We start from the raw sequence: 67506 nt of genomic DNA on the forward strand, positions 1-67506 counted from the left end.
TCATACAAGATCTCATTGATAGAGGTGACATTGAAATTGAGGGACACTTGTCTAATCAAGAACATGAGATGTTTAAGGAACCATTCCCAAAACATGACAAGGGAAAAGCTAAAGCCATAGAGGACCAAACCAACTGTACCAGAACATCCTACAACTATGATTCAACTATCAATCACATCTCGTTGGACAATTATGTCTCTACCATTATCATCAAGGACAAAAACCCTGAGAATTCTACCCAGAGACCCAAGATTGTCCTAAAAGGTGTTGGATCTTCTTTCGAACCTACCTCTGAATGTCATGTCACAACCCACCGAGGTAAATTTACTTTGCAAGGTGCTCCAACTAAAAACACCGCTTCTTCGTCAACCAAACCTGAGTATGACCTTGTAGAACAGTTAGGGAAGACACCCGCGCTCATCTCCATCCTTGAGCTATTACGCACATCCCCTGCACATAAAGCCATTCTTGACAAAACCTTGAGAGACACTGTCATTCCTACAGATCTGAATGTGGACCAGTTTCAAGCCATGGTGGGATACCTTTCTGTTCCACACTCCCTTACATTCACAGAAGTCGACGACGCCTCTGTAAGTCAGCCACATAATGCACTACACATTGAAGCCTTCATACACAAACATCGAATAAAATGAGTCCTGATAGATGGAGGAGCACGTCTAAACATTTGTACATTGAGCACTATTAAACAATTGGGATATTCTGATAAAGCTATGAATTCTACAAATCAAATCACCATCAAGGCATATGATGATGAAGAGCGTTCATCCAAGGGCACAGTCACCTTACCTCTTAGAGTTGGGCCAGTTACGAAGGATGTGGTTTGTCAAGTCTTGGATCTAGATCTCACTTATAATATATTGCTAGGACATCCTTGGATTCATGAAATGAGGGCAGTCCCATCCACATATCACCAATGCATTAAGTTTCCTCACAATGGAGTGGAGGTAACAGTTAACGGCGATCCTAATCCGTTCATATACTGCAATAACCTGAGATCAAAAACTGAGACCATCATTCCCAATACTCGCGAAGTTGTTCCTTCTTCGGCATACATTGATCCTGAGTCATTAAAACCTTCGACATCAAAACAAAGTGAGCTTAAAGGCAAATTCCAAGACAAGGGCATGGGGGAATACACTTTAAATCAGACCATGTACTTACGACAAGTCATGAGTTCACCAAAAGAATATGGAAGACCACATCCTAACAAGCAAGTATCCATCATGGTACTCAAATGGGACCCTACTACCTTTCAAAGATGGGGCGAACTGGAAGAGGAAGACTTATACAAAATGCTTTACAAAGACATTGAAGATGATACACAAGATCACATTAGTCTACCATGTGAGAAATATGGCAAAGGCTTCAAGATCCTACAAAAATTCGGGTACGATGGAAAAAGCCCTCTTGGGTTACGAAAGGAAGGTATCATTGAACCTTTACAACTTGAATTGACTTTCAAAAAGGAACGCTCGAAAGGACTTGGTTTCTTGACTTCCAAGGTCCACACTCAAAGGACAGAAGAAGCCTTACAAATCAAAGCTGCCAAAATTCAACAGGAGGATCGCTATTCCATAGACTCCAACGAATGGGAATGGGGTTCAGATAAGTCCTCCAGTGACTACAAGCTCATCGAGACATTCAGAGAGCCAGATGAACCCACAAAAGAAGAGGAATTTTATAATAAGTTCAGAGTTGGTCAAGAAATAGCCCATGAGGATTCCACACAGTCCTTGTCTCAAGGTTCTAGGTTAAAATCACATAGGATGAGAACCCCTGTCCCAAACTGCGCTACTAGTGATGATAATTTGGATTCGCTCGTGATCGAGACTGATGAGGAGAGTGCCATCGATGAACTCGATAATTACCTTGACATACCTGAATATAACTGCATCTTCACTCTTAGCCCTGCTAACTTTGAAGACATTGAAGGCCTTCCCCTTGTTCACCACCAACTCATTGACTGGGATCATGAAGGACCTGCACAGTTTGACACATTCCAAAATGATGAAGCTTTTATTGACTATCTTGGCATACGAGACGATCTCCCCCTTGGGGACCATAAAGTGGGATACACTATAGAACTCAATAGCGTGGCATATTTTGGTGAGGGTGTCGGACCTTCCAGTCGCAAAAATGTGAAAATAAGAACAAATCAAGGGTCTTATGGTGAAAACCACACTGTGGCACTGTCTAACCCCAAAAAAGTAAAAAGAAAGGACGTATCTAAGGGCGAAAACCTCTCCGAGGCACCCGAAGATGGAAGGCTCGACATTCTCCCAGCATCATATGAGGAAAAGTCATCCATGTTGATAGAGGAGACTATTAAAACAAACATTGGTACAGAAGAGGTTCCACACAACATATTCTTGGCTCAATCGTTGACGGAGTCAGAAAGGTCAAAATTCATAAGTTTCTTCAAAGATCGACAAATCAACTTTGCATGGTCATATACTGATATGCCTGGATTAGATCCGGATTTGGTAATGCATCATTTGACAGTCAAACCGGGGGCAAAGCCAGTGAAACAGAAATTAAGAAAAATGCATCCACAAGTGGCATTACTAGTCAAAGCAGAACTTGAGAAATTATTGGATGTCAGATTCATACGCCCAATTGATTATCTTGAATGGATCTCTAACTTAGTGGCTGTCAGTAAACCAGATTGTAGCATTAGAATATGTACAGATTTCAGAGACATCAACAAAGCTTGTCCAAAGGATGACTTCCCATTACCAAATATTGACTTGATTGTTGATCTCACAACAGGTCATGAAATGTTATCATTAATGGATGGATTTTCTGGTTATAATCAAATAAGGATCGCGCTCGAGGATCAACACAAAACATCATTCACTTGTCCTTGGGGAACTTTCTACTGGAATGTCATGCCCTTCGGGCTAAAAAATGCAGGTGCTACATATCAAAGAGCCATGACTACTATCTTTCATGATCTCATGCACGTAACCATGGAAGATTGTGTCGACGACCTCTTGGGAAAATCAATAGATAGAAATACACATTTGGACATACTTTTAGTCATCTTTGATCGGTTGGAAAAATACAAAGTAAGATTAAACCCCAAGAAATGTGTCTTTGGAGTAACCTCCGGGAAGCTCCTAGGATTCATTGTATCCAAAAGAGGAATCGAAGCAGATCCAGCAAAAGTCAAGGCCATCTTGGAGATGCAACCACCAAGAAATATCAGTCAACTTCGATCTTTACAAGGGAGACTCCAGTCCATATGAAGATTCATAGCACAACTTGCAAATAAGTGTAATCCTTTTCAGCACTTGCTACATAAAAACATCAAATTCAAATGGGATGATAACTGTCAACAGGCTTTCCAAACGCTCAAAGATTATCTTTTGAATCCGCCAGTTTTGATGCCATTAGTTCCAGATCAGCCTCTGTTACTATACATATCAGCTACTCCAATAGCACTGGGGGCACTCTTAACACAACAAATTGCTGAGGGCAAGGAAAAAGCAGTATACTATATCAGTCGTACATTGGTAGGATATGAGCTAAATTACACACCAATTGAGCGTGTATGTCTCACCATGGTCTTTGCTTCGCAGAAATTACAACATTACATGCTCACTCATAAGACCAAGTTGGTTGCAAGGATAGACCCATTGAAATACCTTCTCAATAAAGCAACTCTTACTGGGTGACTGGCCAAATGGGTAATGATCCTGAGTGAATTCGACATCGAGTATGTGGACAGAAAAGCAATAAAAGGACAAGCCATCGCAGATCAATTAGAAGACGCTCCCATGATAGATGATGTTCCTCTAAGTTCAGAATTTCTAGATGAATCCATTTTAACAATGTCACATGCAAATCCATGGCAACTGTACTTTGACGGCTCATACACACAGCATGGGGCAGGAGCTGGTATCCTCTTTATAACTCCTCAAGGGGATTCTATACCAAAATCATATCGCTTATCATTTCCTTGCACTAACAATATAGTGGAATATGAGGCATTAACAACTGGATTACGAATCGTAGTTCAGTGGAAGATCCAAGAACTTCATGTTTTTGCGGACTCTCAACTTGTCATCCGTCAAGTAACTGATGATTACCAAACAAAAGATGAAAAATTAATGCCTTACAAACAAATGGTGGATGACCTGAAACAACACTTCACAAAGATAGATTTTGAGCAGATACCAAGAGAACAGAATCGCACTGCAGATGCCATGGCTACAATTGCTTCATTGATCGATCTACCTCCAAATGAGACCCGCTATGAGTTATTGGTGGATAACCTTTTGGTTCCTTCATATGAGATCATGCCTACTGAGACGATATGTGTTGTCGGTCCCGAGTCCCAGTTATATGGTTCCATTTTCACATACCTTCGTGACAATACCCTACCTCCTGATCTATCAAATAACCAACATCGCACTTTCATTCGCCAATCTTCTCGATACGTCATTTTAGCTGATATCCTATACCGGCAAGGTCTAGATGGCACTCTTCTTAGATGTTTAGAAAGTGACGAAGCTCAAATTGCGTTACGTGAAGTACATGAAGGGATATGTGGTCCACATGCTAGTGGTCCTACCTTGGCCAAGAAACTCATCAGGACTGGATATTATTGGCCCAATATGGAAAAAGACTCATATCAGTTTGTCAAGAAATGTAAGCAATGTCAAATTCATGGAGACCTCATACATGCGCCAGCACAAGAACTTCAACCAATTGCGTCTCCTTGGCCCTTTTGTCAGTGGGGACTCGATCTCATAGGCAAGATTCACCCTCCTCCTTCCAATGGTCATAAATTCATTATCACTGCCACAGAGTATTTCACAAAATGGATTGAAGCTGTACCTCTCACACAAGTCACTAGAAAACAGATTGCTACATTCATTCTCAACTATATCATTTGTTGATATGGTATTCCTGTTTCCATTATCACTGATAACGGGCGTCCCTTCAAAAACCAAGATGTTCGTGAACTTTGTGACCACTTCCATATTTCACATCGTTTCTCCATGCCATATTACCCCCAAGGTAATGGTCAAGTTGAGGTGTCTAATAAGACAATCCTTAAAATCCTAAAGAAGACAGTCGATAATGCTGGTCATAATTGGCATATCCAACTTAATCCTGCACTTTGGGCCTACTGCACAAATGGTCGCACACCTACAGGAGCTACACCTTATTCACTTGTCTATGGCGCTGAAGCCATCTTGCCTATTGAGGTCGAGCTACCCTCTTTATGGGTCTCTTTGCAAAACATCATCACTGATGAAGACTATAGGGTCTCTCGCTTACAAGAACTGGAACTACTAGATGAATGAAGACAAACTACTTTTAATCATCTCAAGGCTTACCAACAATGAATGAGTCGCAGCTACAATCACAAGGTCAAGCCTCACACATTTGAGGTAGGTGATTTGGTTCTCAGAGAAAACCCCAAAAATCAACAAGACAGAGAGAAGAAGGGCAAGTTCAAACCAAATTGGCTTGGTCCTTACATCATTACAGCAACATATGGATCTGGGGCATATCAACTCTCAACTACAGAAGGTGAACCTTTGGAGGATCCTATCAATAGCATGCACCTTCGCAGGTTTTACACATAGCTCTTCAGAGTATCCTAATTCAAAAAATACAAAAAAATTCAAAAATTTCAAAAATACAAAAAAAATTATAAAAACATAAAAATCGTTACTTGGTGAAAACCTGGCAAACAGGCGCCTTGTGACACAAAAAAAAATTGAAAAATTGAAAAAAGTAAAGAGAAATAATTTCGTCCAACGGTGAAAACCACTTTGGTGGTGCCCTGGGCAAGTACCATGGTGAAAACTGGGTCACTGGCGCCATGTGTCGAGACATTGCTCCTCCCTCCTTCAGGATTCACTTTCATCCTTTCACTTTGCACACACTCACAACCTATTCGTTCATAATAAACTTACCCATTCCCATCATGGCTTGTTATTGATCTACCCAAGATTGGTTAGCCATTCATAATAAACCCCCTTTTCATCCCTTTCCATCCATAATAAATCAGCTCTTAACTGTGGCTAAGGCCAATCCTACGTCTAGTGATGGGTGTGGAACTGAGAGCATTGCACGTTCTGAGGAGTATAATTTCTTCCAGTTTTCTTCAGTCTATCCGCGCACAATCTGCAATAAAGCATCATTTGCATCATAGATCCACAATAAACTTTTGTCTTCTCCGCAATAAAGTATCAGTTCCATGGCTTCAGTCAGTTTCAGTTGAGACACAACAGCAACAATGGGCTTCAACAAAATCACATCTTTCAACAGACTCAAACAACATTATGGTTCAGTGCTATCTATCCATTTTGTGAAAGTAAACATTGTGACCACAATCAAATAAGACTTATACAAGTGACAAAAGACACTAAACTTGAGGGCTACAGTGGATGTTGGTGTCGAGTCTTGGTTTTCTTTTGATTTCATATTTTTTGGTGACATGTCTTTTAGCTTTTCTAGGATGTCTCTGACTAGGGATTCTATCTCTAGGATGTCTTTGACTAGAAAGGTGAGGATGGGGTATTGTCACCTATTTTTCTTTTGTTATTTGTGGATTGTCTCTTAGTAATGCTATGACTTTTCCAAGGATATGAGGACACTGTGAGTCTAGTGTGAACTGGGGCATTCCTTGTTTGTGACTGTCTTATCTCCATGCAAACAGGTACAATGACTTTCTAGGTCGAACATATGCCTCGATTGTCATAACCTACTTGCCATAATAAAGTTCAATGATGATAACGCACAAGAAGCTCTTTCACTTTCATATCTTCTGTCTTCCATCCCCCTTTCTTGATTGACTTTCATCATCCTTCTCGAGTCCGCGTAGCTTGCTATCACATGACTGAGTATAATGACACACCAAAAACATTTGCATTTCATGTAGTTGCACCTGCATTACCACATATAAGCATTTCATACATACATATAGATATCACAACTGCATCACATCCTGCACACAACACCTGTTAGCACAATTTACATTCGCATTATCATATTCATCTGCATTGCATACATTCACATTTGCATCATGCATACACATATAAAAGAACAAAAAAATATATTGCATTGCATCATATACATATTTGCATCCATATCATAAGCATCACATAGAAACATACATCATAAGAACATCTCATCACATAGGTATACATGCATATAGCTGCCGCAAAGATGAATCATCTCATATATATATAAAGTGTCATAATATAATCATATGGCTACAATCACCCGAAGGTGTCTACATCATCATACAAAAATGGTACAATACTGATACATAGGGAGCCCTCTACAGCTATGATGAACTCCCTCCCTCGGAGCGACCTGGCCTCGACAGAATCTGAGCCCCCGAAGGACCCGCCCCAGGATCATCCCTCCTATCCCCTCTATCTGGTGGTGGTGGAGGACCCATAACCCCACCACTAGATGCCTGTCTCCTCTGGCTCCCTCCCATAGTTGTTGTTGTCCGCGATGGTCTATGGAAGCTCCTTTCCCGCTGATCCACTAGCACTGCACCATAATAAAGATCTTTCCAGTAGGCAATCTCCTCCCCAGCCCACAGCCAACCCCCGTGTCACCCTATCCGGACACAGGAACCCACTGATCGCTCCTCCTATCACTGCTGGTAGCGCCAATCCTGTAGCGGTCATAGTGTCCCAAGCCACATGCCCTGCCCTCATCTCCAGTCCTGGGTCCTGGAACACTTATCTCAGGGCCTCCCTGTCTCCATCTCGATCGTATGGGATTAGCTCCCCGTCAATCGGTATCCTCAAAATCCTATATACATCCTCAAGGGTGACTGTCATCTCACCCATCGGCAAATGAAATGTACATGTCTCGGAGTGCCATCTCTCCGCCAGCGCAGTCAACAATCCCATGTTCGCCCGAAACTCAGGCACATACAACACATGTCTCAATCCCATAGTCTTAATCGCAGCTCGGTCCTCGACTGTCAACTCAAGTCGCAATCTCTGAGTCAATGGTAATCTCTCCCGTGACTCCAACATAGGCAAATACTCCTACAGTCAAGCAAATCAATCATCTCAATCATCGTGGCATTCCCTGTTTATCACAAAATGCTGCTTTTTATCTAAATGCATATGGCATTCTACCCTAGTGACACTCACTATTCATCACAAAGTGTTGCTTCTATCCTAGTGGTACTCCCTGTTCATCACAAAGTACTACATGTGTGGCACTCACTGTTCATCACAAAGTGCTGCTCACATTTGCACTCATTGTTCATCACAAAGTGCTTCTTATATTTTAGTACTCCCTGTTTATCACAAAGTGCCTTGATTTATCCTAGTCTTCCCTAGAGGACCTACTTGAGTGTATCCTCTCAGCAGCTTATCCAATCGACAGTGTATGTTCATCACAAAACTGCCGATTTGACCTAGAAGACACAAATTCACATTTTTTGGACACAAATGCGCTTACCTGACATAAACGCGCTTGAAGACTACACAGACGCGCCTGAAAAACACAAACGTGCCTATGCTCTACACAGATGCGCCTGGGCGACATAGACGTGCCTTCTTGGCACAGACGCGCCTACACATCACAAACGCAGCCGCATTTGGCACAGACGCAGTTTCCATCACAGACGCGCCTGGCACAAACATAGACGTGCCTCTCGAGCATAGACGCACCTGGCACCAATGCAGACGTGCCTGGATGTTTTTGGACATTTTTTGGACCTTATTCTAAGTGCATTTATTGCCCTATCTACCATGCATTAATGACAACAATAAATGCATCAAAGTACAAGGAGGTTTGGTGGTACTTACCGGCTCTCCTGCCTCTGCTGGCCTCTGGAATCGGCGAATGCGGTCGAATCTGTGAACGAAGGCCATCGCTGCTGACTGCTGCTGCTCTATTTTCGCTCTGCACTCTGCTCTCGTGGATGTGTAGCTGACAATGAGGATGTATTTTCCCCCGTGGTCTATCTTATAGACTACCCCTAGCCCTCGTTTCCCGAGTCAGTCTTCATTATCCCGTGACTCTGTCACTTTATCCAGTCAGTCCATTCTAGCCTCTCTTTCTTATCGAGAGATTGTTTGCAATCTTTTTAGGCATTTTCATCCAATCTCTCGAGGGGGCATATCATTCCCATCTTGGGGCAACTCTGTATCAGTTCATCTTATCTTCTTTGAAACAACGCGACAAGCCGCATTGTCTCAAAGAGGGGCAAAATGTAGACACCCAAAATTGTCATGACTAAATAAATAATATTTATTTAATTACTTTAGCCTAATTCTTCTATTAATTAAATAAATCTTTATTTATTTAATTAATTCATTTATCCTCTTCTAGCCTTATTTCTCATTTAAATAAATACATTTATTTATTTAAATTATCCTTTTCCTAAATTAAATAAATATCTTATTTATTTAATTAATCCCACTTCTTCTATTAATTAACTAAATCTTTATTTATTTAATTAATTCATTAACCTTTTCTACCCATGACACATGTCATTCATCTTTTAATTCATACACTACCTACCCCTTTCATTATTTTATTATTTCTTTTACCTACCCTCTAATCATAGCCGACCTCCTTTTACACCTCTCAATCTTATCCCTCCATTTCATATAGTGTCTTCTATATAAGGAGATGCTTCCTTCATTATCAACCCTAATCAATCATTCTAATCAATCTAACTACTTGATCAATTGACTACACTACGCTTTTGACATATGCGATCCTACTTGCAACCACATTCCATTCTTTGTTGAGCTCTTGTGCACATAAAATCTGAGAGCAAATATATCAAGCAAGATCAATGGAGATAGGAAGAATGGAGATCCAAACCCTATTGGACATGTGATGGTATAATCTTTGTGATTTCATTTGATTTGCATTGTCTTAGGTAATCTTCATATGTTATGGTGGATCTTTGTTGTTGTTAGGCTAGGGTTTTGTGGTTGAATTCATTTAGCCTTTCAATATTGTTATTATTGTTATCCATTTTCACCATATACAGATAGTCTAAGAGGACAACTTGAATCTATGAGGATGAATGAAGGTGAGAACATAATCCAGTACATTACAAGACTAAAGGAGATTGTAAATCAAATCAAGGGAGCAGGAGGAACTATTGAAGAAAAGGATGTGACAAGTAAGTTGTTAAGAACCCTTCTACGTGCCTATGCAATCCGAGTCTCTGCAATCAATGAATTGAGGTCTATACCTAATATGCCAGTTTCCTTGGATGCTACTATTAGTAAGCTACATGCATTTGAGTTAAGTAATTTTGATAACAGTGGGTCATCGATAAATAAAGTTGAATCTGCATTTAGTTCTTTTCATCTGAATGAATCTAATGATTACAATGAAAGAAAGTATAAGTACTCTAGAGGAGATCATAGTGGAGCAAGTGAAAGATTTCGGAAGAACATGGAGGAGGTACACAAACTGTATGAAGAAATCAGAAAGCAAGAAAAGTTTGAAGCACTATTGGCCAAAAGGTTACCAAGAGGCAAAGGTAAGTATAAGGGAAAACTACCCTTGAAATGTTTCAATTGTGATAAGATTGGACATATGGCTTCTAACTGTCCTAAAAAAGATTTCACTGAAAAGAGAGATTACCAAGATGACAGACAGAAAGATAATCACTACAAAGGTCATCGAGACTTCAGAAGAAGAGATAGAAAGACCTTCTTAATTGCTGATGAGGAATCTAAAGATGATAAATCAGATGAGACTGATATAGAGGAAGTTGTTTATGTGGCTATCAAGGATGGATCAGATGAAGAAAGGTATGAAGAAAAAGCCCTAATATCTCACATAAACACTAATGATTCTTGGATTATAGATAGTGGATGCTCACATCATATGACAGGAGATAAACACAAGCTTGTTATGTTTGAAGATTATGATGGAGGCTATGTTAGATTTGGTAATGATGCACCATGTCCGGTAAGAGGTAAAGGATCCATAACACTTCTTGATAAAGCAAGGTGCAATGATGTTTATTGGGTTAAAGGTTTGAAATATAATTTGTTGAGTGTAGCACAGCTAAACAACACAGGTTACCGAATAGAATTTCAGAAAGGAATTGTCAAAGTTCATGACAAAAATGGAAAGTTAGCTGCTACCGGGACACAAACAAAAGGTAATACATTTCACCTTGACTCTACTCACAACAAGTGCTTGCATGCAAAGATTGATAACACCTGGTTATGGCATAAAAGGTTTTGTCATGTTAATTTTGATAATCTGATCAAGATAAGTAAGAAGCACAGAGTAAGAGGTCTACCGAGTCTTGAAAAACCTGAGAATGCTATGTGTCGAGGATGCCAAATGGGCAAGATGACAAGATCCAGCTTTACAAGTAAGTCCTACACTTCTAAGGGAATTTTAGATCTTGTACACACTAATCTTTGTGGTCCTATGAAAGTTCAAAGTTATTATGGTGATAAGTATTTCATATTATTTGTGGATGATTATTCAAGGATGATGTCAGTAATGTTTTTAAAATAAAAATCAGAAGCTTTTCAAATGTTTAAGTGGTACAAGGCTAGAGTTGAAAATGAAACAGGAAGACAACTGAAATGTCTTAGATCAGATAGAGGAGGAGAGTTCACATCTGATGAGTTCAACCTATTTTGCAATGATCATGGTATTAAAAGACAAGTCTCTACACCAAGGACTCCATAGCAAAATGGAATAGCTGAAAGAAGAAACAGATCTATTGTGGATTGTGCTAGAACACTGATGATTGAGAAGAAGGTTCCACAAACATTTTGGAGAGAAGCAATAAGCACAGCTGTTTACACCTTGAACCGAGTTCAATTGAAGAAAGGTACTTTGAAGACACCTTATGAAATCTGGTATGGCAAGAAACCTAATGTAAGTTATTTTATGATCTTTGGAAGCAAATGCTATGTTCATAAAGATGATAGAAATGGCAAGTTTGATCAGAAAAGTGAAGAAGGAACATTTCTAGGATATTCTTCTAGAAGCAAAGCATTTAAATGTCTGATCAAATCATCTAACAAAATAGTAGAAAGTGCAAATGTGAAAATTGATGAATTTGCAGAAAAAACTAATGATAGGAATTCCAAAGAACCATAAGACTATGATGAATTTGTCTATGTGCAACCGAAAAGTCCTACCAAGATAACTGTTGAAGGAAATGAGGAAGATATCCAGTTACCAAGTGATGAAGAGGATCATACAGAGCCTACTGAGCCTGTATTAGCCAAATATGTCAAAAGACATCATGCACCAAGTCAAATTATAGGAGATAAGGATGATCCAGTGATGACAAGGAACAAACTAAGATAGAACACATGTTTGATATCTGAATTTGAACCAAGAATAGTAAAAGAGGCATTCAACAGTGAAGATTAGATAAATGCTATGACTGAAGAGATTGATCAAATCAAGAAGAATGACACATGGACACTAGTCCCAAGACCTAAGGACAAAAATGTAATCGATACAAAGTGGATCTTCAGAAACAAGCTAAATGAGAAAGGAGAGGTCATTCGGAACAAAGCAAGATTGGTTTGCAAAGGTTATTCCCAAGAAGAAGGAATTGATTATGGTGAGACTTTTGCACCTATTGCCAGACTTGAAGGAGTTAGAACATTGCTAGCATATGATGCTTTCAAAAACTTCAAGGTATATCAAATGGATGTCAAATTTGCATTTCTGAATGGAATATTAGAAGAAGAAGTTTTCATTGAACAACCTGAAGGATTTGTTGAAGACAATAATAAAGATCAGGTATGTAAATTGAACAAAGCTTTATATGGTCTGAAACAAGCACCTAGAGCATGGCATGAAAGACTGCACTCTTATTTGATTATGATTGGTTTTATAAGGACAAGTGAGAACAGCAACATGTACATGAAGAATGATGAAAATGGAATACTAATCTCAGCCATATTTGTTGATGATATTATATTTTGTGGAAATGACTCTTTATGCAAGAACTTTGGTAATGAAATGAGCAAAGAATTTGAGATGTCATTAATTGGTGAGATAAAGTATTTTATAGGCTTACAGATACTGCAAATGAAAAATGAAATTTTCATTACTCAATCCAAATACATAAAGGAAATCTTGAAAAAATTTGGAATGGAGGATTCAAAGCCAGTAAGTACTCCTATGACTACAAACTGCAAACTATCAAAGAATGATGAATCTGCATCTGTTGATGAGACACTCTACCGATCCATGATTGGAAAATTACAATATGTTGTTCACAATAGGCCTGATATAGCACATGCAATAGGTATTGTTGCAAGATTCTCTGCAGATCCTAAGGAAATACACATGACAGCAATCAAAAGAATTTTTAGATACTTGAAAGGCATTGAAGATTATGGCTTAGTATATCAGAAAGGAAATGATTTTGATTTGAAAGTCTATACTGATGTTGATTGGGCAGGCAACATTGATGACAGGAAAAGCACAAGTGGAGGAGCTTTCTTCTTAGGAGAAAGACTAGTGAGTTGGCTTAGCAAGAAATAAGGATGTGTTTCTCAGTCAACAGTCGAAGCTGAATATGTTGTTGCAGCACTGAATTGTACCAACATTGCATGGATCAAACAATTGTTGGAAGGTATAAATGAGAAAGTTACCGAGCCAGTAACTATATTCCGTGACAATACTAGTGCCATTAATATTTCAAAGAACCCTGTTATACACTCTAAGACAAAGCACATATCTATCAAATATCATTATCTTAGAAGAAAAGCTCATGAAAAGAAAGTGGTGTTGGAATATGTTAACACAAAGGAACAAATAGCTGATATCTTCACCAAGCCACTACCAAAGGACACTTTTGAATATCTCAGAAGTAAGTTAGGGGTCCTACCCCTATCTCTTACTCACTGACCAAGTACGGTGAAAGCATCACTTCGATGAATCTATTGAATATCTTTTAGGGAGCTGATGCTGGAGTGATACACTTTAAGAATGCTTTTCTGAAAGTGTACTGGAACAATATTGGGATAATATAGAAAATGATACAGGGAACAGGAATTGTAAACAAATGCTCTGACCGAGACTCAGTTGATACACATCAGCAGGAAATAACTTCTTACAGAAACAAGTTATGTTTTAGTTCTTTTCTTTTTGGCATTGTTGTCAAAGGGGGAGAAGACCTACCCAAGGGGGAGAAGACTACCAGGGGGAGAAGACCTACCCAAGGAGGAGAAGACTACCAAGAGGAGAAGACCTGAGAAGATTGAGAGAAAACCAGAAGCGAAGTCTGATGTATGGGGGAGAGCATTTTAGCATTTCAGAATCACAGCAATCTGAATTCTTAACGGTCAAATCAATTGGTGTTGCCATCAATGCCAAAGGGGGAGATTGTTGGCAATATAACAAGGATATTGAGAAGGTTGTTGATGATTATGGACATAACTGATTAAAGATGTTTTACTGCCTTGATATTATTATTTTGTCATTGATGTCAAGAAATTGATTTTCTAATTCAGTATGATGTTGCCATATCTTAAGAAATATGATATGAAGATTATAAGGAAGTCGGTAAAAACACAGGAAAGAATATGGTGAATAAAGGGATAAGTTATTCAATGGGCAACTCTACCAAGTCAAACAATGATGAGATCTTGATGTTTTAGATTGTTTTAACATCATACATATGTTGTAAAATGTAAAGGTTAATGCTACACTATGTTATCAGGTAAAGAACCTAGTCGGTAAACCCTAAGGAACCTAGTCGGTAAACCCTAAGGTTATCACGGTCGGTTAATGAAGACAGAATGTCTACCGAGTAAAGTTTAGTATTCACCGAGTTGTAACCGAGCTATAACAGAATGCATTAAATGTTTACATGTGATATTTAATGAAAGAAGCTGATGAGCTGGAGCGGATCAATGATTGGCAAGCCGTGGAAGAAGTTTGTTAACAAATCTAAAGCAATGGAAAGTCAGCAAGAAGATCTACAGCTCAGATTGAATCGCATTACCCTAACACAAGTTCCAAGATGATTATGCAAGTTCCGAGGCAGGGTAAAATGTTTTTCAGATCGTAAGATACAATGAACCTGGACAAGATTGAAGATCTGATGGCTATGATTGATCATGGGAAATGTGATCAAGGAGATTAAGCGGTTAGATGATTGTTTATAAATAAGGAACTGTTGATAAACAGTGGATGCGGGCAAGTGTATGCACAGGGATGCTACATAGTGATCACCGAGCACAGAAGCTTGAAGACCTGTTGGAATAACAGAGTATTGATGCCCAGCAAATAGACAAGAATAGTTCTATGTCTAGATTGTGTTGAACAAATAAGAATTTGCTTTAGCATTTTAGATGTGAAGTTGCAGATAGATTGTATTACTGTTAGCTTGTGGAAGTAACAGGAAATATCTTAATCGAGTGGACTTAATAGTCTTATAAGTAAATCCTCTAACAAGGTTACAAATGTTCTAAATGAGTGTTTGAAATCCTTTGACAAGGTCACTTCTAACAAAGTGAAGATCTTAACAGATTCGAGGGAAATCCCTTAACCGGGTCACATCTAGCAATGTGTTTTGTAATCTTTAACAGGATTGGCTTTTAACCAAGCATACTCTAGAAGAGTATATTTCTTAGTGGGTCTGAAATCCCATAGTGGTTTTTCCCTATTTGGGTTTCCACGTTAAATCTGGTGTTATGAGGTTTATATTGTTCATATGCTTTTGAGTTTGCATGTTTGTCAGTTTTATTATATGGCTGATATATGTTACCAAGGTTGAATCTGATGTTTTTATTAATGATTAAGTTTGTATGATTCACCCCCCCTCTCATCTCGTTGGCTATTGGATCTGTACTTATATTAAGTATCAGAACTATCAACAACTTCTGAGCCAAACCGTCGGAAGCTGAGGAAATGATTAATTGATTATTAAAAATAATACTTTTGGGCTTGTAAGGGGAGGGAAAATAAAATACCCCCCACCTGATCACCCTGGCCCGGGGTGATGATGTATTAAATCTAAAACTATTATAAATGATTTGTTGGACTATGGTCCCGGGCAAGGCTGGAGGTTTTCTCACGTCCACTCTTTCCTACCGGCACCCGCATGAGTGGAGTAGTGTATAATTTAAAAATGATTAATAAAATTCTTGGCCTCGGCCTCTTACCAAAAAAAAAAAAAAATGTTGAGCTACTAAACAGAGAAGAAGTCTATTGGCGGGATAAGTCGAGAGTGTTATGGATTGTAGAGGGAGATTGAAATACAAAATTCTTCCATGCTTCTTGAAAAGTCAAAAGAGCCAGAAATAAAATCACTTCAATTTTAGATAACAATGGGGCATTGAGAATCACTGAGGCCGAGATTGAGCAAACTACACTTGAACATTTCGAGAGAATTTTGGGAAATTACAATCAGGCATGTATTGCATCAGATGGTAGGCTATCTGAAATCTTGCACAAGCTGGTCTCTTAGGATGAGGGGAAAATGTTATGCGAGCCTTATACATTGGAGGAGGTTAAGAAAGCTACATTTGAACTTGATCCACATAAGGCCCCGTGTCCAGATGGGATGACTGCTGAATTTTACCAAAAATGTTGGGAATTTTTGGGTTATGATATCTGGTTGGTCGTGGAACAATTCGGGAAAAAAGGTAAGTTTGTAAAAGAATTGAACAATACACTCATTGCCTTAATTCCCAAAAAATAGGAATGCACTTCAATGCATGATTTCAGGCCCATATCATTATGCAATACGATATACAAAATTAGCTCGAAGGCAATGGCCATCAGATTGAAGAAGATTTTACCTCACCTCATCTCAGAGAACCAAAATGGTTTTACTCCTGGAAGGGAATTAGCGGACAACATTATTCTCATATCTGAAGTCATGCAGTGCATACACAAAGAGAAAATCAAAGGTATGATCCTAAAGCTAGATGTTTCAAAAGCTTATGATAAGGTGGTTTGGCAATTCTTGGTTAAGGTACTAAAATGCTACGGCATTCCAAAAGACTGGATAGAGTGTATAAGTTTCTGCATCTCCACAGTTAATTTTTCTTTGCTTGTAAATGGTGCGGTTTGTGGTTTCTTCAAAGCTACCAATGGGTTGAGGCAAGGGGATCCCCTATCCCCTACCCTCTTTGTTCTCATGGTAGAGGTACTTGGGAATTTTATTAAAATAAAGCAATCAGCTAGGCAATGGAATGGTATTCGAGTCCACAACATGTTGGAGCCCATCACCCATTCACAATTCGCTGACGACACAATTTTGTTTGGTGAAGCTTTGTTGATGGAAGCCAAAGGAGTTATGGAAGTTTTAGATGAATACTCTCTGCTGTCAGGTTAGGAAATGAATAAGGATAAGTCGCATGTATTCTTTTTTAATATAGGCAAAATGTCTGAGAATTGCATTGCACATCTCCTTGGCTTCAGTATTGCTGATCTTCCCCTTAAATACCTTGGGATCGGAATTAATATGGGAAGAAAACAAACCCAATTTTGGGAAGATGTTCTAAACTCATGCAAGGCGAAATCGGAACAATGGAAGAATAGATGGCTTACTCAGGTTGGTCAACTATTAATGAAAAAATCTATGTTATCAGCGGTTCCAATCTATAACATGCAATGCTTTCAAATGACAAATTTGGTTGGTGTGAAATTAGACGGTCTTTAAAAAAAAATTGTTTGGGATGGGGCTAAAGACCAAAGGAAGATACCACTGATAAACTGAGACACCATGTGCATGTTGAAAGAGGATGGGGGAGTGGGGCTGAGAAAAATGAATGCTCAAAACTCGGCCCTTGGCACGAAACTGTCTAGGAAAATGTATAAAAATCCCAATAAACTATGGTGCAGAATTTTCCAGCAAAAGTATCTGGACTCTAATGAACCTGATCGAATTTTCACAATTGCAGATATAGATAAGGGATCTTCCACCTAGAACTTCCTTTGGAAAAGCAGGCATATCATCATGAACCATATTTATTGGAAAGTAGGTACTAGGTGTAGGGCAAAATTCTAGCGGGACTCATGGGATGGGGAGTTGCCTCTGACATAAGTCTTTGATGATCATGATTAGATTAACACTATCGAATCTACTATAGGAGTGCAGGTTGTTAATTATTTTGAGGATGTTGATCAACATGGCAAGAGGACCTGGAAACATATAACAATTGGCAATCCGGAGCTATGTAAAAGCCTTGAAGAAATCCTGAGAAGCAGAACATTTTTAGCCTTGGATGAAGAAGATTGTATACTCTGGTGTGCATCTAAGTCAGGGGAGTATAGTGCTAAGTTGGGCTACGAAGTTCAAAGGCATAGATTTATCAACCCGAATGGCCTAGCAAGTTGTGTTGGAATAACAGGGTTACGCCTAAAGCAGGGGTTTTTTTATGGATAGCTCTGAATGGGAGAACCCTCACTGGCGACAGACTTAAATCCATAGGTATTCATGGACCAAGTTGGTGTGTGTTATGCAAAGCTAGGGAAGAATCGGTGGATCATTTACTCTTCAATTGTACTTTTCCTCGAAGGTGTTGGGATTGGTTCCTAAATATGGTTAATCTATACATAGTTATAAATGTGTCTCTAAAATAATTCCTTGCCTTGTGGCCTATGTTTAGTCAAACAAAGTGGGGTGCTCTGTTGTTGGTTGGTCCTGCAATGATTGTCTAGCTTATTTGGAAAGAAAGAAACAAAGGAATATTCAAAGAAACATCTAGACCAATTGCAGTAGTCATTGAAAACCTGAAGACAGCTATAGAAGAAGTTATTTGTGGCAGTTCAAGGAATGTCAGGAAATTTAGGTTCAATGATTGGGACTTGGAAATGGAAAAGAATTGGTACTTCAAAAATGCTATATTCCATTATCCAAAAAGAAAATAAACAGGAAAGAAGTCAGGTGGGAAAAACCTCATAGCAACTGGGTAAAACTAAACTTTGATGGGGCCTACAGAGGCAATCCTGGGCAAGCTGGTTATGGAGCAGTCATTCAGGATGATGAAGGGAATATTTTGTTTGGTACCTACGGACATATTGGTTGTGCTACAAATAATGAAGCAGAAATAAGAGCCCTTGAGGCTATCTTGTTGCTTTGCAAATAGAAAGGTTTATCTAATGTGCAGATTGAGGGTGATTCTCAGATAATTATTAATGGTGTGATCAACTCCAAATTACTAAATTGGAAGCTAGCTAAATGGATTCCATGCATATACAATCTACTCCAAACATTTAGACCATACGAAATATCTCACATCCATCGTGAAGGAAATCAATTGGCAGATCTCTTTGCTAATCTTGGTGTCAATTCAGAATTGCCAGAAGTGTCAGTGGATTCCAAATCAATAAGTATAGAGATTAGGGACCTGAGCAGAAAAGACTTATTGGAAAAGAAATGTGATGGAGTTGGATAATGTTTCTTGCAGCTAGGCCTGCGAATTTAGGATAGGTGGCAGAGGATTCGCACAAATTTAGTAGACTGGCTACTCATACTTGTAGTGACGGTGTTCTAAGCAACATGTGATAGACAAAAGTGATAGTAGGATAGATTTTTGCAGTCAGTGTGATCTTGGTAGATTTGGCATGTGTTGATCCATATGGAATCTTCTAGATATCTGAGTGCCTACTAATTGGATTTCTTCAAGTCTCGACCTCATTGTTTGGAAAGGTTGCTAGTTGGGTCACAAGCTTCTAGGTGTGCTCATGCTTGTTTTTGGTTTCGCCTATGGCACACTTAGGCAACATTGGATGCATGAACAGTGAGGAGACGTTGGATGCTCAACTCTGTAGCTTGTTTATCTTAGAGGAGCATGCCTACAACGTGATAAAGGGTCTTGTTGGGATTACACTCAATTTCAACCGCCACTAGTGTGATTCCACTATTTATGAAGTTGTTCTTATGCCTCTCGTGGACATCATTGAGTCTAGGGAAAGAGTTATGGAGTTGTTGTGCAGATTTCTTAAACCCGTCAATGGGAATAGCATCGCCAACTCCATTTTAAGCTTGTTGGAGAATGAATGGATTAGTATCCTGAAGACCTACTTCTAGCCGGATGTATTTTTGCCCTCTGATTCTGAAGAGAAAGGGGAGGAGACTGAGAATGAAGGGAGTGATGATTCAGACAACAGTGAAAGAAGCAGGGAAAAACGCAGACGGTTAGAAAAGGAAGAGTTAAGGGAGATGATGAGAACATTTGGTGAGAACGCTTGGGAAGTTTTTAGGTGTGCTATGTAGAATGGGAATATGGCTCCATTTCACAGGATTACAAACTCAGAGGAATGGTGATTTTCAGCTGGGGCTACTAAAACAGTGACTAATGTTGGAGAGTTTGTTGGGGTCATCATGCAGACCTTCAATGGTGGTGCATAATGGGTACTTGGACTGAGTCCGGTTCTGTCCTTTGGAGTGTTGGTTTAGGCCTCGAGTTTTTGTATTCAGGGTGGTGGATGGGTAGTGGTGTTTGTTGTGGTTTTATTGTCAGGCTTTGATGCCATTTTGTAATCTTTTTATATTAATATAAGGGTGCTATCCCCTTCAATGATAGCTCTTACCATTAAAAATAAATAAAAAATCAATAATGATTAATAATAAATTAGATAAAACAAAACAACAATAAGTAAATAATTAAATAAATTGCTCAACAATAAATTAATGCAAATAATTGATAATCCTTAAATAAATTCAACAATAAAACAATACAAATAAATAATAATTCCATTATGGTTAAACCATCAAATAATAAACAAACCGATCATTAAAATAATTAAATCTCATCAATCACAATTAACCATCAATAGATAGATAATTGATGATTAGAAATACACCATGATTAAATCAATTAATCAATCAAATAAATACTTGCAATATAATAATTAAACAATCACACATTAACCTCATAAACATAGACTCTAATCCACTTACGCCAAGGGAACAACATAACACAAGATTGTTGCGTTGTGGCACAACCAAAAAAGGTACACATCTTAGACCTAGAGTGTGTGACAAAAACTATGTCATCTCTGACAACTTTCCATTGGGATAAAGACACGCTCAGACCTATGGAGCTAGGTGGAGTCAATGTATATATATATCAGACAAGTGGTAGAGAATCGTGACGACATATCCCACTCGCAATGAGTGATATGGCATCATCTCTGCTCACGAAGACAGTCACAAAAACATCGCATAGAATCATGATCATGAAGTAGGGTTAGTATCATCATAAGTCAAATAATCTATGTAAGCAATGGTCATATGTAGTCATATAAATCCACATCAAGGTGATACTATGTATTAACATCCATAAGATCCATCAAATATCATATGTCATATAATAAGTTTCGCATCATCAATCATAAAAGTCTCCAATCATAAAAAGTCATAACAGATAACATGAATCCATATAAAGTCCTATTATCAATGATACCATCTAATATAGCAGAAGACTCATAAATAACCATCCAAGTAACCATCATATATCTAAATAAGTCTATCAGGATGCAAATCAAAATGCAAATCTAGGAGGGGCACTACATTACAAGTCAACCATGGTTATGATAGCATTGTGTGATTAAGAAAAAAATCCTCAGCAAGAGTATTTAAATTTATCAAATATTACAATGGTAGCCAAATTACATGAAAGATTAACATGGCATGTCAAATGCAATGATGACTCCTACAATTATGAGTTCATTATCAACAATGTGATCCTTTCTTCTACTTAGTGTGTATATACCATGTTTATGTCACATGGATTGATATAATTTTATCTTTTACATTTGTATATCTCAAATTTGAACCCTCAATAGTGAAAACCCTAGTTCCAACCACAAAACCCTAGATCTACAATTAAATTCAACAACACATCAATGAAGAACCATCAAATATGTAAAATCATAAAATAATTTAAATGATACCTGCACGCATTCACATGGGTTTGAACTTTATTGTTCTCTTATCTCCATTGATCTTATTTTGGTGTGTTACTCTCAATTTTTTATGCTTGCACAAGAGCTTAATGGTGAACCGATGTGGTTGTGATGATGCAGCCTGATGTAGACTAAAGTCAATTCAGAAAAATGTAAGTATGCTCTAAGTATGATTCACTGAAAAGGGAGAGGAATAAATCGCTTACATAGAGAACATCTTAAAAAGGGAGGGATATGATTAAGAGGTGGGATAAAAGATGGTCAGCTAAGATTGAAGGGTAGGTAAGGAAAACAATAAAATAAAGGGAGTGGTTAAGATAAATGAGAGAAAAAAACTAAATGAATTAATTAAAGAACTTATTTAATTAATAGAGAGAGAGTCACATAAATTAAATAAATTAAATATTTATTTAATTTGGAAAAAAGGGAATTTAAATAAATAAAAATATTTATTTAAATTGGGATAGAAAAAGGCTTGGAAGAGGATAAGTGATTTAATTAAACAAATAAACATTTATTTAATTAATAGAAAAAAATAGATAATTAAATAAACAAGAATATTTATTTAATTAAGTTAGGACAGTTTTAGGTGTCTGCAACATTCATCAATAATTGTCATGGGAAATTAATATATGATTTATTTTAGTGCTTTCTTAAATATCTTTATCCTCTTTTAACTACTAATCATTTATCCTCGTTTTAACTACTGATCACTAAGCATTTGAGCTTTTTAACTAGACTTAGATGAATTATATCTATAGTTTTATGCTTCAATTTTAAAGCTCTATCAATTTTGTAGTTTTAGTCTCTCTAGCCATATAACATGGAATGACTTTTGATACATTTTTTTAAATATTCTAATAAAAAGGGAGAGGTATCTTACCCCTCACTTGATTAATTAAAAATAAATAAAGAACACAATGGTCACACCAATCTCATGCATGAATAGTACAATCCTATCCTATTTTCATGAAAAACTTATTAAACACATTTTTGATGATTGCATGGCCCTACCCAAAAGAATCACTCCTACAATTATGAGTTCATTATCAAGAATGATCCTTTCTTCTACTTAGTGTGTATATACCATGTTTATGTCACATGGATTGATATAATTTTATCTTTTACATTTGTATATCTCAAATTTGAACCCTCAATATTGGAAACCCTACTTCCAACCACAAAACCCTAGATCTACAATTAAATTCAACAACACATCAATGAAGAACCATCAAATATGCAAAATCATAAAATAATTTAAATGATACCTGCATGCATTCACATGGGTTTGATCTTTATTGTTCTCTTATCTCCATTGATCTTGTTTCGGTATGTTACTTTCATTTTTTTATGCTCGCACAAGAGCTTAATCGTGAACAGATGTGGTTGTGATGATGCAGCCTGATGTAGACTAAAGTCAATTCAGCAAAATGTAAGTATTCTCTGAGGATGATTCACTGAAAAAAGAGAGGAATAAATCGCTTACATAGAGAACATCTTAAAAAGGGAGGGATATGATTAAGAGGTGGGATAAAAGATGGTCAGCTAAGATTGAAGGGTAGGTAAGGAAAACAATAAAATGAAGGGAGTGGTTAAGATAAATGAGAGAAAAAAGCTAAATGAATTAATTAAATAAATTAAAGAACTTATTTAATTAATAGAGAGAGAGCCACATAAATTAAATAAATAAAATATTTATTTAATTTGGAAAAAAGGGAAATTAAATAAATAAAAATATTTATTTAATTTGGAAAAAAGGGAATTTAAATAAATAAAAATATTTATTTAAACTGGGATAGAAAAAGGCTTGGAAGAGGATAAGTGATTTAATTAAACAAATAAAAAAAAATTAATTAATAGAAAAAAAAGAGTTAACTAAATAAACAAGAATATTTATTTAATTAAGTTAGGACAGTTTTAGGTGTCTACAACATTCATCAATAATTGTCATGGGAAATTAATGTATGACTTATTTTAGTGCTTTCTTAAATATCTTTATCCTCTTTTAACTACTAATCATTTATCCTCGTTTTAACTACTGATCACTAAGCATTTGAGCTTTTTAACTAGACTTAGATGAATTATATCTATAGTTTTATGCTTCAATTTTAAAGCTCTATCAATTTTGTAGTTTTAGTCTCTCTAGCCATATAACATGGAATGACTTTTGATACATTTTTTAAAATATTCTAATAAAAAGGGAGAGGTATCTTACCCCTCACTTGATTAATTAAAAATAAATAAAGAATGCAATGGTCACACCAATCTCATGCATGAATAGTACAATCCTATCCAATTTTCATAAAAACTTATTAAACACATTTTGACGATTGCATGACCCTACCCAAAAGAATCACTCCTACAATTATGAGTTCATTATCAAGAATTATCCTTTCTTCTACTTAGTGTGTATATACCATGTTTATGTCACATGGATTGATATAATTTTATCTTTTACATTTGTATATCTCAAATTTGAACCCTCAATCTTGCAAACCCTACTTCCAACCACAAAACCCTAGATCTACAATTAAATTCAACAATACATCAATGAAGAACCATCAAATATGCAAAATCATAAAATAATTCAAATGATACCTGCACGCATTCACATGGGTTTGATCTTTATTGTTCTCTTATCTCCATTGATCTTGTTTCAATATGTTACTCTCAATTTTTTATGCTCGCACAAGATCTTAATGGTGAACAGATGTGGTTGTGATGATGTAGCCTGATGTAGACTAAAGTCAATTCAGCAAAATTTAAGTATGCTCTGAGGATGATTCACTGAAAAAAGAGAGGAATAAATCTCTTACATAGAGAACATCTTAAAAAGGGAGGGATATGATTAAGAGGTGGGATAAAAGATGGTTAGCTAAGATTGAAGGGTGGGTAAGGAAAAAAATTAAATAAAGGGAGTGGTTAAGATAAATGAGAGAAAAAAGCTAAATGAATTAATTAAATAAATTAAAGAACTTATTTAATTAATAGAGAGAGAGCCACGTAAATTAGATAAATAAAATATTTATTTAAATTAGGATAGAAAAAGGCTTGGAAGAGTATAAGTGATTTAATTAAACAAATAAAAATTTATTTAATTAATAGAAAAAAAAAAGAGATAATTAAATAAACAAGAATATTTATTTAATTAAGTTAGGACATTTTTAGGTGTCTACAACATTCATCAATAATTGTCATGAGAAACTAATAAATGATTTATTTTAGTGCTTTCTTAAATATCTTTATCCTCTTTTTAACTATTGATCACTAAGCATCTGAGCTTTTTAACTAGACTTAGATGAATTGTATTTATTTTGTAATTTTAGTCTCTCTAGCCATTTAACATGGAATGACTTTTGATAGATTTTTTAAAATATTCTAATAAAAAGTGAGAGGTATCTTCGTTTTTTTTTTCCTTTTTTTTTGATAGGTAATAGGTCGTAGCCACAATATTTTTGAATTATTGTTATTATTATTATGTTTGATTAGATTGACCCCAGACCTTCCCCATTATGGAAGGCCAAGAGTCACAGCTTAGAATTCCACTTTAGATGTCCCTATTGGGAATTGAACTTCAGTCTCCATAGTGAGAACCCAGTGTTTTAACCAGTTAAGCTCAACCCCTTGGACAAAAGGGAGAGGTATCTTACCCCTCACTTGATTAATTAAAAATAAATATAGAACACAATGGTCACACCAATCTCATGCATGAATAGTACAATCCTATCCAATTTTCTTTACAAAATTATTAAACATATTTTGATGATTACATGACCCTACCCAAAAGAATCACTAGGTTTCTTTAAACCCTTATATTATAGTTTTGACATCAATTATTAGGGGTATTTATTTATAAGGTTAGTGTGGTGAGAGTTTAAGGGCTATAACATGTAGAAGTGATTTTAAATTAAATACTTTTGTAGGATGACATGATTCTTATAGCTGATCTATGATTTCTATGTCAAGGCTTTAATGTGAGGAATGGCAATCAAAAATATCTTGAGTCAAATGTATGTGTGGATAGTTCCCTTATTTGATAGGGTAGAAATAATGGGATATAGTAATGTTACCAAAAAGGGTACATCTAGGATACTTAGTGAAAATGGGAAGGTATTTTAACCATACTATTGTATGTATAGGAGTATCAAAGGCATAAGTTTAAGGGATACAAATTAAAGTTGGGTTGTTTATTAGTACCCTGTGAATGCAATGTAATTTCATTTATTTATCAAGTGAATCCCTCATGGATGAAATAACCTTGGTGAAATTTATGTGGTCTAGCTCTATTCATCCAATTGAGATGGAATTTGACATCTCATTGATTCAATGAACCACCAAACAAACTTTTAAAAAAAAATAGAAATGTGAAATGTAATAATTGAGCCTTATGTGGAAAACATTTGGGAGCCTATTAGCTATGGATTTTTAACATTTTTATCTATCAAACTATATTTTTTAAATATTAAGGATTTTGTATCATGAACAACCTTTCATTTCTATGGATTTACACTAGAAGCATGATCGATCAATCATAAATTGAACTAAATCCAACTTGAACATCTAGATAATGATATTAATATAGACATGAAGTGGATTGTTCAAACCTTATAAATATCTATGGCACTGATAATTTTATATGAAATAATTACTTTAACCTTTAGAAAAGAAAATTTCCAACTCTAAATTATATATATAATATATATTAGGGAATAGGACATAAAGGATTAGTATTTATGATTGTCAGTAATCAAGCATAAATAGCTTCTTGACTTGTATAAAGAGAACAATCAAAAATGAATTTTTTTACTAATAAAATTCAATACAAATAATTTTTTTTAAATTAAAATTATTATTTAAAAAATATATGTATAACTATTTTATATAAGCATTTCCTCTTATGAGAAATTAATCATGCAACAGTCCATCCTTTGCCTTACTAAAATCTCTAACCCAACTTAAATATTAATTTATGAAAACGAAGAAAATTTTGTTTGATTTAGATGTAATAAGCTTTGCAAACATTATTAGTATGTGAAATTGATCTATTTTTAAAATATTTTTAATACTAATTAATAATATATTTTTTTGTATTAAGTATCATAGAATCACAAAGATCATTTTTTGTTCATTCGAGCACCAAACTAGAAACAACAATTGGAAGACAACAATGTGACAAATACAACCAATGGAAGACCAAGAGTCACAACTTGGAATTCTACACAAAGGTGTCCCTCATGGGAGTTGAACTTGGGTCTCCACATTGAGAATTCAATGCTTTAACCAACTACGCTCAACCCCTTGGACCTAATTAATAATATTGATATAAAGTTAATCTATTATAAACTATCTTAGATATTATTTTTATATAAATTTTATATTTTTCTATATAAATATATGACATATTTATATTTCACAAAAAATCTATGTCCCAAACAATCTCTTAATAGACCTACTCGTGGTAAATAGCAATATCTAAATAAATTAATAAAAATTTAATTATATGATGGATATTTTTTACTCTAAACAATGGCTTGCATGGGTTGTATAGCCAAATTTTAAAAATATATCATTGACCCAAATACAATTAATGAAAATTAAAAATATTATTTGATATAAATGTGATAAGCTTTGCAAACATTATATAAACGTATCAATACTTACATTTCTAAAAATTGGAATTTCCTAAACAAACCCTTAATAGATTTATTCATAGTAAACACTAATATCTAAATAAATAAATTGAAATGATGGATATTTTTTTACTACAAACAATGACTTGCATTATGTATTGACATATATACCATTCACTCAAATACAATTGTCAATATGTATAAAAATATAAAAAGATTGAAAAATAATTTACTTTTACAAATTTAAGTTTTAAACTATGTTTAATATGAAGATTATATTTTTTTTATAGACATATCACATGCTTACATTTCACAAAAATTCAATGGCCCAAAAGATCCCTTAATAGACTTATCTATAATAAAAAATTAAAAAATTAACCACATGATGGCATTTTTAACTCTAAACAATGGTTTGCATGGGTTGTATAATTTATATATTAAAAAATATACCCTTCACCCAAAGTGCAATTTACTTTTACAAGTTTAAGTTTTCAACTATGTTTTATATAAACTTTATATTTTTCTATATAAACATATCACATAGATACATTTCACAAAAATTAAGATGTCCCAAACAATTTCTTAATAGACTTATCTATAATAAATAAATAATAAATTTAAAAATAAACCACTTAATGTCACTTTTGGCTCTAATTATGACTTGCATGGACTCGATAATTGATATATTGAAAAATATAGCATTAGCCCAAATACAATTTAGTTTCACAAATTTAAATTTTCAATTATGTTTTATATAAACTTTATATTTTTCCATAAAACATATCGCATACTTATATTTCATAAAAAATTCAGATGTCTCCAACATTTCCTTAATAGATTTACCTATAATAAAAAATTTGAAAAATTATCATATAACATTTTTTTACCATGAACCATGACTAACATGATAAATAAATTGAAAAATTAACAATATCAATACATTTTTTTCTCTAAACAAAGATCAACATGGACTGTATAATTAATATATTGAAAAATATACCATTTGTCCAAATACAATTGTCAATAAATATAAAAATTACAAAAGATTATTCCTCTCCCAAATACAATTATCAATGATAAATATAAAAGATGTACAAAAGATTATATTCCTCTAATACAATTGTCAATAAATATAAATGATACAAAAGATTATTCATCTCCCAAATACAATTGTCAATAATAAATATAAAAGATGTACAAAAGATTATATTCCTCTCTAATTTACCAAAACTTCAGTATATAATAATAAAAACATTTGTCACTAAATGATTTTTAAGAAGAGATGCACTGATTGGTAGCAACCCAACTCTGCACATCCTTTCCAAACTCTATTTCTCCTTGTATTGAAAGCACCAAAACTGATGAGGCCTATCAAATATGTATTCCTATCATACCACAAACATTGGTTTGGCAGAATCAGTGGGCTCCTCTTCTTCTGCCATTCCTCCCCATCTTAACAAATATGAACATGTTAAACCCAGAGTATATGATTTCATGAACAACACTAACAAGAATAAACAACAGGTGGGTATTCTTAACAAAAAACTTGCTAAAAATTTACCCCCCATAAACAAAAAACTTCAATCACAGCGTCCAACACAAATAAAGAAGCAAAAATTCACAGACCCAAATTCTAAAAAGGATGTATTGAAAACTGATATACAACACCACCCTCCATTAAAGAACGTCAAGAAGCCTGCTATACCGCGTCCATTAAAGAACGTAAAGAAGCCTGCTCTACCACGTCCATTAAAGAACGTAAATAAGCCCAGTGATATAAAACACCACCCTCCATTATATAAGGGTGGTATTATATCTCAGAAAAACAATAAGCATAATAATAATAAGCCTTCTGTTGCTCAAAATGATGGAACTTCACAGTTGGGTAGTAAGGAATCCAAGAGTAATGCTGCAAAAGCTTTTGGTTGCCGTAAAACTTTTTTGCATGGCCACCATGGCGGCGCCGCCAAAGAGGAAGTTGCATGTGTTTTACAGTTGAATTCAGTAATGGGGGCTCAAAATGATGGAACTTCACAGTTGGGTAGTAAGGAATCCAAGAGTAATGCTGCCCAAGTTTTTGGTTGCCCTAAAACTTCTTTGCATGGCCAAAATGGCGCCGCCGCCAAAGAGGAAGTTGAATGTGTTTTACAGTTGAATTCAGTAATGGGGGCTCAAAATGATGGAACTTCACAGTTGGGTAGTAAGGAATCCAAGAGTAATGCTGCCCAAGATTTTAGTTGCCCTAAAACTCCTTTGCATGGCCAAAATGGCGGCGCCGCCAAAGAGGAAGTTGAATGTGTTTTACAGTTGAATTCAGTAATGGGGGCTCAAAGTGATGGAACTTCACAGTTGGGTAGTAAGGAATCCAAGCGTAATACTGCCCAAGTTTTTGGTTGCCCTAAAACTTCTTTGCATGGCCAAAATGGCGGCGCCGCCAAGAAGGAAGTTGCATGTGTTTTGTCAAATTCAGTAACGGGGGCTCAAACTGGACCATCTTCGTTGGAGAGCTTTTATGACTGTGAGTGTTCTGATGATGAGATAAAAAGAGACAACATTCTCAATGCAGCCGCCATTCTTAATGCATTTAGATACCACAATTTGAAAGATGAGTGTAGCTCTAATAGAAATTTGGTTTATGCAAAGAAGAAAAGCATTGCCCCCATCTCCAAACCTGCACCATCTAGAGCGCCCATATCTAATGGTAGAAAACTCAATGTTAAGAAACATTCAAATACCAGTCGACCTCCATGGAGGTAATTTTGTAATAAACTACTTGTGCTATAGAATCCTTTTGGGGATAAGTGACTAGATTCAAAAATAATAAGTAGATGGAGATGAGTCACATCTCTAAAGTCCACAGCGTGCTAAAGTTTGGAGCATAAAAACATAGTTCAACTAAAGCAAGGAGAGGGGCAAGGAGGAGTAGCAAAAGGGGTGAGAAGGAGGATACAAATCATTTGACTTTTCTATTGTGCTTTCTTTTGTAATTTTGCTTTATACACGATATGGTTTTTTTTAATTCATATATTTTCCCACAACATTTTAACATAAGCATATTGCGAGCATGGTTGAACATAAGAAGATTAATGAAAAAACAAAGTTCTATGCTGAAATGAAATGGATATAATAATGCATTCACTTTGATAGCCATATAGCTGTTTTTAAGCATTTTACTATTAAAATACAATGAAGATTACCATTGGTATATATGTTTTTTTAGCTTATAAGTTTTGTAGATTAGTATTTGAAGGTTGATCTTGAATTGATAATTATATTATAAAAAAAAAAATGATAGATAGGAAATTAATTCTCAAATTGAGCCCTTCGAGTGAAGGAGGAAATTCCTTCATAAAATCATCTCTCAATTTTATGTGATATGAGATTTTTTTTAGTTGTAGAATTAATTTTAAGGCATACCTTTTTTGGATGTGCCACTAAGGGGAAATATCTATTTCTAAATACAAGGTGAATGAGACTTATTTAACTCTTGTTGTTGCTTCTAGATTAGATCGTGTTAGTTTATTTGCATCAACGTTCAAGATCACACTTGATCCATCATTAGAATGAAAGAAAGTTCATGTAGCAAAAAGAATAAGATAGTTGCAGATTTATGGGATCTAATTAGAATGAGAGGAAAGCCAAAAATAATAAAAACAATCAAAGTTACCTATAACTTAATAAGAAAAGGATAAACAAAAAGTTTAAAACAACAAAAACAAAACAAATAAGTGAAAGAAAATAGAGGGAAAATGAGATATAAGCAATTAACTAAAGCTAACCAAAAGAAACCATGGAAAAATAAGGCAATAACAAAATAAAACAAAAACAATCAATATTTTTTTCTTAATTTAAAATATTTATTATTGATTGTTTTTGTTTTATGTTGTTATTGCCTTATTTTTCTTTGGTTTCTTGTGGTTAGCTTTAGTCAATTGCTTTTGTCCCATTTTTCCTCCTTTAGTTTCTTCCACTTATTTATTTTTGTTTTATTTTTTTGAATTTTTTTAATCCTTTTTTTATTAATTTGTAGGTAAATTTGATTGCTTTTATTATTAATTTTTTATTTTGTCTTTCCTCTCAGTCTTTTTATACCCCACAAATTTGTAACGTTATCTTATTCTTTTTGCTACATGAGCTTTTCTTTCATCCTAATAATGGATCATAGAGTGTGATCCAAAACGTTGATGCAAATAAACTAACATGATCTAGTCAAGTAGCAAAAATAAGAACTATTATAGATTGTGGAAAACTAATACCTTTACTTATTTAACTATCTAGATTTCAACAATCTCAAATGGTAGTATTGTGATAAAGATTGATATTTTTATTTTGAATTATCATGGCTTAACTAAGGTTTAATTAATAAATCATATTCGGACTTGTATGATTGGATGACACGGTTAATTTTATTGAATATTGGTTATTAAATTGTGTAAATGCAATGTTATTTTAATGCCTATCAATAAAATAATTAATTGACCAATGAATTATGCATGAAACTTAGTTCTTCTTAGATTTTTCCTCCATGTTAGTGTGCATGTGAGCTACATGAATTGTGTATACTAAAGTAAAGAACATTGTAAATAAAATACACAAAACAAATTCAAGCATCTAGGGTAAGGATAATAACTCATGATTTATTCATGTTTGGGTCTAGAGAAACATCCTCAAACTTGCATGCACAAGTCACTAGTGGAACTTGTAAAGCCACATTAATAACATGAAAATGTCATCATAAACATTATTCATTCTATTAAGAATGAGATCAATAACTTCCAGAATTGAGTGGTGTGGATGGACTCATGATGTAAGCAACAGTCATAAAATTGGAACCACTAAAAAATGAAAGATAAATAGAAGCATGATGTATGTCACGATTATGTGGATATAACTAAGTTGGGCCCCATAAATTATACAAGCATGAGCCACGTAAAGATAAGACATAATGTAACCAACTAACATGGAGTTGGAAATAATGTATATTTGATTTTATATATATATATATATATATATATATATATATATATATATATATATATATATATATATATATATATATATATATATATATATATATATATATATATATATATATATATATATATATATATATGAAACATGTGAGATGAGATAGAATTGAATGGTTATGTATATAGCAATCATGTAGTGGAACTAGTCATCTATTTGAATGATACAACATGTGTAGGAGTCAATAGTGAGCTCCAATGCCCCAAGATAACCTATAAAACAATATAAACCTTTCACTAGAGAGTAGAGCAAGAGGATGAATTGCTTGATTATAGATGTAATAATATACAATGATCGATAATGGATCAATTATAGTACATACCCCTACATCATATAAGATACATGAGGCCTTACTATAGAGGCAAGGTGAGAGATAAGACTAGACAGGATTGTGACAAGTGTCTTAATCTTATGGCATTAGAGATTAGAAAACAAATGAAAATATAAGATAAGATAAGATCACAAAAATTTAAATGTTCCAAACAAGTTCTATTAATAGACTTATCCATAGTAAATTGTTGCTAATGGAGCAGCGTAGGAGGTTAGGGCTTCATCCCAGGGATTTGCAGGGTTTCTGATCACAGGGGGGCATAATTTCCAAGAGTGAAGATATGAATCTCAGGGTACGCAACAAGGTTTCAAGCAGTTGCAAACTGGTAAATGACCATGGCAAAAGCCAAGCAAGGTTTGGGAGGATCATAACAGGTTTTTTTACTCCCAAAAGCAATGGGGGGAGGAGGCTAGAGCCAGGGAGCCCAACCTATTTAGAAGTGAGCGTTTTAGTAGTTTTGGGCATCGAAACAAAGAATATGGACCTAAAACCATCTAGAAACTTTTTCAAGAAAAAGAGTGGCGACCTAAAAAAAAATGCAGAAGGCGACCAATGATCTTGAGAATAGAGAAGGTGAGAGGCCGAAGAAAGTCTCGTTGATGCTGGATAATCAAAGTTGGACCGGCTCAGTGGCTTTCTTCCGTGAGCGAGGTCTTTTTATGAAATGCTTTAGAGATTGGCCGACCGTGGGAAAATTGAAATGTTGGTGTGCAGAAAATTGGAACCGCAAAATTGATCTAAAAACCCAACCAAATGGTTTTTTCTTGGTGATCACCGATGATGGTAAGGATAAGCAGTGGATTTTTGTTGATGTAAATAATTATTCATCTTGGATATTATTACACCTTACTTAAGTTTACTTAGGAAATACATTTCATATTAGTTTGGGTATGAGACACTTGGGTGTTTGTGCCACATTGGGATAGTGTGTGTAGGAGAATTTCCACCTTTTATGGTGCTGATCTTGTTGTTACACTCCACATTCAGTGGGTGATCCACCTCATGTGGACTATTATATTGTTTCTCCTACCTACCCACACCTATTTCCTACCTACCCTTGTTTCTTATTGAGCCACATGTCATTTTTGTGTGCTCACATATCCATATAGCCTTGCCTATATAAGCAGTCTCATATTCATTGTATGTAACAATTGATGATCCAGTTGATCAGTATTTTCTCTTAATAGAATACAGTTTATTCCTATCATATATTTTGTCTCTTTTATTTGTACTTTCCATTGCCTCTTGATCTTGGCAAAATCTCACATGGTATTAGACCCATTAGAGTGTCATTGGTTTGCTAATTGAGAGAAATTTGATGCTATTTGGGGTTGTGTATTTTGGAGTTTTCTATTGCAGGTTATTATTGAAGCTTGATGGGTCAAATTTGAGGTTACCATTGGATTTAGGAGGTCCAAGAAAGTCAGTTTTGCCTTTTGTTTCATCAAAATTGGACTTCGAAGGCCAAATCCAGAGGCATTTGAAGTTTGACGTTGCGGTGGAAATTTTCCAGAAATTATAATTTTGCAAGCAATTTTCAAATAGCGATATCTCACTCATTCGGACTCATTTTTTCGAGCAATTTCTTTTGTTTTGGGGTAGAATTTTGTGATCTATACAGTGGTGTAGCAGTTTTCCGATTTTTGGATACAGGTTTTTCGGAAATCATGAAATTCCAATTTTTACAACTTTGGAGGCTTCATTTGGGCTCATATGGACTCCTTTTCAGGTGTCATTTTTTTTTAAAGTGCATATTTTTTCATCTACTTTCATAATCTGCCATCTGTTCGCAGTGATTTTAAGTAGAAATTGTACTTTCTGTATTTGGCCATTTTTGGCATATTTGGTACTTGCATTTTGCTTGCATCTCAGTTTAGATCACTAGCAGTATTTGTTGAAGTCTCTTAGATCTCATTTTGAGAAGTTGTAAATTGAAATCAGAAGTCCACTTTGCCTTGTTTTGCAAGTGGCCCATTGTAGACGCACTAAGTATAAAGTGCCAAAATCACCATTTTGGGGGGATTTCTTGATTGAGTATTTTGGGTGGGTGTCTTGTGTGATTGTGCCTCTCTCTATCTTGTGTTTTTTCATTTTGGTGCTATGGGTTCTCATAAATTTCCACTTTTAACTCCTCATAATTATGCATCATGGAAAATTAAGGCATGGAGTAAACTAATGGAAAAATGACTCATTCATTATGTAAATGAAACTATTACAGCACCACCTGACCCTAAGACTGATCCTAATGCTCAAATTAAATGGCTTACTAAGAATGCTATGGCACTTGGAACTCTTAGAAAGTATATATCAGATGACCTCATTTTTCACATTGATAAGTGTACAACAATTAAAGAGGCTTGGGATATTTTTAAGAAATTGTATGGTCAAGTTGATGAGATTAAGGGCTACAAGCTTGATACTGAACTCACAACTTTGGCTCCCAAGGATTTTGATACAATCCAAGATTATGTCACAAAAGCAACTGAGCTAAGATCAAAGCTAAAGGATTGTGGAATCGACAAAAAGGATGTTCAATTGGTTTATAACTTGTTGGACAAGCTTCCTTCAGAGTATGCAGCCTTTGTATCTAGCTTTCACACCCATAGGTTAGCTCAAGGTTCCTCATACACTTCTCCCTCATTTGATTCATTCATGGAGATGTTGATACTTGAGCAATCTAAGTTGACCACGATGGGGATTCTCAAATCTTCAAAGTCACAAGCTTTGGTGGCTAACAAAGGGAATCAAATTAATCAAGGAAAAGGTAAAAATCAAAAGCAACCTAAGTCTAAACCACAACAAGATGGAGCATAATCTTCCTCTCCACAACAAGGTGATTCACCATTCTCAATTAAGAGGAAATCATATAAGGACAATCTTTTTTGTGGATATTGCAAGAAGTCAAGACATGATGAACATCATTGTTATAAGAAGGATATTGATGAGTTGAAGAATCTTCTTGAGAAGAATAGAACCAACCTACCTTCTAGAATATCTACAACGGATTCTTCTTCCAAGGATAAAGGAAAGGATCACTCTTTTGGGATAGATAAAGGAAAGGGACAAGCTCTTTGCACTACTACAAGTCATGATTCAGGGAGATGGCTTCTAGATTCAGGGGCTTCTCATCATATGGCATCTTTGCAGTCTATGTTTTCTACATTTGAGCCTTCCACATGCCGCAGATTTTGATTGCCAATCATACATACATGGATGTGATTGGGAAAGGATCTATTACCATTGGGGATAACTCCTTCAATGATGTGTTGTGTGTACCCCACTTGACAAATAATCTTCTTTCCATCTATCAAATCACACATGGGGCAACTAGGAAAACTGTGGAGTTCACACCTGATTCGGTTATCATTAGAGACTTGGAGAGTGGAGCTATCATTGTGACTGGGGTGGTTGATCATGCATCGCGGTTGTACTCTTTTTCAGATTTTGGTCCTATTGATGAGGTTGATTCTTCCTATGTTGATGATTCAGATTTTGAGGAGAACTTTGGGCATTTAAACTTGGGGATTCTCACATGTGACCCCATTCTTGAGCCTTGCATTTCATCTCCTCCTATTGATATCACACCACCTATTGCACCTAATGATGCAGCTAGTGCAATAGTTTTGCCTTCTTATGATTCAGTGCAGCAGGATATTTCATGTCTTCCAGCTTCAGTTAATTGGGATGCCTACTTGATAGACATTGCAAGTTTGTTTGTGGACTCCTACATTGCAAATTTGGGAGACACCATTGATGACATTCATCTTCTCTTTGATGAAGATGATCCTTCTTTGATTGTTGCGAGGGATAACTCTGACCCTCTTGTGCATTCTCTACATGATCAATCTTTAGAGGTTGACATGATTGTGGATACTTTTGTACAACACTTGGAGGAGGTCTCTTTATCTTTTGAGGAGACATATGAGTCTTTGGATATTGTTCTACATTCATCTCCACTAGATCTTGGAGTGCCTTTTTCAGCAATGTGGCACAGTTTACCACCTTTGGAGGGGGTACCTTTCAGCATCGACATGGGGACACTTGAGCGATTTTCAGAGATTCATCTCATCATGAGTATTTTTTCTCCATCTTCCTTTCATGGTTGGGGAGACTTTTTGGATCCACCTTTGGTTTTGTTTCTTCCTAAGGGGAGGAATGTTGTTCGACGTTCATGGAGCAGTTTCTTCATTCATCTTCGAGCTTCTACTTTTGGTGCAGATTCCAGATTGAGGGGGGGCTTCCTCGTCTCTCTTCTTCTCTCATATGGGGGAGACTTTTTCCTCACATGGGGTTTTGTCCTTCACATACTTCTATGAGAGTTCTTTGTATCTAGTTTTCATCTCTCTTTTGGGGGAGGGTTTTTTTCCATTGGGTTTTTCTCTCTTTCCCCGCTTTGTGAGAGATTTCCTTGCATTGGTTTTCATGCATTTGCATTTGTACATGGGTACCTAACATGGCCTCATAGCCGAGACTCATCTTGAATTTCTTAGTTGAATTGTAGACTTTAGTGCATTCCCCTAAGTTGCACTTAAGGGGGGGTGTTGGTGTAAATAATTATTCATCTTGGATATTATTACACCTTACTCAAGTTTACTTAGGAAATGCATTTCATAGTAGTTTGGGTATGAGACACTTGGGTGTTTGTGCCACATTGGGATAGTGTGTGTAGGAGAATTTCCACCTTTTATGGTGTTGATCTTGTTGTTACACTCCACATTCAGTTGGTCATCCACCTCATGTGGACTATTATATTGTTTCTCCTACCTACCCACACCTATTTCCTACCCACCCTTGTTTCTTATTGAGCCACATGTCATGTTTGTGTGCTCACATATCCATATAGCCTTGCCTATATAAGCAGGCTCATATTCATTGTATGTAACGATTGATGATCCAGTTGATCAATATTTTCTCTTGATAGAATACAGTTTATTCCTATCATATATTTTGTCTCTTTTATTTTACTTTCCATTGCCTCTTGATCTTGGCAAAATCTCACAATTTTGAATAGTGGGCCCTTTTTTATGGGTGGTAGGAGATTGTATATTAGAGATTGGGAACCTAACTTCAATCCCTTGTTGGCGCCAATTGAAGAGGTGCCCATCTGGTTACATTTATATAATCTCCCCAAAAATTATTGGAATGAGGAGTCGTTTCAAGCAATAGGTAATAAACTAGGTTTCTATATCAAAGCTAACGAGACTATAGAGTCAAAATATTTTAGTATGTATGCACGAATCTGCATCAGTTGGAAACCCCATTATCCACTTCTAGCACACATTGAGATCATTACCAATGCAGAGCAGTGGCTACAAAAGATTGAGGTTGAAGAAACAAGTGAAAGATGCAAATACTACAAAAAAGATGGACATACGGAGGATACATGTCTGATTTGCCCAAAAGGGAAAAATATGGATACAATGATTAAAGAAGAGGTAAAAAAATTGTGAGCAAAGCAAATGAAATGGGTGGGAAGGAAACAAAAAATGGCACACCACAACCTCCGCAATAGCCTTTCCTTCAAGGGGAGGTTTCGATGGCCACTATCAATAGGACCTCAGTGGAGGATAAGATATTAATGGATGTTTCTCTCATAAATAAGCATCTAGAGGCTGCAAGTTGGGTAGAAGAAGCTATAGTTAGAGTGGAGAAAGTAGTAGAGGTCCTAGATGAAGAAAAATCCAGAGCTTCACTTCCTGTGGGAATGGGACAAACTTTGAAGCTTGCCAAGAAGTCTAGGGAATTTCAGGATAATGACCCTGAAAAGGATGGAGATAATGAAAGTAGAGAGACTCAGGGAGATGAAGATGATGATGAATGGGGATGGATGGACGAGGAAGATATCCTGGAGACAAGGACAGTAGAGAAAACTGAGCCTGTGTGGAACAAGGTTCGTCTGGGGGGGAAGAAATCCAGAGGTAGAAAGTCAAATCAAGTTACAATTGCAATGGCAAGGAGTGCTAAGGGACAAAGAAAACTTACAGTAGGGAAGGGAGTTACCCTTCCTGAAGGACAATGAAAATCATAACTTGGAATGTTAGGGGTTGTAATGCCCCTGACAAGCTTCGATTGATCAAACGGGGTTTGGATCAATTAAGGTTGGATGTAGTGTTTTTAGAGGAGACTGAGCTTGAAAAAGAGGAAGCCAATTTGCTCATGAGATCTTGGAAGCAGTGGGCGGGGGTTTTTCGTAGAATCGGAGGGTGCCTCAGGAGGGTTGGGTATACTTTGGAACCCGACCAACCATAAGGTAGAGGTAATCGTCGGCTCCCGTATGTGGAAAGCCTCTAAGATTCATTCCTTTCCCTTGAATGTTGATTTCTTTTTTATTAATGTTTATGGGCCGACTAAACCAAATCAACAAGGAAAATTTTGGCAATCCCTCTCTTCCCTCATCCAAGAACTGGAAGGAGTTATCATTATTGGCAGTGATTTTAATGCCATAATGTAATCAAATGATAAAGTGGGGGGCACGAGAGGACCTACTTCATCCCAAGTAAATTTTCAAAATTTTGTGATAAGCAATGGTCTTAGAGAAGTCAAATCCAAGGAAGGACAATTCACATGGTTGAACCATAGGATTTTGGGAAATCATGTAGTAGAAAAACTTGACCGTTTCTTCCTGGCGAAATCCCCTCTACTTTTTGCAAATATGCAACCAATGGTTGCTTCAAATCATTACCGGTGGAACTCATCATAGCATTTGATGGCCCTGCCATAAGGTGCCCTTTTAAGTTTGAAAAGATGTGGTTCAGGAAAGAGAGTTTGCGAGACCTAATTGCGGAATGGTGGTCTGGGGCTCCTGAGGTCTTTGGTACTATGGCTTTTGGTTTTGTCAATAAATTGCAATTTGTTAAGACTAAAATTAAAGAGTGGAACCGCACTAAATTTGGCAACATTTTTTTTAATCAGCGAGATCTGGAGGAGAGGCTGGCCACATTACAAAAGGCAATAATACAAAATGGAATGTCCTCGGAGACTTTCTTCTAGGAACGAGACCTCAAAAAATGGTACAATAAAATCCTGGCACGGGAAGAAATCTATTAGCAAAAAAAATTGAGGGAGTGTTGGCTTAAGGAAGGGGATAGAATTACAAAATTATTCCATAATTTGGTCAAGGCGAGAAGGTCTTGGAACAAAATCACTTCCATTTATAATAGTGAAAATGTCTTGCTGGACGATTTGAGGGATATCAATAGAGAGGCAGTTGAATTTTTTTTGGCATTATTATCTAAGGAGGGAAATACCAGTTTAGAGTATCAACAAAATGGACTCAATGTTATTCTAAAGTTGATAACAGAAGCACAAAATCAAGAACTCATGCAACCTATCTAGTTTGAGGAGGTTTGGAAGGCGGTTTTTAGCATGGTGGGTGACAAAGCCTTGGGGTCGGATGGCTTCCCGACTTTTTTCTATCAAACCTTTTGGGATATAGTAGGGAAAGACATTTGGGTTGTGGTGGAGGAGTCGCAGAGAAAGGTGCATGTAGCAAAGGAACTGAACTACACACTTCTAGCCCTTATCCCCAAGGTGGAACATCCTACTTCTTTTAACGAATTCAAGCCAATTTCATTGTGTAATACCATTTATCAAGTGGTAGAGAAAGTGATTTCAAATCATTTGAAGCCAATTCTTAATCACATTATTTCAAAAGAATGGAGTGGTTTTGTCCCAGGTAGATCAATTGTTGAAGGAATAATAATTGCATAGAAAGTTATTCATACTGTACGACAAGAAAAGGTGGAATGTATGTTGATCAAGATGGATATCAGGAAAGCATACGACATGGTGGACTGAGAATTTCTACTCCAGGTTCTGAACAAGTTTGGTTTCTCATAAGGATGGATTAATTGGGTTCGAGCATGTATAGGGGGAGTGTGGACCTCTATTTTGGTTAATGGCAGTCCACAAGGTTTCTTTCAGACCTCCCGTGGGATCAGGCAAGGTGATCTACTTTCACCCTTTCTATTCATTATTTTGGCTGAAGTTTTGGGAAGATTAATTCTCTCTCAGAAGAATCGAGGATCTTGGAAAGGAATTAAAATTGTGGAAGGAATGGATTCGGTAACCCATCAACAATTTGTGGATGACACCATTTTATGTGGATACTCTTCACTTCAAGAGGCTAGAGTAATGAGAAGGACAAAAGATACCTTCTGCAAGGCATCTGGTCAATAGGTTAATTGGGCAAAATCATGTTTTTCAACACTGCTCGGGGTAGTAGACAACAAGAAATTACCAACATCCTAGGAGTCAAAATGGGCACATTACCTGGAAAATTCTTGGGTACTCCCTTATTTGGTGGACCAAACCGCATGGCTTTATGGCATAGTCTTATTGACAGTTGTGTCAATCGTCTTGAAGGTTGGAAAAGTAAATGGCTCACTTTGGCTGGACGAATTATGCTTCTTAAATCGGTTCTCTCTGCTCTTCCTATATACTCCATGACGGATTTAAAGATACTAGAGAAAGTGATTAGCTACATTAACATAGGAATGAAAAAAATTATATGGAATGGCAAAGAAACGCGTGATAAAATCCCCTTGCTTGCGTGGGATAAAGTTTGCCAGTCCAAACAGGTAGGGGGTGTAGGTTTAAGGAAATTGGACTTTTCTTAATGAGGCAATGGGGGGTAAATTGTTGTGGCAAATTTATTCTCATCCAAATTAGAAGTGGGTACAAATTTTAAAACATAAATACCTAGATCAGATGAGCAGAGAATGAATTTTTACCATCAATGTCCTACCCAAAGGCTCTGCTATCTAGAACTTTCTTTGCTCCTGTAGACATCTTATTACTGAGCATATCATCTAGGAATTAGGTAAAGGGATAACGGCCAATTTCTGGATGGACTCCTAGGAGGGGAGACCAGCCCTCTATGAGAGACAAGGTTTTGAGGAAATCAAACAAGTCACGGAAGCACAGTGGGGATTGAAGGTAGAGGATTTCCTTACGAAATGCAGGACAAATGGGGTAGATCGTTGGGAGTGGAAGAAGGTGGATGACCTTCTTCTAACATCAAACCACAAAGATATGTTGAAGACCATCCTACAGGAGTACACACCACCTTTATCTAACAAGGAAGATACTCTTAGATGGTGTGGTTCAAAATCAAGGCAATACTCAGTCAAGATTGGTTATGCTATTTTAGAAAATCTGGAAGGAAGGGCGGACTGGACAACTAATTTATTGTGGATCTCTCCTATCCTCTCGAAAGCAGGAGCCTTCTCTTGGCTAGTTTTGAAAAAGTGAATCCTGGAAGGAGAAAGATTGTGTAGATTGGGCTTCCTAGGTCCCTTTAGGTGCATAATGTGCAAGAAGGCAGAAGAAACTTTAGATCATTTTATACTCCAATGCGAGGAGGCACAGAAGGTATGGAGCTTCCTCCTTGGTAAGCTGGGTTGGGTCGTCCCACAACCCAACTCAATTTTTAACATATTTATAAACTGCATACTACCTTGTCGTAAGTCAGTTTTCTCTAGCCTCTGGCTAGTAGCCCCTTCCCTTGTTGTATGGGAGATTCAGAAGGAGAGAAATAGGAGAATTTTTCAAGAAAAAGAGGAATCAGTGGAGAGCATGTGTAAAAGGCTAGAAAGACAAATAGCTGAAGTTATCTCTGTGGCAGCTAGGAATCATAATTTAGCAAAACACCCTTTCACAAATAAAGATAGAGATATTCAAGTAAACTGGTCTCTTGTGTACTGCCAACCCGTTAATGGGTCCTTGGGGGTTGATACTTTTTCTGATATAGGGGATGTTAAATGGGAACCACCTAGAAAAGAGTGGATAAAGGTCAATTTTGACGGTGCTTCAAGAGGAAATCTGGGAATCTCAGATGTTGGGATGGTTGCAAGGGATGATAACGGGTCTATCCTCTTCAAAGGAGCACAACATTTGCAGGATGGTATGAATAAAGAAGTGGAGGTCCAGGCGGCATTTCTGGCAACTGAGTTGGCTTTAAATATGAAATTCCAACGGTTGCATTTGGAAGGAGATTCTCAGGTAGTTATTAATACAATTGCTAAAGGCAACACTCCATGCTGGAAAATAAACCGTTGGGTGTCTACGATCCAAGAGAAGCTCAAATCATTTGTAGAATTTCATGTCTCCCATGTCAGGGGAGGAGCGAATGCAGTGGCAAATTTGCTATCTAATATTGGATATGATATGGACAGTTATACAACCAAGTTCTGGAAAGGAGATGGAGGACTGTGGAGGTGTTCTTAAATGCAGTCTTTTAGGAATTCACAGCTTGCAATACATAAGCGAGGGAAGGTTTTTGGCAAGTACACCATGCAAGTTGGATCTTTCTCTTTGAATGTGGTAGTTATCTTTGGCAGGTCGCACGTTTTAGTGCGGGTGGAGGATGGCAACAAATCTTTCGTGCAATCTCATGGAATTTATGCCATCACTCTTATATTCATTACTCATCCTAAATGACAGTGGAGGAATTTATTTCCATTTGGTTTGTGAGCTAGTGTTTGTGTGTTTTTTAATTGATTGCACTACTTTGTGGCTTTTATGACATTGTCATTGCAGAAGTTGGTGCAATTTCAATTTGCAGGTGTCTATGGAAGAAAACTTCGCCCTATGCACAGATAAGAAGTTGGTGTCATTCCTGGGCAAGGTGACAGAGAAGAAGATGCAGGGACTTTTCCATTACAAGGCAGAGAAGCTGTGGAGTGTGGCTCACCTCATGCTTGCAGAAGAGGTGGTGTATGTCCATCATCAATACCGGATGAATATGGAGGTGTACTCCTTGATTCTGGCATGGGCATGCGAGTTTGAGCCAAAGGTGGAGAAGATTAGATTCACATTGACCAAACTGGTTGATGGGGAGTACTTGATCAAACTCGACTCACTTCTAGAGTGGGTTGTGTCTCAAGTAGGCATTTGTATCGAGGAGGGAGATGACCAAGAGGAGCTGCTGCCCTTTGTCTGTTGGTCGGAGGATGATATAAAAGAACAATACCGTGAACGTGCTCGTATTAGGTGGGAAGCTATGAATCTATGTGTGAAACTAATTAGGGCAGACGAAGTCCTGAAGGTACTACAGGTGGTAGCACGGAAGGAAACTGGAAGAGACCTGAGAGATAGGCTTGAGGAAGGACGGGTTGTTCAGTTGCTGACAAGCTTGGAAGGTGACCCCGATTTCAGATGTTTGGATTGCATCCCAAAGATGAAATATGAAACGACAAGAGGTAAAGATTCAGCCACCAAGGTGGGAGGGGAGAAGGAGAGCCAGAGCGACAGTGAGTGAATGGCCTTTTGCCCTTTGTTTTTATATGCTTTAACAAATTTTTTGATAATAGTTAACTGTTAAAACTAAACTATTTCTGTAATATTTGGGTTTGGCGGGAGTAGCATTGAACTGGTCTTTTTTGGACTTGCATAGGTTGTATGGCTTTTTAGAACATATTGTATGGTTGTGGGTAGTATGGGGGTTTGTTGACTACAGTATGTAAATGGACTATGGGAGACTGCATTTCTGTATGCTTAAAATTTTGCATTAATATAATATAAAAACTATTACCGATCAAAAAAAAAAAATAGACTTATCCATAGTAAACAATTCACTTCCACAAATTTAAGCTTTCAACTATATTTTATATAAACTTTATATTTTTATCTACAAACATATCACATAGTTACATTTCACAAAAATTCAAATGTCTCAAACAATCCCTCAATAAACTTACCAATAATAAACAATTCACTTTCACAAATTTAAGTTTTCAACTATGTTTGATAAATAAACTTTATATTTTTATGACGAGAGGCATCTACAATGACATACAAATATCCGTAAACAAAAATTTGATTTTGAATAAATTTGACATATAGATGACAGGTAAATGCATGCATGTTTCAGTTTCTCTATAAGTATTATTTTATTACTGTGAATAAAATAGAATCATCGCCACTTGTCTCTAAGTATATGAAACTGTTACATCTTTAATGAGAGTGAAAGAGTGCAACATTATTCAACTATGTGTCCTTCTTGACAACTAATAAACATGTACAAGACAATTATATGATATCTCTCGGTATCTCTCGGTATTATTTACGTATATTTTTAAAAAAATATAAGTATACCAGTTCTATATAAATATATCACAGACTTATATTTCAATAATGTTTCAGTTTCAAACAATTCCTTAACCAAATGATGACATTTTTTACTCTGAATAATGGTTTCCATGGGTTGCATAATACAATCGTCAATATATATATGATTCCTCTCTTTAATGTGCAAAAACTTTGTATCTAACAAAACATCTCATTAAATGATTTTTAAGAAGGAATGTCATTCGCCCAAATATAATTGTAAATGTAAATATACAATAGCATATATACCTTAAATTTTAATTTAATCTATATAAAGTACACGAAGAGATATCCTTCTCGAGGCGCCTATTTGACTTTAGGGTGTAAAATTGATTAAAAATATGCACCTCGAGAAGGATATCTCTCGGCGTACTTTATATAGATTAAATTAAAATTTAAGGTATATATGCTAGTGGCAGTCACGAGACGCGACATGAAAAACATAAAATAAATGCAACATATAATTATATAATGTAAGATATACATTAGACTTTATTTAATGATAGTACTTATAAAAAATTATTTAATGGCCAGTATTATGGTTACGAATAGGGTTAGGGTTAAGCTTAATTATTATTATGGTTAGAGTTAAGTTTTACATCATTGTTAGGGCTACAATTAAGGTTCGCATCAAGGTTAGGGTTTGGTTTAGGTTTAGAATTATGGTTAGGGTCGGGATTTAGGAATATAGCTAGGGTTAGGGTTAAGGTTACTATTATGTTCAAGGCTAAGGTTTACATCATTATTAGGGTGGTTAAGGTTAGGGCTATGATTAGGGTTAGGGTTAGGGTTAGGGTTAAGGTTAGGCTACAATTACGGTTGTTATTCTAGAAGAATGGTTGGGGTAATGATTGAGGTTCAATTAGAATTAGCATTAGAGTTAGGGCTAGGGATCAATTAAGAGTAGGGTTAATATCATAATTGAATTAGGGTCTTATTAGGTTTATGGTTAGTGTTATGATTAAAAAAGGGTTAGGGTTTAAGAATAAAGCCTGGTGTTATGGTTAGGTTTCTATAATAAAGCATGCTTTCAAGGTTAGGATGAAGGTTTAATTAGGGCTATGGATTATGTTAGCATAAAGATTAGGGAAAGTATCAAGGTTAGGTTGGATTTAGGGTTAAGGTTATTTTAGGGCTATAGTTCAGGTTCAAGATAGGGTTTAATTATGGTTAGGGTTAGGTTATCATAAGGGTTCAATTACAACTAGGGCAAGAGTTTAATTAGCATTATGATTTAATTACATTATTGTTAGGGTTAGTGCAGTACTAAAGTTCAATTAAGTTTAGGGTTAGAGTTAAGTTTAGGGTTAGGTTATGGTTAGGTTTCAATCATGGTCATATAAGTTTTAGGGTTAATATTACACTACAATTAGGGTTACTATTCTTAGAGAATGCTTGGTGTAAGTGTTGGGGTTGAATTAGAATTAGTATTAGGGTTGGGGCTAGTGTTCAATCAAGAGTAGGGTTAGTATTACAATTCATTTAGGGTTTAATTAGGGTTAGAGTTTGAGGATAAAACATGGCGTGATGGTTAGGATTATATAATAAAGCTTGATTTGAAGGTTATGTTTAAGGTTTAATTAAGGTTATGGCTATGTTAGAATAAAGGTTCAATAAGGGTTAGGGTTTATTACATCTATATTAGGGATATTGTAAAGGTTAGGGTTTGATTATGGCAAGGTTTTAGTTATTGTTAGAGGTAATATTAGAGTTCAATTAGGCTTAAAATTAGGGTTATTATTCAATTGCATTAGGATTGGAGTTAAACTAGGATCGAAATTCAATTAGGGTTGGGGTTCAAATTAGATTTAGGGTTAAATTAAGGTTATATTAAGGTTCAAGTCAAGTAGGTAGGGTTCAATTTTAGGGTTAAAATTAATTTTAGTGTTAGGTTAGGGTTGGTATTCAATTAGAGGGATCAAGTTTAAGGGTTAGCACTATAGATAATTAGAGCTTAATTATGGTAACAGTCTAATTATAGTTATGGTTAGGATTAGAATTAGATGAGGGTTATGATTCAATTACATTAGGGTTAGGAAATTAGGATTAGAGTTCAATTAAGATCCTAGTTTGGTGTAGATTAGGGTTAGGGTTAGGGTTAGATAAGATTTAGAGTTAGAGTTTAATTAGGGATAAGGTTAATTTTAGGGCTAGGATTCATTTATGGTTAAATTGGGGTTCAATTTGTAGCTAAGGTTTAATTATAGGGTTATAGGTAGGTTTAGGGTTACGTTATGGTTAGGTTTCAATTATGATAAGATTAGGTTAGGGTTAGAGTTCAAATAGGTATAGATTGGGGATATTGTCAAGGTTAGGGTTTGATCATGATAAGGGATAAATTATAATTAGGGCTAGACACGATATGACTACAATAAAAGACTATACAAAACTTTAATTTGATTTGGTTTAGACACGACTGCAATAAAAGACTCTACAAATCTCCTTTTCTTTGCTACACCACCATTCATTAGAATAGCAAGAAATAAATATGATATCTTCACATTCATTATATTTAAAATGATAAATTGTGAAATCAAGAAAAAGCTACAATGACAGACAAAAAGAAGATGAAGAGACTGATAAGAAAAGAAAAGGAAAAAAAACACCCCCACCTTCTCTTGACTGTACTTCCTCCTCTCCAACACATTCACTACCTTCACAGTGTAATTCCATTTCATCCCCATCTAATAATTTTATGACGCCTCAATTTATCAAGGCAAAACTGTTGATTTGTTGCTGGAACATTTGCAGGCTGTGACAAAGATACAGAAATAGAAGCAATATCAAAGTATTTAAAGTTAAATACTGGGAATTCAAGATCTTCTGTTACAGATGTATAACATTTTTAATGTTTACGTGAAACATAAACACACCGCACGCTCAATATGAAATCTACCATGCTGTTAGTGTCAATTAACAGCACAAGTTGAAAATCATACTCCGCATTGTCCGTAATGAAAGAGGAAACTTTATGATTATTGGGTTACATGCGCTAAAATAGAAATTAAAAATTGAAACAAAACAGAAGAACATTAAAATTACTTAACGTCAAGCGCGGCGCACATTCCCAAATAAGAATGCGTCTACTACACGACTCTGCTGGGGATCGAACCCAGAATCTCTGGTTTCGTAGACCAGCGCCTTATCCATTGGGCCACAGAGTCACAATATGGCTAATTTGGAGTTCAAGCATAAGGTTTTGGTATTCCACCTCACCACCCAATTACATCTCAATTATATTTAACTGCTTGCCCAGTCATATGTATAGAATTTGGCTTGGTATTCCCTTGTGTTTTACTTGTTCTCATGAAAGAATAACTAGAATTAAGTGAAAGGGTTAGTAGACGACTAGAACATTTTCCGCAATGTTGTTGCCCGGGTTCGAACCGCGGACCTTTGGGTGTATGGCTACGCGTCATAACTGAATACTGCACAGCGCCATGTTTTCATGGCGTTAAAAGATCTTTTGATCCTAAATTTCGATATGCAATGCATCAATGGGGACCGTAAAATAAGTATCTTTTGCCTCCTCGTAAGATATTTATTGCTGAATACAAGTGTAGTTTTTTTTCTGTAAAAGATTATATTCCTCTCTAATTTACCAAAACTTCAGTATGTAATAATAAAACATTAGTCACTAAATGATTGTTAAGAAGAGATGCACTGATTGGTAGCAACCCAACTCTGCACATCCTTTCGAAACTCTATTTCTCCTTGTATTGAAAGCACCAAAACTGATGAGGCCTATCAAATATGTATTCCAATTATACCACAAACATTGATTTGGCAGAATCAGTGGGGTCCTCTTCTTCTGCCATTCGTCCCCATCTTAACAAATATGAACATGTTAAACCCAGAGTATATGATTTCATGAACAACACTAACAAGAATAAACAACAAGTGGGTATTCTGAACAACAATCTTGCTAAAAAAAACCCCATAAACAAAAAGCCTCACTCACAGCGTCCAACGCAAATAAAGAAGCAAAAATTCACAGACCCAAATTCTAAGAAGGATGTATTGAAAACAGATATACAACACCACCCTCCATTAGAGAACGTCAAGAAGCCTGCTATACCGCGTCCATTAAAGAACGTAAAGAAGCCTGCTCTACCACGTCCATTAAAGAACGTAAATAAGTCCAATGATATAAAACACCGCCCTCCATTATATAAGGGTGGTATTATATCTCAGAAAAACAATAAGCATAATAATAATAAGCCTTCTGTTGCTCAAAATAATGGAACTTCACAGTTGGGTAGTAAGGAATCCAAGAGTAATGCTGGAAAAGTTTTTGGTTGCCGTAAAACTTTTTTGCATGGCCACCATGGCGGCGCCGCGAAAGAGGAAGTTGCATGTGTTTTACAGTTGAATTCAGTAATGGGGGCTCAAAATGATGGAACTTCACAGTTGGTTAGTAAGGAATCCAAGAGTAATGCTGCCCACGTTTTTGGTAACCCTAGAACTCCTTTGCATGGCCACCATGGCAGCGGCGTCAAAGAGGAAGTTGCATGTGTTTTACAGATGAATACAGTAATGGGGGCTCAAAATGTTGGAACTTCACAGTTGGTTAGTAAGGAATCCAAGAGTAATGCTGCCCAAGTTTTTGGTTGCCCTAAGACTCCTTTGCAAGGCCACCATGGCGGCGCCGCCAAAGAGGAAGTTGAATGTGTTTTACAGTTGAATTCAGTAATGGGGCCTCAAAATGATGGAACTTCACAGTTGGTTAGCAGGGAATCCAAGAGTAATGCTGCCCAAGTTTTTGGTTGCCCTAAAACTTCTTTGCATGGCCAAAATGGTGGCGCCGCCAAGAAGGAAGTTGCATGTGTTTTGTTGAATTCAGTAATGGGCGCTCAAAATGTTGGAACTTCACAGTTTGGTAGTAAGGAATCCAAGAGTAATGCTGCAAAAGCTTTTGGTTGCCCTAGAACTTCTTTGCATGGCCAAAATGGCGGCGCCGCCAAGAAGGAAGTTGCATGTGTTTTGTCAAATTCAGTAACGGGGGCTCAAACTGGACCATCTTCGTTGGAGAGCTTTTATGACTGTGAGTGTTCTGATGATGAGAGAAAAAGAGACAACATTCTCAATGCAGCCGCCATTCTTAATGCATTTAGATACCACAATTTGAAAGATGAGTGTAGCTCTAATAGAAATTTGGTTTATGCAAAGAAGAAAAGCATTGCCCCCATCTCCAAACCTGCACCATCTAGAGCTCCCATATCTAATGGTAGAAAATTCAATCTTAATGTCATACCTTGTGGTAGAACACTCAATGCTAAGAAACACTCAAATACCAGTCGACCTCCATGGAGGTAATTTTGTAATAAACTTCTAGTGCTATAGAATCCTTTTGGGGATAAGTGACTAGATTCAAAAATAATAAGTGGATGGAGATAAGTCACATCTCTAAAGTCCACAGAGTGCTAAAGTTTGGAGCATAAAAACATAGTTCAACTAAAGCAAGGAGAGGGGCAAGGAGGAGTAGCAAAAGGGGTGAGAAGGAGGATACAAATCATTTGACTTTTCTATTGTGCTTTCTTTTGTAATTTTGCATTTATACACGATATGGTTTTTCTTAATTCATATCATAAATTCATATATTTTCCCACAACATTTTAACATAAGCATATTGCTAGCATGGTTGAACATAAGAAGATTAATAAGAAAACAAAGTTCTATGCTGAAATGAAATGGATATAATAATGCATTCACTTTGATAGCCATTTTAAACATTTAATTATTAAAATAGAATTAAAATTTTAGGAAGACTACTATTGGTATATATGTTTTTTTTAGCTTATAAGCTTTGTAGATTAGTATTTGAAGGTTGATTTTGAATTGATAATTATATTATAAATAAAAAAGTTGATAGATAGGATATTAATTCTCAAATTGAGCCATTCTAGTGAAGGAGGAAATTCCTTCATAAAATTATCTCTCATTTTTATGTGATATGAGGTTTTTCTTAATTGTAGAATTAATTTTAAGGCATACCTTTTTTGGATGTGCCACTGAGGGGAAATGTCTATTTCTAAATACAAGGTGAATGAGACTTATTTAACTCTTGTTGTTGCTTCTAGATTAGATCGTGTTAGTTTATTTGCATCAACGTTTCATATCACACTTGATCCATCATTAGAATGAAAGAAAAGTTCATGTAGCAAAATGAATAAGATAGTTGCAGATCTATGGGGTCTAATTAGAATGAAAGGAAAGACAAAATTAATAAAAACAATCAAAGTTACCTATAACTTAATAAGAAAAGGATAAACAAAAAGTTAAAAACAACAAAAACAAAACAAATAAGTGAAAGAAAATAAAGGAGGAAAAATGAGATATAAGCAATTAACTAAAGCTAACCAAAAGAAACCATGGAAAAATAAGGCAATAAAAAAATAAAACAAAAACAATCAATATTTTTTTCTTAATTTAAAATATTTATTATTGGTTGTTTTTGTTTTATGTTGTTATCACCTTATTTTTCTTTGGTTTCTTGTGATTAGCTTTAGTCAATTGCTTTTGTCCCATTTTTCCGCCTTTAGTTTCTTCCACTTATTTATTTTTGTTTTGTTTTTTTGACTTTTTTTAATCCTTTTTTTATTAATGAGCTTTTCTTTCATCCTAATAATGGATCACAGAGTGTGATCCAAAACGTTGATGCAAATAAACTAACATGATCTAATCAAGTAGCAAAAATAAGAACTATTATAGATTGTGGAAAACTAATATCTTTACTTATTTAACTATCTAGATTTCAACAATCCCAAATGGTAGTATTGTGATAAAGATTGATATTCTTATTTTAAATTATCATGGATTAACTAAGGTTTAATTAATAAATCATATTTGGACTTGTATGATTGTATGACACGGTTAATTTTATTGAATTTGGTTATTAAATTGTGTAAATGCAATGTTATTTTAATGCCTATCAATAAAATAATTAATTGACCAATGAATTATGCATGAAACTTAGTTCTTCTTAGATTTTTCCCCCATGTTAGTGTGCATGTGAGCTACATGAATTGTGTATACTAAAGTAAAGAAAGTTGTAAATAAAATACACAAAACAAATTCAAGCATCTAGGGTAAGGATAATGCCTCATGATTTATTCACTTTGGGTCTAAAGAAACATCCTCAAACTTGCATGCACAAGTCACTAGTGGAACTTGTAAAGCTACATTAATAACATGAAAATATCATTACAAACATTATTCATTCTATTAAGAATGAGATCAATATCTTCCAAAATTGAAAGAGTGGTGTGGATCGACTCATAATGTAAGCAACAATCATAAAATTGGAATCACTTAAAAATGAAAGATAAATAGAAGCATGATGTATGTCACGATTATGTGGATATAACTAAGTTGGGCCCCATAAATTATGCAAGCATGAGCCATGTAAAGATAAGACATAATGTAACCAACTATCATGGAGTTGGAAATAATGTATATTTGATTATATATATATATATATATATATGAAACATGTGAGATGAGATAGACTTGAATGGTTATGTAAATAGCAATCATGTAGTGGAACTAGTCATCTATTTGAATGATACAACATGTGTAGGAGTCAATAGTGAGCTCCAATGCCCCAAGATAACCTATAAAACAATATAAACCTTTCACTAGAGAGTAGAGAAAGAGGATGAATTGCTTGATTCTAGATGTAATAATATACAATGATTGATAATGGTTCAATTATAGTACATACCCCTACATCATATAAGATACATGAGGCCTTGCTATAGAGGCAAGGTGAGAGATAAGACTAGACATGATTGTGACAAGTGTCTTAATCTTATGGCATTAGAGATAAAAAAAAACAAATGAAAATATAAGATAAGATAAGATCACAAAAATTTAAATATTCCAAACAAGTTCTCTTAATAGACTTATCCATAGTAAATTGTTGCTAATGGAGCGACGTAGGAGGTTAGGGCTTTGCCCTAGGGATTTGCAAGGTTTCCGATCACTGGGGGGGCATTTCCAAGAGCGAAGATATGAATCTCAGGGTACGCAACAAGGTTTCAAGCAGTTGCAAACTAGTAAACGACCATGGCAAAATCCAAGCAAGGTTTGGGAGGATCATAACAGGTTTTTTTATCCCCAAAAGCAATGGGGGGAGGAGGCCAGAGCCAAGGAGCCCAACCTATTTAGAAGTGAGCATTTTAGCAGTTTTGGGCATCGAAACAAAGAATATGGACCTAAAACCATCTAGCAACTTTGTCAAGAAAAAGAGTGGTGACCTAAAAAAAAATGCAAAAGGCGACCAATAATCCTAAGAATAGAGAAGGTGAGAGGCCGGAGAAAGTCTGGTTGATGCTGGATAATCAAAGCTAGACTGGCTCAGTGGCTTTCTTTCGTGAGCGAGGTCTTTTTATGAAATGTTTTGGAGACTGGCCGACCATGGGAAAATTGAAATGTTGGTGTTCGGAAAATTGGAACCGCGAAAGCAATCTAAAAACCTAGCTAAATGGTTTTTTCTTGGTGATCACCAATGACGGTAAGGATAAGCAGTGGATTTTGAATAGTGGGCCCTTTTTTATGGGTGGTAGGGGACTGTATATTAGAGATTGGGAACCTAACTTCAATCCCTTGCTGGCACCAATTGAAGAGGTGCCCATCTGGTTACATTTATATAATCTCCCCAAAGAGTATTGGAACGAGGAGTCCTTCCAAGCAATAGGTAATAAACTAGGTTTCTATATCAAAGCTAACGAGACTATAGAGTCAAAAGATTTCAGTATGTATGCACGAATCTGCATCAGTTGGAAACCCCATTTTCCACTTCCAGCACACATTGAGATCATTACCAATGCAGGGCAGTGGCTACATAAGATTGAGGTCGAAGAAACAAGTGAAAGATGCAAATACTGCAAAAAAGATGGACATACGGAGAATACATGTCCGATTGGCCCAAAAGGGAAAAATGTGGAGACAACGATGAAAGAAGAGGTAAAAAAATTTGTGAGAAAAGAAAATGAAATGGGTGGGAAGGAAACAGAAAATGGCACGCCACAATCTCCACAACAGCCTTTCCTTCAAGGGGAGGTTTCGGCAGCCACTATCAATAGGACCTCAGTGGAGGATGAGATAGTAATGGATGTTTCTCTCATAAATAAACATCTGGAGGCTGCAGGTTGGGTAGAAGAAGCTATAGTTAGAGTGGAGAAAGAAGTAGAGGTCCTGGACAAAGCAAAATCCAGAGCTTCACTTCCTGTGGGAATGGGACAAACTTCGAAGCTTGCCAAGAAGAGTAAGAATTTCAGGATAATGACCCTGAAAAGGATGGAGCTAATGAAAGTAGAGAGACTGAGGGAGATGAAGATGATGATGAATGGGGATGGATGGACGAGGAAGATATCCTGGAGACAAGGACAGTAGAGCAAACTAAGCCTGTGTGGAACAAGGTTCGTTTGGGGGAAAAGAAATCCAAAGGTAGAAAGTCAAATCAATTTAGAATTGCAATGGTCGGGAGTGCTAAGGGATAAAGTAAACTTACAGTAGGGAAGGGAGTTACCCTTCCTGAAGGATGATGAAAATCCTAACTTGGAATGTTAGGGGTTGTAATGCCCCTGACAAGTGTCGATTGATCAAACAAGGTTTGGATCAATTAAGCTCGGATGTAGTGTTTTTAGAGGAAACTAAGCTTGAAAAAGAGGAAGCCAGTTTGCTCATGAGATCTTGCAAGCAACGAGCAGGGGTTTTCGTAGAATCGGAGGGAGCCTTGGGAGGGTTGGGTATACTTTGGAACCTGACCAACCATAAGGTAGAGGTAATCGTCGGCTCCCGTATGTGGCAGGCGTGTAAGATTCATTCCTTTCCCTTGAATGCTGATTTCTTTTTTATTAATGTTTATGGGTTGACTAAACCAAATCAACAAGGAAACTTTTGGCAAGCCCTCTCTTCCCTCATCCAAGAACTAGAAGAAGGAGTTATCATTATTGGCAATGATTTTAATGCCATAATGGAATCGAATGATAAAGTGGGGGGCAAGAGAGGACCTACTTCATCCCAATTAAATTTTCAAAATTTTGCGATAAGTAATGGTCTTAGAGAAGTCAAATCCAAGGAAGGACAATTCACATGGTTGAACTGTAGGATTTTGGGAAATCATGTAGCAGAAAAACTTGACCGTTTCTTCATGGGAGGGTCTTGGGCAGAATCCCCTCTACGTTTTACAAATATGCAACCAATGGTTTCTTCAGATCATTTACCGGTGGAACTCAACATAGAATTTGATGGCCCCCCCATAAGGTGCCCTTTTAAGTTTGAAAAGATGTGGCTAAGGGAAGAGTGTTTGCGAGACCTAATTGCGGAATGGTGGTCTGGGTGGAGAGCCTGTGTGCAAGGGTAGAAAGAGCAATAGCTGAAGCTATCTTTGTGACGGCTAGGAATCATAATTTGGCAAAACACCCTTTCACAAATGAAGACAAAGATATTCAAGTAAATTGGTCTCTTGTGTACTACCAACCCATTAATGGGTCCTCGAAGGTTGATCCTTTTTCTGCTACAAGGGATGTTAAATGGGAACCACCTAGTAAAGAGTGAATAAAGGTCAATTTTGACAGTGCTTCAAGAGGAAATCTGGGAATCTTAGGTGTTGGGGTGGTGGCAAGGGATGATAATGGGTCTATCCTCTTCAAAGGAGCACAAGGTTTGCAGGATGGTACGAATAAAGAAGCAGAGGTCCAAGCGATATTTCTGGCAACTGAGTTGGCTTTAAATATGAAAGTCCAACGGTTGCATTTGGATGGAGATTCTCAGGTAGTTATTAACACAATTGCTAAAGGCAACACTCCATGTTGGAAAATAAACTGTTGGGTGTCTACGATCCAAGAGAAGCTCAAATCATTTGTGGAATTTCGTGTCTCCCATGTCAGGCAAGGAGAAAATGTAGTGGCAGATTTGCTATCTAATATTGGATGTGATATGCATAGTTATATGGCCAAATGGTGGAAAGGAGATGGAAGACTGTGGAGGTGGTCTTAAATGCAGTCTTTTAGGAATTTGCAGCTTGCAATACATAAGCGAGGGAAGGTTTTTGGCAAGTACACCATGCAAGTTAGATCTTGCTCTTTGAATGTGGTAGTTATCTTTGGCAGATCGCACGTTTTGGTGTGAATGGAGGATGGCAGCAAATCTTCCATGCAATCTCATGGCATTTATGTCATCACTTCTATATTCATTACTCATCCTATACGACGATGGAGGAACTTATTTCCCTTTGGTTTGCGAGCTAGTGTTTGTGTGCTTTTTAATTGATTGCACTACTTTGTGGCTTTTATGACATTGTCATTGTAGAAGCTGGTGCAGTTTCAATTTGCAGGTGACTATGGAAGCTGATGCCCTCCTAAATGGCACAATGTTAGTTTATGATCAAACAACACAAAACACACAAGACGTTAGAGTTAGTCAATCAAAAACTAAAACATGAAGGCATTCCAAAGGAGACACTAAAAACATGCTAATGAATCTAACTAAAGAAGTAAGACAATGAGATATCTCCAACTATCTCTTAACATGATATTAGTTCTTTTCTCCCTTGTTCCTCTCCTCTCCAAGTTCCAAAATAGTGTAGCTCTCAGCAGCTTTTTGCACTATGGATGCTTATGGAGGATTGAGATTTGTAGAATAGCTCCAAACATGAAATGAAAAGCTATTTTTAATGCTAAAATGATTGATTTTACCAAAAAGACAAGATTTAGTTATGCTATGCTAAATGCTCTCTAAAATGGCTATAGTCTAAATGCTTACAAGTTTTTCAGGATCTGGATTATGAAGGAATGGGCTCTATTTATAGGAAAAATGGAGCAATGGATGGCCAGGATTGAAAGGTTTAATCAAGGGTCAAGCTTGAAAGTTGGGGATCCATGTGCACAATTTGCACCAATGACATGGTGACAAGTGTCAACACAGGATTGGGTTGAGAGAAGAGGTTGGAGGCATTAAAGGCCTGAGAAGACCTCATGGTTATCTAAAGACTAAGGGTCAAGCCTAAATTAGGATTACCCACTGGATTAGGAGTTAATCCAAGGATAAACCTTTGTGCAAATGATTAAGAGATAATCATGGTCAAAGCATTAATGACCTGATGAAACCCTTGGGTTGGGTAGAGGTTGAGTCAAAACAAATGTTTTAACCATGTAGGAGGGTTTGGGTTAACCATTAATGGTTATTGGAGACTTTGTGGATTAAGTGGTTGAAAGTTGGGAGCCTTTAATGGTTTTCAAAGACTTTGGGGTTTTTGGTGGTTGAAGGTTGAAAACCTTCAATGGTTATCCAAGACTTTGGGCCATTTGAGAAGTGACTCCATTTTGCTTAGGAATGTGACAATAATTAGGGGATGGATTAGGCTAATTTAGGAAGGGGTTAGAAGAATCTAGAAGGGGATTAGATTTTGCAAGTGGATTTGGTGGGTGAGGGAAAATAGGATTTTATTTAAAATAAAAATTCATTTATTTCAAAATGTGTGCAAGTTGCATTTGTAGGAAAATGCAAGTGGGGTGGGGATAATGATTTAAATAAATGTTTTATTTAATTTATTTAAAAGAGGAAAAGGGGGATTTAATTAAATAAATTGATTTTATTTATTTAATTGATTTGTATTTGGTTTAATGAATTAATTAAAATAAATTGAATAATTTATTTAATTAATAGAAGAATGTTTGGGGATAAATTAATTAAATATTAATTTAATTAATTGGTGGCTAGTGGATTTTTAATCAAATAAATACGAAATATTCATTTAATTAAAATGGACAGATTTGTGTGACTACATTTGCCCCTCTTTGAGACGGTGCAGTTTATCGCATCGTTTCAAAGAAAAACTGGTGTGAAGAAATGCCCCATAAAATGTTAATTTAATGGGTGGTATGCCCCCTCAAGAGATGGGTCGAAAAATTTTGAAAAATCGGGCGATCTCTCGAAAAAGAACGAAAATTGGCAGGGTGGTAGAAGAGAAGAAGTTAGGCATACGGGTGAAAAATAGAAGAAAACGGGGGAAACATGGAGAAATGGGAGGCTCGGGAAGTTCACAGGGACCACGGCGATGAGAAAGGCGAAGTTACTGTGACGGCGGGGGGTATAAATGGGGTGAAAGGGGTGAAAATAGGATCATTTGTGACCGCGACCAGTTGAAAACGAGAGCTCTGACAGTGACATTTGGAGGAGCAAGGAGGAGCTACGATGCCGTTTCCGATCACCGAGCACCGATTTGAGCGAGTGCGACGATTCCAGCGCCCAGCTGACTATGGACCAGCGGTACGCAAATTTGAAAACTGTCTTTTCATGCATTTTTAATATGGTTTTAGCTGAGTCCAAGTCAAGTCGGAGCAAGAGCGCTGGAACTATAGTTTTAGCGCTTTTGCTCCATGAATTAGCGCTATTGTGCCGCAATAGCGCTTTTGTAAGCTAGTTTGAGCGCTTTTTCTATTAATTAGCGCTTTTGCAGGTAAGTTTTAGCACTTTTGACAAATTAGCGCTTTCGTAGGGTTAATTGAGCGCTATTTATGGGTAATAGCGCTATTGTATAGCGTTTTTAGCGCTTTTGGTTTGTAGCGCTATTGTAGAGTGGTTTGAGCGCTATTGATTTTGTTGTAGCGCTATTGTGTAGAACTAGCGCTATTGTAGATAAAATAGCGCTTTTGCCTTTGGATAACGAGATGCCCCAGTTTTGGACAAAATAAATCTCCTGATGCCTAACGATTGATGGATGGTGAGGTGAAGTGGGATTTGTCTTGAACCATAGCAGCCTGATGAGACTTAGGTCATTTGTTAGGATAAATGTCTGTTGAAGTCTAGGCGGCCATGATTGCTTACCTGTTGAGACCCGAAGATACTTGATCAAAGTATCTGATGATAGTCTAGGTTTAAACTTAAGAAAGTTTGATAACAAAACAACTGATGGTGGTTGGATGAATGTCTATGTGTAGGAGGATCTGCGCGTGTTGCAGTTACGCGAGCGCCACCCCGCGACACAAGGATTGTGGGATCGATTGACGCAGATAAAGATTGATTGTATTGCGGCTACTAGCCTCTACGAGGTGATGCATATGCCCGTGATTCGGATGAATCACGGCCTGATTACAGCATTGGCAGAGCGATGGCACAGTGAGACGTGCACGTTCCATCTGGCCCAGGGCAAGATGACGGTGACTTTAGAGGACGTGTGGCGTATCCTTCGGATTCCGATTCGGGGGCAGCTGGTGACATATGATCGATCTTGGGGGACGGTGTCGTGCCAGAGGATATTTGATGAGGATGTATACATCGATGATGGCTCGATCGCATGGGAGGATATAGCGGCACTATATGAGCCCCTTCCAGCAGTATTGTCAGGGATCGTCGGAGGACTTTTGTGTCCCGACAGGCAGTCACATGGATTGGCGGTGGGATGGGGACAGGTGATAGAGATGATGGTGACTGAGGGGACCCGATATGCCTGGGGGTCGTGCGTGTTAGCGCATATGTATCAGGAGTTACACGAGGTAGTGTACAGAGGGCGGGGGTCTCTAGCAGTGGGCATGACGCTGCTGCATGTGTGGGCATGGGAGCACTTACCAGTGACTCGACCAGTGAGTCTGAGATTCCGAGCTGTGGACCAGCCCTATATGTTTATGTATAGTGGTATGATGAGCCAGCCCCACTTGGGGAAGCTAGAGTGGTGGCGGCGGGCATTAGATGATTTGGATGCAGTGATCTGGCGGCCATACTTAGAGTGTGAGCCATGGGAGGATGATGCAGAGGCACTACCGTATTGCTTCATGACCCGATTCCTCATTGGGAGGACCTCGTATCATGTAGAGAGACAGGTGCCGGGACGGGTGATGAGGCAGTTTGGACGGCAGCAGGGACTGCCGAGTGGATCAGGGGAGTATGCACGAGTGATTCGGGAGCGGTATGCATGGGGTCCAGTGCTACCATATGATCAGGCACTGGCAGAGTTCCGGACACTGCAGGCGAGGCCATGGGACTTACGACCGAGGGTCGTGGATGCAGGTGTGACAGCAGAGTATACACAGTATCGGGCGGCGCACCCGATCCGATGGATATCAGACCCAGCTGAGCCGATCCTAGCGTTTGAGGATGAGAGGGGATGGGGACGAGGACGGAGAGCAGGAGGTCGAGGAGGAGGAGGAGGAGGAGGTGGAGATGGAGGTGGCGGAGGAGGTGGAGATGGAGGTGGCGAAGGAGATGGAGGTGGAGATGGAGGAGGAGGTGGAGGAGGAGTTGGAGGAGTTTTGGGGATGCCGAGGCAGCGGAGAGGGAGAGGTGGACTACCTCTTCAGATATCACAGGGACCTTTGATGCAGGGAGGAGTGCAGCTGAGTGGGAGGGGGATGGAATGAGAGATCCCGATGGCTACAAGTGCAGGGGAGGGTGGTGCAGGGGAGGGACCTAGTGGAGGGGGTGATACAGGTGCGGCAGCCATGGACATGGGGGAGGGAGCTACTGGGATCTGCGGGAGCACATGATAGGTTATTTGCAGACCCGGGTAGAGAGATTAGAGGCGGAGGTAGCAGCTAGAGATGTGCAGCTATTTGCACGTGAGTCAGAGCTGACAGTGGTGCTGCGGGAGAGAGATACTGCGGTGGAGAGATTGGCGGAGCTGCAGGAGAGAGTGCGGACTGGTGCACAGGGGCCTTCAGGGGAGATTATGAGGGAGATGCGGCGAGCACAGGCGGAGATAGAGTACTGGCGTGGGTTATATGAGCAAGTGGTACCGATTAGCCAGCGAGCTCTCAGCTATTCACAGATGCGGCAGGCCAGATCCGAGCGATCACAGAGGATGCAGAGCAGTGGGGGTGTGATGGGTCCTCTACGGCAGGAGAGATCAGGGGATGCAGGAGGGAGTGGGGGTTCGATGAGGCCTCCACGGAGAGATGGATCAGGTGGTGCCGGTACCAGTGGTGGAGTAGGTAGGGGTGGGGCAGGTACAGCATCTGGCCAGAGCGGCATCTGAGAGAGTATTTTTGCATACATGTATTGTATCATTGTCTATTTTTGGACTGTATCTTGGATGGCTCTTGGTAGCCGATTTTGTAGACTTCATTGTACTCGGATATATGAGTTGATATATATGAGGAGATCCCATATTTGTGATGATATGCATGTGATGATGTATGGATGTTTATGCATGTTTATGATTTATTGCTTAGATGTATATGTATACATGTATGTATTTGATGAGATGTTTCTTTTATGCATGTTTTTATGATGATTTATGATGTGAGATACTGACAGGTGAATGCAGGGTTATATATATATGATGTATTTGATTTGTGATGTAATGCTTTATGTATGGAATGCCATGATGATGATATATGCTTATGCTTGATGCATGAACAAGATTTTTGATGTTTCCTATTGCAATGTAATGATGAGATGATTTATGTGACGATGTTTGAATGAATGATGTTATGTATGAATATGCATCTAGATGTGTTTTAGATGAATGTAATATGGAGAAACAAAATGTAAAGTACAAATGTTTATATGATGATGTGTAAATGAATGCAGATGGATAAACAAATGTAAAGTACAAGTGTTTATATGATAATGTGTTTTAAATGAATGCATACATAAAATGGATATATGAAATGGTATGAACCAATGTTTTGTAAACAAATGGTCTTATGAATCTAAAATGCGTTTAAAATATGTTTGTAAGTACAAATGATAATGGGATGATACTATAACTAATGAGTATAATAACTGCACCTTAATGTAATGATAATGAATGCAATGTGAATGAATCTTACAATGAGCATAAGAAGATACTTAGTAATGAATGAATGCATCTTTTAACTTATAAAGAAATGTATGCAAATGATAAATGATGAAAAGATTAATAACATGATAATGGATAATTTACACTGGATGAAATGCTTAGTAAATGATTTAAAACAAACAAAGACAAGTTAATCTCATGAATGAATCTAATTATTTATGATTGATGCAATGATGAAAATGATTTTGTTTAATGAAAACTAATGTCAATAATGAACTATATGCAATGTTTAAGTTTAAACATGACATGAATGGTCGCAATGCAAGATGCACCTAAATGCAATGATGATATGACCATGAGGAATGCAAGGTTTTTTTAAGACTTTGCATGATGCATTAATGATGTATCAGAGTACTCGGTCGTGATTTTTATCCAAGACAAGCTTTTAGTCATTTGTGCATGTAAATGTTACATATGAATGAATGGATGGGTGATATGCAACGGAATGCAAATGTATAAACAGATGAGGTGAAATGACGATCCATAGTGCTCTATTTTCATCATTGAGCTTTAAAATGTTGGAAGAGAATACAAGCATCTTGACACAATGATTCAAGATGACCTGAGTATTCCTTTCATGGGTGTTAATATAGCAAGTTAATACAAACGGCTTGATATAAGGGTCAAGTCGACCAGAGTATTGCTTGCGGAACAGACAAGGATTATCTCCTGTCGTGCATGACTTGGATCGTCCTCCTTGACCTTAGGCTGATCAGATCCTGAGACAAGTGCATACCGTACTAAGAGAATAAAACCTTTATCCAATTTGGAGGAAGAGGAACCAAAGAATGAGCATTGTACCTGCAACCAAACAGTATATATATACATAAAGAATAAAGAATAAGGATCCTTGGTAATGGTTTATGCCCATATGGTCGAGGTATACGCTGTAGTCAGCAAGCCGTAATGATCTATGACTATATTTTTGCCTATGATCACATAGCTTAGTGAACTTCCCACGTAGACACCATTAGTACATGCCCCAGAACTTCATCGGAAATAATGCGCAAACGATACAAAACAATGCGGAAAGATTCTGATACAGATAAACAAATGATTGTACTCACAAATCAACCAGGTATTTGATAGCTTAACAGAATTTTCTTGTCAAAGAAAATGTCATCTTGTCTTGTTTTGGTAAGGAAGGATGCATCCTTGTTTTAAAGACAGTTTTGGATTTGTTGATGTTGATTGTGTGGTTGAATGGTAAATGGTCATTGTGTGAGTAGTTTGTCAATGTTTGTTTTGGTATCTGCATAGATGGGTATGTGCAAGGTGTTGCCATGTTTTTGTGTGATTTTTGATGGGTTTTCCGATGTTTTTTGGATTTTGTGAAACAATTTTGAATGTTTTTGGTATTTTTGAGAGTCATTTTTGAATGTTTTTGGATTTTTGCAAGACATTTTTGAATGTTTTTGCCAATGAATCACCAGTGATGTAGAATCCACTTCCATCATCTAGATTGTAAGGGCATTGCCCCCAAGTTGGACATGATTTATGAAAAAGCGGGATGCCAGACGCATGGAGTACTATCTTAATTGCAGATCAAGTAGCAAGCCATGGTTTTTTGGATGGATGGATGTATGTATGAAGTAGATGTGATTGCAACAAGTCTGAAAGATACTGGAGCCATTGCCTTTACGAGTGGCGCCTGTTTGCCAGGTTTTCACCATCGTACTTACCCAAGGTGCCACCGGAGTGGTTGTTCACCGTTTGGATGCATGATTTTTCTTTGCTTTTTTGAATGTTTTTGTATTTTCTTCAGGACATTTTTCTGAATGTTTTTGGTATTTTCTGATATGCAGGGGAGCCTGATGCTCTATACACCTTAGGTATAAAACCGTTTGAGGTGCATGCTATTGATTGGATCTGCAAGCGGTTCTCCTTCTGATGTAGCCAACTGATATGCCCCAGACCCGAATACAGCAGTGACAACATATGGGCCCAACCAGTTTGATTCAAACTTGCCTTGATGTTCTTTTTTTGGTTGGTTGCGAGGATTTTCTCGAAGAACAAGATCACCTACCTCAAATGTACGAGATCTAACTCGGTGATTGTAGCTTCTACTCATGCGCTGCTGATAGGCTTTGAGGTGATTGTATGCAGCTTGTCGCTTCTCATCAAGTAACTCTAAGTCTTGAAGACGTGAGACTCTGTATGCTTCATCATCGATGAGATTATGCAAGGAAACTCGTAATGATGGTATCTCAACCTCAATAGGTAAGATAGCTTCTGCACCATAGACCAATGAATAAGGAGTTGCACTTGTAGGGGTTCGAATACTAGTTCGATATGCCCATAATGTTGGATTCAATTGAACATGCCAATCACGACCGGCATCATTGACTGTCTTCTTTAGGATCCTCAATATGTTTTTATTAGATGCTTCGGCCTGACCATTGCCTTGTGGGTAATAGGGAGTGGAAAAGCGGTGTTGGATATGAAATTTCTCACAAAGTTCACGGACATCCTGATTTTTGAAAGGAAGACCGTTATCTATGACGATGGACATGGGTACACCATACCGACAGATGATGTAGTTGAGGATGAATGAGGCAATCTGCTTGCCGGTGACTTGAGTAAGTGGAACAGCTTCGATCCACTTTGTGAAATATTCAGTGGCGGTAATAATGAATTTATGGCCATTGGATGAAGATGGATGGATTTTACCCACAAGGTCAAGGCCCCATTGACAAAAAGGCCATGGTGTTGTGATTGGTTGCAGTTCCTGAGCTGGTGCATGTATCAGGTCACCATGAACTTGACATTTCTTGCATTTCCTGACAAAGTAGTAGGAATCCTTTTCCATAGATGGCCAATAGTATCCAGCTCGCATGATCTTCTTGGCTAGTGATGGACCACTTGAGTGAGTCCCGCAAATTCCTTCATGTACCTCTTCCAAAGCCTTTGTTATCTCACCTTGTTCCAAACATCGAAGGAGAGTACCATCAAGACTACGTCGATATAGGGTTTCGGCAATAATGGTATATCGAGCAGTTTGGCGAATGAAGGTTTTTCGTTGGTTATTTGATTGGTTGGGAGGAAGGGTGTGATCATGGAGATAGGTGTAGAACTCACCGTACCATGGGGATTCAAAACCGACAAGGCGACATATCATTTCGGATTCGGGGATATCATAAGCGGGAATCCAAAGCTGTTCTACCAAGAACTCGTAGCGTGTTGAATTCTGTGGAAGATCTAGGAGAGATGCGATGGTAGCCATGGCGTCAGCGGCTCGATTCTGATCTCTTGGTATCTGCTCAAAAGTGATAGTAGTGAATGATGTCTTTAGACTGTCCACCATTTGTTTGTATGGCATGAGTTTATCATCCTTGGTCTGATACTCATCTGTTGCTTGTCGAATGACCAGTTGTGAGTCGCCATATACTTGTAGTTCTTGTAATTTCCATTGTATGGCTAATCTAAGTCCTGTGATCAAAGCCTCATACTCTGCTATGTTGTTTGTGCATGGAAATGTGAGCCTGTAAGACTTCGGGATGCTATCACCTTGAGGTGTGATAAACAAAATGCCTGCCCCCGAGCCATGCCTAGTGTAAGAACCATCAAAATATAGTTTCCATGGTTGTACTTCTGTGAGCATGAATATCTCTTCATCTGGAAAATTGGAAATGAGGGGATGATCGCCTATGAGTGGTGCATCGGCCAACTGATCTGCAATGACCTGCCCTTTGATAGCTTTACGGTCCACATACTCAATGTCAAATTCACTTAGAATCATTACCCATTTGGCCAAGCGACCTGTCAATGCTGCTTTGCTGAGTAAATACTTGAGTGGATCAATCTTTGCGATGAGTTGTACCTTGTGTGTCAACAGATAGTGTCACAATTTAGTGGCTGCTAAGATTACTGCTAGGCAAGCTCGCTCAATAGGTGTGTAATTGAGTTCATAGCCAACCAGTGTGCGAGAGATGTAGTAAACAGCACACTCTTTGCCTTCTGCATTATGTTGTGCCAATAATACACCCAATGTTGTACTTGTCGCTGAGATATAAAGTAACAACGGTCTACTTGGATCTGGTGGCATCAACAATGGTGGATTCATGAGATAGTCTTTAAGCGTCTGAAATGCTTGTTGGCATCTGGCATCCCACTGAAAGCGGATGTTCTTGTGTAGCAAGTGTGTGAATGGGTGACACTTATCAGCCAATTGTGCAATGAATCTTCGGATGGATTGAAGTCGACCTTGTAATGTCCTTAGCTGACTGATATTCTTTGGAGGTGGCATGTCCATGATTGCCTTAACTTTTGCTGGATCGACCTCAATGCCTTTGCTTGAGACAATGTATCCTAGAAGCTTCCCGGAGGTCACTCCAAAGACACATTTCTTTGGATTGAGTCGAACATGGTATTGTTCCAGTCTATCAAAGATTTGATCTAAGATGTGGAGATGTCCTTCTCTAGTAAGTGATTTTGCTAGTAAGTCATCCACATAATCTTCCATCATAGTATGCATCATGTCATGGAAGATGGTGGTCATTGCTCTTTGATAGGTCGCTCCTGCATTCTTTAGACCGAAGGGCATTACATTCCAGCAATATGTGCCCCATGGACATGTGAAGGTTGTCTTATGTTGATCTTCTGGTGCGATCTTTATTTGATTGTATCCTGAAAAGCCATCCATGAGCGAAAGCATGGCATGTCCTGCTGTCAAATCCACTATGATGTCGATATTTGGTAGGGGAAAGTCATCCTTAGGACAAGCCTTATTCAAATCTCTGAAGTCAGTACAAATGCGGATGCCCCCTTTTGGTTTGCCGACAGGCACAATATTGGAGATCCATTCTGCATAATCAATTGGTCTAATGAAACCAACATCCAGGAGTTTCTTGAGTTTTGTTTTGACTAGCACTGCAATCTGAGGATGCATTTTACGAAGCTTTTGCTTGACAGGTTTGGCTCCTTCTGCGACGGTGAGGTGATGCATGACTAAATCAGGATCAAGCCCAGGCATGTCTGCATATGACCATGCGAAGTTGATCTGACGCTTCTGGAAGAACTCTATGAACTTAGGCTGTTCCTCTGGAGTGAGAAGAGATGCCAGATGTATGATATGAGGATTTTCAGGAGTCCCCACATTGTATTCTTTGGTTTCCTCGATAAGAATCGTTGATCGTTCCTGTTGTGTACTAGCAGGGAGAATGTCAAACCCTTCATCCTTAGGTGCCTCAGAGAGGTTTTCACCGTTGGATACGCTCTTTCTTTTTACTGTTGTCGGATCAAACAGTGCCACAGTGTGGTTTTCACTGGAAGATCCATGTTTTAATGTTATATTTTTGTAGCTGAAAGGTTTGGCATCCGCCCCGAAGTATGCTGCGCTATTAAGTTCAATGGCAAATCCAGCTTTGTGATCCCCGTTTGGTAGATTATCCCTTAATTCCAAAAAGTCAATGATAGCCTCATCGTTCTGGAAGAGGTCAAGACATGGAGGATTTGATTGGTTCCATTCGATGAGTTCAGGGTGGATAATGGGCATTACTTCATCGATTAGATTAAGTTCGTTAGAGGTATCAGTGAGGATTAAGACAGTGTGGTGAAGGTCATTGATGGTACTCTCCCTGTCAGAATCAGGCGTAGGATGAGACGTAGGGTCTGTGGAAGATGTTTCCAGCTCAGGTACACAAGTGGTCTTTATCTGTGCTTCTCCGTAAACAGGGATGTCTTTGCATGGTGGAGGT

At 37.2% G+C, this 67506-nt stretch overlaps 1 protein-coding gene and 1 non-coding gene across 2 annotated transcripts; one reads left to right on the forward strand and one right to left on the reverse strand.

Moving 5' to 3' along the window:
* Window positions 1-48097: 48097 nt before the first annotated feature.
* TRNAR-ACG (transfer RNA arginine (anticodon ACG)) lies at window positions 48098-48170 on the reverse strand. Its single transcript has one exon. It is a non-coding gene; the product is annotated as a tRNA-Arg (tRNA).
* A 5392-nt stretch (window positions 48171-53562) lies between these two features.
* On the forward strand, window positions 53563-54402 carry LOC131062848 (uncharacterized). The gene has a single exon (XM_057996587.2). It carries the CDS (start codon window positions 53563-53565, stop codon window positions 54400-54402), a length of 840 nt encoding a protein of 279 aa, XP_057852570.2.
* Window positions 54403-67506: the final 13104 nt, after the last annotated feature.

The sequence above is a fragment of the Cryptomeria japonica genome, chromosome 9 (genome assembly GCF_030272615.1).
Source record: "Cryptomeria japonica chromosome 9, Sugi_1.0, whole genome shotgun sequence".
NCBI classification, from domain to species: Eukaryota; Viridiplantae; Streptophyta; class Pinopsida; order Cupressales; family Cupressaceae; genus Cryptomeria; species Cryptomeria japonica.

What these genes read in the sequence shown, in the direction of transcription:
- LOC131062848 (XM_057996587.2), top strand. Translation starts at nt 53,563, where the DNA reads ATGGGTGGTAGGGGACTGTATATTAGAGATTGGGAACCTAACTTCAAT.